This window comes from Rhinolophus sinicus, linkage group LG09 (assembly GCF_036562045.2).
Source record: "Rhinolophus sinicus isolate RSC01 linkage group LG09, ASM3656204v1, whole genome shotgun sequence".
In the NCBI taxonomy this organism is placed as follows: Eukaryota; Metazoa; Chordata; class Mammalia; order Chiroptera; family Rhinolophidae; genus Rhinolophus; species Rhinolophus sinicus.
The window spans coordinates 43,631,744-43,703,832 of NC_133758.1; the positions used below are offsets into that span (position 1 = coordinate 43,631,744).

The following is a 72,089-nucleotide window of genomic DNA, read 5'->3' on the forward strand; positions in this document are numbered from 1 at the left end:
ATTTGGGGAAGAGCCAGAAGTCTCACGGTGCCAGATCCCATGGATAAGGTGGATGAGGTCACACCGTAATGTTTTTATTTGACAGAAATTGCCATATACCAGAAGTGATGTGTGACACAGAGCGTTGTCATGATAGAGGATGATTTCAGGCACACTTTAAAACACACCTTCTCTCAACTATAGCTCACAGCTGAGTGCACCAAACAATTTGAAACTTGTCACACACTATTACTAAGGTTTGACTCACCGCTTCTCGTATTGAAGATCCCTGCCTTTCTGTTGGATGGCGCTCTGCTGCAGCATTCACGCTATTTTTTTTTTTTTTTAATCTTAATGGAAAATCTCTGTGTCACACACTGCTTCTGGTATGACAATTTCTGTAAAACAAAAGCATTACAGTGTGTTCTCATTCATCTTATGCATTGGATCTGGCACCTGTGCTACTTCTGGCTCTTCCCCAAAGTCAAAATGACCATGAAAGAAACGTTTTGAATCGATTCAAAACATTGAGATAGCCACGACAGTGCAACTAACCACACTCATGAAAGAGGACTTCCAGAACTGTTTCAGAAAGTGGCAAGAACAATGGGATACATGTGTTTGAAGCAAGGGGGAGTATTTTGAGGGGGATTAATGGCAATGTGTCTTTTACTATAATAATTTTTTTTAAATTCAAACATTCACCGTATTGTATGATCGCACTTCATACAATGTGACACCATTTTTGAAAAAGAAAATGGTTTCACATTACTGACAGTGTCATATTTTTGGAGGAATCATATTTTCATACAAAACAGGCCTGAAAGATTTGCACTAAGCTCCCATCAGAGATGCCCTCTGGGAATTGGAGTGATATTTAGAGAGGTCTGAGCTTTATATTACATGCTTTAGTTTAAAAAAAGTGTGAATGTTTTGCTTGTACATTTAAGTGATTAAAAAAATGTTTACACATTATGGAAAGATATTCTAAGGATTTCCTTAAACCCAGGTGTTTTTCCCTTGGTTGTTTTTGCTTTTTTTCTAATTCCTCTTTTGTTCTTGATCAGTTTAAGCTTTAATTGAGTATACTATAAATTTGTAAGTATCATCTTGTTAACTTTGTTTCTCAGTTATTAAAGATTGCATATAAAACCCCTTAAACATTGAATAAAAAAGAAAATTATCTGTTAAGGTATTTGGATATCTGTATTTTCCATAGCATTCCCCTCAGCCAATTACCAATGTACTAGTAGATTCATTATTGGGACAATTAGGCTGAGAAATCTTTGAGAAATTTAAATATTTCTCACCATGTAGAGCCCACCTGTACCAGATTTCCAAAGAAATCTTTGTACACAAAAGCTTTCTATTTTCCTTTTCATGTTTCCACTCTTTTAATTTAATACTCTGTAAGACAAAATAAAGGATAAATTGCAGTTACATCAGGGCAGATTTATTTTAGATGACAGTTTAAATATTGTTTGCTGATGCTAAATGTTAAATAGATTAGTTAATCCAGTTGTAGAAGACAGAATCAAAACATATAACTTCCCTTGTTAGATTTAATAACTAATTAACATACTCAAAGTATTTATGATTATTACTTGTACTATGTAATTCTTTAAACTTGAATCTAAGTCAACTATTCCACTAGCCATCTTTGTGTTTGGGCTAAAATTGGGCCTGGGTAATTTTTTCAGGTATTAATCCTCAGTTATTAAAAAGAAAACAAAACAAAGTAATGTAAGAAGTTAGCATATGAGTCTATTGTCTTATTGTGGGTTGACTAAGTAAACATAAAATCTTAGATAAGGAAGAGCCCAGTAACATACTAGATATTGTGTGTGGGGGACAATTGTCTTTTTTTTTTTTTTTAATATTTAAACTATTCCTTGGAAAAGACCAAGTTATTTTGTCACATTTGTTTATGGTTTGTAAAAATCTTGGTCCTACCATTTTATAATCATTTTAATCATTAGTTTAGAAAATGGGATTATCGGATAATTGTGCAAATTTTATAATATACTGTGACCCTTATGTTCATTGGTTAATTTTTGTTGATTATATTATCTCACAACTAGAATTTAAAATATATGCATTTTGTTTCCAAGGTTTTACAAAAATCATTATTGCTCTCTCGTAGCTCTATACACTTTGCATTTATCTTCAATAATCTCCCCATTAAGACTAAGTATGTGAGTTTTAAGTATGTAAATCATGCACTTTTAAATAATTAACTTTGCTTTTTAAAGAAGGGTTGGGGGCTGGATGAGAAAGGTGAAGGGATTAAGAAGTACAAACTGGTAGTTGTAAAATAGTCATGAGGAGGTAGAGTACAGTATGGGGAATATAGTCAATAATATTGTAAAAACTATGAATAGTGTCAGGTGGGAATTAGATATCGGATTCCTGAAGTCAAACAGAATGCATATTTGAATTATTGGTATTTGGGCATTAAGATAAGTGAAATTTTGGGGTAAACACTGTCAGCTTTAGAGTAATTTGTACTTCAAAGAGGTTTTCCTAAGATGGAAGGAATTGTCTACATCAAAAGGATGAATCAAGAATGGTGAAATGATAACTATTGGTAATGTTTTAGGGACATTCCATGCCTAGTATGCCCACCCTCAGTTAAAATTAAACCTGCTTACTTATAAATTGGTTCCTGTTTTGTTCCAAAAATTATCTAGACCTCAGAGCCTGAGTAAACCCCGTCCACCCTCTCCCTGCCCCAGATGGAAGAGCATCTCTTCAAAAACTTTTGAAGCTATTAAAGAGTTGGATCTGTATATCTTTGTTCTATTCCTGAGCTTACTTTTTTTCTAGCCACTTAATGAAAGGAATAAAACATTTACTTTGCCACCATCCTGTGATACTAGATAGAAAATTCATTTAGAGTAAAATTATGCCTATATTCCATATCCCCCTGTAGTTGCAATCCCCTCACCTTGCCCATAACCATTCTGAGAGGCTAATAAAATGTTGTTGAGTAAGTAATGTGAGATATAGACAATGAGAGTGACACTGGTGATACTGAGCTGCTGGTGACACTGAGATGCTATTAACAGGACTCAAAAGTCTCTGAGAATCTTTATGTGAGGATTGTGCAACCTTGGGCATTCCAGGATTTCAATTACAGAAACAGGAGCTAATTGGGAACTTCAAAAGGAATGGCTCTAGCCTTTTTAATTGATTTGTTCCACCACTGATACGTAGAACCAAGGGGTGTTTCGGACTTTAGGGCTAACAACGTCCTGTGAAAGGGGGCTTTACACTGAAAGCTCACAGATGGCCAGGAGAATGGTATCTGAAGAGTATGAAATGGACTAATTGTCAGGGCGTCCATACTTTAGAATTGAGTTTTAATATCAGGTGATACTGTGTGACATTTAGGAATCTATGGTTGGATTATTGTAGAAAAAGTTAATTTACTTTCTGGTCTGAGGATAATCCTTTTTTTTCTTTCTGAATCTTTAAGTGACATTTTCCCTCCACATTAATACTGGCATAATGGGGTTTTATCTAAAATGATTTGTGGAGATATAAATGTTTACTGGAATAAACAAAATGTTGATGTATTTTTAAGATGATTTAAATGCTCGGTTCTTCTGGTTATCTAATATCTGAAAATTATTGTTATTTGGCAAACTTATTTTCTACTTATAAAATAAAATTGTTGTATTGTTAGGAAGGAAATTAGTAGCATGCCCCTTTAGGGAATGTATGCCTTTTAACCCATAATACCCTATGACTTCGAAAAGTTATTACAGAAGAAATAGACACACCCTGCAACAGAAGTGGTGGCCAGTTTACTTGAAAGAAATCTTTTTTACATTTTTTAACTGCCAGGCCAATTAGATAGCACTTTTTATTAAAATGGCAAAAAGATAGGAGTTGAAGTTTGCTCTCTAAAATTTTTATCCAATGACTGATTTAATAATTTAGATATATTATGGCATTTTAATTTCAACATCTGGGAAGGGAGAATTACCCTTTAAAACACCATTAATCATTGAGGCTTTGAGGCTCTAGAATATCCTGCTTTGCAAAACCCAGAAGAATTCTAATTCCAATCTGTGGCTAGATTTTGGGTTATTTGGTTGTTTACAATGTGTCCATGGTGATTTTCCACCACATTTCACACTTAATCTTAAAAACGAGTGTTTTCTGTCACGTCTTCCACTCACTCTTTTTTTCTTGCAGAAACTGTTTTGAGTGATACATAATAGATAAATATATTCATATATATTCTGGTAGTTATGTTTACAAACAGATATAATTGCCTAGCAATATGTTTTGTTATTTCTGGGATTAAACCTTACTAATTAAATATTGTTTTTAAAAACATAAAAATTTAAACACAAATTTTCTCACCATCACTTTCTTTGGTTTAATATTCATACATGAGTTTTCCTAATTTAATGCATGAGATTCATTGTGATATTTACACCAGTAAATATTGGAAAATATGACATTCTTTAACACTAAATTATAATAACAATAACAAACATTTAATTAAGTGCTTGCTATGAGCCGAGTGCTTTCCAAACATTATTTGATTTAATCCTCATAATAATATTCTGAGGTAGGTAATATCCTCATTCCAAATTTACAGATGAGGAGATTCAAGTCTAGAGAGGTTAAGACATTTTCCCAAAGTCACACAGCCAATAAATGATGGATATGAAACTGGTATCCAAATCAGTTTGCTCTCAAAGCTAGCTCTCTTAAGCTCTATGTGTTTTGTCACATAGTAATTCCATATACAGACAGAATTTCTTTGGTTTTTAAAGTGTCTAGAAGCTATGTGTTAAGAAATAAATCAATCTTGGGTGAGAATGGACCTTTGTAATCCAATTCTCTTACAGAGGATTCTTGATATGAGTATTACTGATAGTAGATACTTTTGTTCATTGCCCTTTGTACTGTAGAACTACTCTGATGGATGTGACACATGGATCTATCCTGGCAGGTCATAGCTGTATGAGAAACTGGGACCTCCACTGCCTGGATCCCTGACTCCTTTGCCCTCTGCTACAGTGACCTGTTTTGCTTGTAGTCACAAAGGACATCTTGAGAGATTCCCTCTTGTTATTCTTTGGGATAAATCCTTCTTAAGAGGAAATTTCTCTTATGTTTCCTCTTTTATATTGTGTATTTTCCTTTATGGTATTGTGCTAAAACCTAGGAACTGCAATAAAACACCAACCAAATAATTCACGGCGAGCTTCTTAAATGCCACCTAGTATAAACAAGATCAGACAGGCCCAGAAGACCAGCAGGCTCCACCAGGAGGGAAATTCTGCACAGGAGAATTGCTCCTGACATTCCTGCTTCTAGTCTAGACTGAGGTAGAACTCTGGCCTAGGAACTGAGATGTGGTTTTTCGTACCAACTCTGTCAATAAATTCTTGTGGGGCTACAGACAAATTATTTAATCACTCTGGGCACCAGTTTCCTTGTTTGTACAACAGAGATAACAACGATTGCCTAACTTTACCTGGTTGTGATGAAGATTAAATATGGTAAAGTATTTTGAAAAATATAAGGCACCACACAAATAAACAGTAGAAGTACGTTTCTATGCAGTGTATTGATACAAGCATAATGATGCAGGCTTGTAGAAAATGGAATCAGTGGCTGGGAGCTGTGCATTCGTGCATCCTTTCTGTAGAATAAGATTCTGATGACTACAGCAAATTAGAATGAAGACAAGTTTCTAGGGAAATTTGGCCTTTTCTCTGAATTCTAGTATGACATTTTATTTATAGGTTTGATTTTCAGCTCAGTTGACTGCAGGCTTCACTGCGAAGGTACAGCAACCAGGACAAAAGGAAAAGATACCTGCCATACTTCCACGTGGGAAATGTGAGGCTTAAACTAATTATTTGTTAAGGACAAGAAAGGATCCCAAAGATCAACATTTACATATGTTCTATTGAGTAGCTATGGTTTGGGATAAGAAATTTGCTGTACAGAGAATTTTAAGATGCCTTCCCATCCCACCTGCCCCAAGATTTTCTGCTCTAAGCTCTGGAACTGTGAATATAATGAGCCATATGCCCACAATTATGTATATACTTACTGATGGTAATCAGTTGACTCTGAGTTGATCAAAAGGAAGATTATTCAGGTGGGCTTAATCTTATTACGTAAGCCCTTTAAAAACAGAATTTTCTCTGGTTGGTAGTAGAAGAAGAGTTCAGTGAGAGTCAAAGCATGAGATGTATTTAACCTGCCCTTGCTACCTTAGAAGATGGAGGGGGCTACTTGGCAAGGAAGGTGGATGGCCTGTAGGAGCAGTAACAGTAGTTTGTTTCACTAACCTTCTTGTAATTTTCCTCAGGGTTAGAGACCAACCAGAATCCCAGAAAAACTCATCTCTTAAGGGTAGACCAACTATGTGAGGTAAATGGATCTGTGTGGCACACCAGGTGGGCTGTAGTGAAGCTGTGGTCCCCTCTTCAGGACAGAGACACTTACTCCATCAGCTGTCTGGAAGATTGGCTGCTGACAGCCCATATCTGAATCCTTCTCTTAGAATTGTCCTTCACTCATGGGAACTGTCTTGTCTGATGTCCAGTCCCCTCCCCAGGGCAGCTTATGTCCATTTCTAGTCAGTCTGTGGCTGCAAAGGGGTTCCTGACCTCAGTTTAGTACCACATGGTGTCCATCCAAGATGCAGGTCTCCCTGTGGGATTGACTAAGATCTGTTACATCTGCATTGCTCTTCAATTCTTCCCTCTGCCAAATCTCTTTCCCTCACTACATTACAGGTATTATTCTAGGGAATAAACCGTTAAACCTTCTACATGCAAGTCTCCATATCAGAGTCTATTTTTCAGAAAGTCTGACCTGAGATAGTAGATGTGCAATACATAAGTGTATTACATATCCATAGCAATATGCCAGATTTTGCCCAGGCTTGTCTGGGATGATGGGACATTAGATGAACTTAATTTTCTATTTTAGATTGTTCTGCTTTTATAAATTTTCAACACTGTCATACATAAGTTCGGATAATTAAGTTCACAAGCTTATCCTAGAAAAAGTGCTACATACCTTGTTGTTGAATATCACTATGGTCACCTTAGAAATACTCACCTTGGGAAGCTATGCACAGATGCCAGTGGCTAGTCCACCCTTCAAAGCAATTTTGGAACTCTTTTTCTGGAATGGCCATCAGCGCTGTCGTAGTATTACCCTTGATGTTCCTGAATGTCATCAAAATGTCTTCCTTTCAATATTTCCTTTATCTTTAGATAAAGAAAGAAGCCATTGGGGGGCCAGGTCAAGTGAGTAGGGAGGGTGTTCCAATACAGTTATTTGTTTACTGGCTAAAAACTCCCTCACAGACAGTTCTGTGTGAGCTGGTGCATTGTCGTCATGCAAGAGCCATGAACTGTTGGTGAAAAGTTCAGGTTGTCCAACTTTTTAATGCAGCCTTTTCAGCACTTCCAAATAGTAAACTTGGTTAACTGTTTGTCCAGTTGGTACAAATTTATAATACATAATTCCTCTGATATAAAAAAAAGTTAGCAACAGCGTTGCAGCAATTTCCCGAACTTAATTGTCAGACCTCGTATAAAGTAATCACTATTGTAATGTAAAAAATAAGAAAGAATACTATATTTGAAGCCAGAAAATTTAGGTTCTGTGGATAAAATGCTGGCTGTGTGGCTTTTGTTAAGTCACTTAGCAGTTTTTCTATAACAGTTTTGTCTTCTGTAAGATGTGGATTGTTATTATTACAGTCTGGATTTGTTTTGAGAAAAAACATGACTATAATACACTTAAAAATCTGTAATGTACTATAGAGATGTTATTTGTTTTTTTATTTTATTATCTCTTGGAACTGTTTCCCACTGTTTTTACTTTTATATGTTGGTACCAAGTGGCTTAAATGACCAAGAGGCTCACTATATATACTTTATTTACCTATTAAGTGCAGATTAGAGCTGGACCAGTCAGTCTACTTTGTCAGACTGTACCCAGATCAGAACTTTGACATTCTCTATTAGGGTAAAGGAAATCAATATATTGTATGAGTTTTGCAACAATTCTGTATATCAGATCTATGTTTACTTCTGGGACTCAAAGCCAGAACACTCAATGCCTCCAAAGTAAATGATTCCCAAGGCATTCCTCTAACTGTTGGGACAAAATAAATGAATGCTCTATAAAGATTCCTGCTTTTACTCAGCTTGCTGAAAGATTTCTGCTTGCTGTAAAATCTAGTAAGGTTGGGACACTTGGATCTTATTTAAAAGAGCCTTCAAAATTTCCCTAGGCAGTAGCTCAAGTCCACACAGTTATTAAAATCCTGTCTGCCTTGAATATAGAAAGCATCTGTTCACCACTGTTGAAGGAATTCTCAAATGAAATTTGTGGTAATTATCTGTAAGTCAACCTTCTTCTGTAGCCAAATTAGTCTGGTTTTGGTCAAAGCTAATTTAAAACATAGCATGCATTTCTATATCTAATACTTGACTAAATGATTTCCCCATTGTGGTAAATAACAAAAGGAGACAGAACATGTCTATTAAAAGGCTTAGTTGAGACTAATGTTGATGAGGCTCCTTTTTACACTAGGTGTTCATTACATGCAATGGGAATTTGTGTTCACAGAAAACTGTAACAAATTTAGAAAAAGCATGTCCCATGTACAGGTGTATGTTTTGAGCAAGTGTGCTGAGTCCAAAATTCTGTATCTTGTGGATTACTACTTGGGAAAGTGCCACACAGAAAATGCTAAGTAAGCATTCTTAGACACACAAAGTTATTTTTTGGTGGAGTTTCCTTCTTAGGGAAATTTTTAGAATGGGAAACTTTTAAGGCCAAGGTGGTAGGAGACAACCTCTAAGTTAACTTAATGCAATAAAATTTACAAAAAGATAGTAGTAATAGATATTTTGTGTGTGTATTCTTCTCTATTGAGAAGTATTATCTTTAAACTGGAAAGCATTACATTTTTGGATGACAAAATTGGGGGGACAAGTTATGATATTGAATAATATTACCAAGTTAAGTGAGATGGGGGACTTGATGGGTTGAATTTATTCCCTGAAATTGATAAGATTGTATTCAATTGGAACACATAAAACCTTGCTTTTGGGTTTGAACAACTTACTACAAAGGTAGTAAAAGACCAGTTTTAATACTAGTTCAAGTAAAAATTTATTTAAGTTAGTTTGTCACAAGTTCAGTATGAGTTGAGGTATGAAATGACTGCTGAAAGATACACTAAATAAGGGTTTAAGCAGAGTTAATATAGGTAAAACTAAATTTGGAATATAAACACTGCCATTGTATTTTGCAATTTCTGACCCCTTCTGGAATATTAGGTCATTGTGGACCCAAAATTCAAAGAGCAAATTTGACAAATAGAAGAACAACCATCCATGTTGTCAAGAGGTCTAAAAATCATGTTTGTAGGAGGGACAATTTTAGACTTAGGGACATTTATCATTGAAAAATGAATATGCAAGGTGGAACAGGGTAACTTTTATAAATATTTGAAAGGTGTTGATGAGAAAAGGGATTAGATTTATTTTCTAGGTAGATTTTCAGAGTGGAGCAGAGTTCTCAGTCTCCGCACTGAAGACATTTTTGTCTGGATAATGCTTGGATGGGCAGCAGGGGATTGTCCTGTCTACTGCAGGGTGTTTAGCAGCATCACTGACCTCTCTCCACTAGGTGCCAGTAGCACCTCTGGACAAGCCAAATGTCCTTGGGTGGGCAAATCCCCACCCTTTGCCCCTTTGGTTGAGAACCAGTGGGGTAAAACAATAAACAAATACTAATACATCCTAATGAGTATCAGTACATCTTCAATATACAGAACTTCTCAGTTAGATCTCTCCACAGTGGCATCTCTGCCCTGTGCAGTGGTTGGGCATCTCATTACTAGAGTTGCTGAGCAAAAGCTTCTTGATTATGTATCAAATATACTATTGAATGAATCTATTTTTTTGATGTTAGGTTAGATTAATTTATTTATAAATTCACATTCAACTTTATATTCTTTGATTTGATGACTCAATACAGATTATAATCTGCTTCTTGGAGGTTACCTATTGGTAAACATACCTTTGATTAATATCACATATAGATGCTAAATATCTTTAAGTATGTTACGAAAATTAATCACGACCATTACATATTATTCAATGTAAGAAATATAGCATTGATCTAAAAGTATGAAGTGGAAGGACCCTTGAATCATGAGGGTTTGTCCTTTCCTGCTTCCATGACCCTGGGTATTTTCTTCAACTTTCAGTGTCTAAATTCCTCATTATTCACTGAGGAAAACAGTCTAGGTCCTCAGTACTTGCCCCGATTTTTTGAGAGTTAAGTGAGATAACACTTGTGAAAATACTTGGAGATACATGCAGTGGTATATAAAACCATTAAAATAAAATGATTCAATTGCTTCTGTTGTTTTGCTCAGTATTTTATTTGAATTTCTTACTTCTTAGTAATGATAAACATTACAAATTATCAGATATTATACTCAAACAGCTTTTAAAGAAAATACGGTTCTCATACACCTTTAGAGATGACTATTCTAATGCACAATATTATGTTGTAGTGAACCTATTTTTCATGAGTTGGACAAGATGTGAAATCAGAGGTTCTGAGGACACTCTTAATAGCCTCTGGGTTTAATACAGCCTTCAGATTTGCACCTATCATGAACACAGTTACCACACAGATCTAAGGCAATGCATGACAGTGTCAGCCTTTACAAGGCCAGAGGGTACACAGGTGTTTATATTGGCAATTTAATTGCATTGGCCATTGAGCTGATCAGCAAGTTCCAGACCTTGTTTTAAATGACCTGTGAGAAAGAACATACTTTGTTCTGTCTGGCCACTAATTTTTCAGCTGGTTATAAATCACTGCTACTATGAGAAAAAATAGGTTTTCTTATTTAGCTCTGCCTGTGACATTTCTTTACTAATTTTTATTTTGAGAGATGTATAGAATTTTATTGGGGTGAAGAAGGGAACTGTCAAGCCTGGTATATAAAAATGCATACAGAGGCCTGACTGGTAATATCTTCTAGCCTAAGCCATGTTCTTGAGTAAATTATTTAGAGTTTACATATGAAATATCTCTTTGAGATCAGTTTTCCACTTGTGACCTGACAGCTTATAGATGAACATTTAGTGTGTTTTTAAAAACCCACTATTTCACATTGATGTATGTGTGTGTAAATGAAAGAAAAGACCTCTCCATTCTTTAATCTCCTTTAAACTCTCCTTGCTAATGGATTATAGGACTTCTCTGTGTCATCTGTTTTGTAAGAGTGGTGATCGCTGTTACTGAAGGTCACTCAAAAATAATTTATCATTTGTTGTTGATTATTTACTTATAATTGTAGCATATATTCTGTATGCTTGTGTATCTGCCCCTCTATCTTTCTAGCTCATCTTCACATTTTACTATAATGATCATTCTTATTTGAAGAGTATATGATTTATGGTTGTACTACAATGTAAGCAAGAATTTTCGAATCGTGGTGATAGAATGATTCATTTTATGTTTGATTCTTTTAGATATAGCAGTTCACGTTGTGAACTTCTTTTTTTAATTTGGAGTAATCACCAATTTGTAATTCTTTTAGAAATAATGAAAATAAAAACTTCAGTTGAATATTCTCCAAGACAATAATACTTGGCAGATTTATTTCATTGTTATCTTTTAATTACTAACTCTTGACTGAACTAATCATAAAGGAAACAAACCTTTTAAAAGTTTGATTATGTTTCTGAGATTCGAAACTTTTGTTTTCATTTTGTCACTGATTTATAATATTTTTCTTTTGTTATTACAAAACATTTTAAAGAAAAAATATCTCAAAATTTCAATAACTGAACACTACCATTTAAAAAATATTCCTTTTTAATCTTTGTTTTGTGAACATACTCATATGACTTTGTATTCCTTTTCTTTGATTTATATACTAAGTATTTTTAATGTTTCTATAATTATTGTTGTCAGTAACTACATAGTAGTTAGATATTACACTGTAATTTTCTTAATGATTCCCTATCTTATATTAATTTTTTTTTTTACTAATTTTGATAATGCTGTAACAATTATCTTTGCCTGGATAGCTGTTCTTTCTCTGCTGAGTTAATTACTTATGAAAATATTATAACTTCTTAAACTTATTATCATTTTGTAGCCAGGAACAATCAGGGACACAATTTTATAATTCCACAGTTGTATATAAATGTATTAGTTTTACCGTATCATGAAAATTCAGTGTCAATATTTTACTTTTTTCATTTTAATAGATATAAAAGTATACCTTAAGGATGCTTTCTTTTTCATATCTTTTATTTTATCAAATGAAGAATGAATATTTTTCAAATTTTAAATAATTTTTTGTATTCCTGCTAGTGTGAATTGTTTCTGGGACCTTGAGGATACTTGGAGAATTTACTTCAGTTCTTTATTCTTATTGGTGCTGATACTTTGTTTTTCATATTAATCAAGTATTTTATCAAACTAGTTTTAATGGGAAGCTGGAGACTAAGGACAGAAATTTGATAGAAACAAGGGAGCTTTGGAGGTTTGAGCAGTGGCACTACCATAACAGTCTGGTCCACTGCTGCTTCCAGGACATGGACTAGGCCTTCTTGCTGAGCACGAACCAGACTACCCAACATGAGGAATCCTCCAAAATGGAGCTCAGGATTGCAGTAGGAAAGGGGTTGAGTGTTGAAGGGCCCAAAAATGGTAAGTGTTTGCATAACACTTTTGCTGATTCAGCCTGGCCTATCCTTAAATTCTGTTTTTGTTTTTGTTTTTTTTTGCTTATGAAGGAATTATTAGTTTCTCAACAATTGGAATGCACTAACAAAACTCCAAGGGAACTAAGCTTTCTTTCCATTCCTAAATTGCTCCTACATTTTGAATAGAAGGTGTAAATAGTTTAAGAATGCTGATCAATCATCTATTCCAAGTCTTTTTAAAAATATCAGTTTATTACACCAAATAACTATTAGATGTTTGGTCTAATGAAATTAGTATCAGAAGGGGTGGAAGATGATTATTTCAGGTATAAATTCACTTGGAAGATTTGTTTTTCACTTGGTGTATTTTTATTTATGGGTCTAACCTTGGTTATTGTATTTGCTTCCTATGGCTGCTGCAACAAATTACCACAAATTTGTGGTTTAACACAACATAAATTTATTATTTTGTAGTTCTAGCGGTCCGAAGTCTGAAATGGGTCTCTGTGGGCTAAAATTAAGGTGTTAGCGGAGCTGGTTCCTTCTGAAAACTCTAGAGGAAAATCTTTTTCTTTGTCTTTTCTAAAATCCAAAAGCTACTCGACGCTTTTTGGCTTGTAGCCACTTCTGTCTTCAAAGCCAGCAATGGCTGGTTAAGTCTTTCTCACATTGGATTGCTCTGACACCGACTCTCTGCTTTCCTCTTCCACGTTTAAGGACCCTTGTAATTACATTGGACCTACCTGGATAGTCCAGGATAATCTCCCTATTTTAAGGTCAGCTGATTTGCAACCTTAATTCCATCTGCTACCTTAATTCCCCCTTGCCATATAACTACATATTCACATGTTGTAGGAATTAGAACATGGGCCTCACTGGAAGAGGGGGCTTTATTCTGCCTACCACAGTGATTTATAGACTTTCCCTCCTTCACAGACATTTGTGCTGACATGGCTGAATGCTGGTCTTCTTTTGGAATTTGCTATAAGGTGTCTCTTCTGTCTATTCATGGGTAGAACTATACGGGTTTATGCTAAAAATGTTTCCTAGTTGAATTCTGCCAGATTCAATATTTATGTTGTTATTAGGATATTAAATATTTGGAATTTTTGAATTATATCATCTACTTAGTTTACCTAAAATTTGTATGACTGTAATTGATAGCCATCTATCCCCACCTCAACATCTTAATTTTAAGTTAAGTCTCAGAACTACTAGGCAGTTGTATACATATACAATTGTTAGAATTATTACAGTTATTTGAATTGAATTATTTGAATTATTACTATAAGAAAGTGCAAATATGTTAATAGGTTTCAAAGTCTTGAAATCTAAATATTAAACAGAGTGTTTTTTACCATAATAAATCTACTTCTGGAAAAATGTGCTCAAGGAGCAACAGGTATTGATTGTTTACACTTTACAACAGGACATCTTGGTTCAAGTACAATTTATTTAATGCTTGAGACATATACATTTAAACCTGAATGAGATAATAAAATAAGGTCAAGACATCTGGAACTAATGTTTAAAATGAGAATGTGAAAAATACTCTGAAATTTCTGACCATTATACCAGGATTTATTACATTATAAATCTGACTTTCAAATACACCTATCTCTGATAAATCTAGTATTTGAGAGACCTCTAAGAATAATGCTTTAATCTTCAGGGTAAAGAAACAATACAATCCAAAGAAACAAAGAAGCAAACCCAAAGTTGTAGTTTCTGGTTATAATTAGGAGCCACTATTATTTCAAGGTCCAACCAAGCTAAACCAAGTAAAATCCACATGTGGTCGTATTTGTTCAATGAATCATTTAAACACTACTTTTTGTGCATTTAGTGTGGACTAGACACTATGGTAGAAAATTGGTGTGCAGATAATGAACGTGATCACTACATTCATGAAGTGCACAATTCAAAATGCTATTACTCATATAATTAATTCAGCCGTTGCTGCACAGTCCACCCCAAATGCAGTAGTATAAAAACAACAATAGTTAATTATCATCATTATTTATCAGTGTTCTGGGAGTTGACTGGCCTCAGCTAGGCAGTCTTCACTTGGGTTCTTTTATGTGGTGGCTTTCAGGTAGGGCTGGGACTGGAGTTATCTGGGAGGCTTCCTCACCTTCGAGTCTGGTGGTTAGTTCTAGTTATCAGATAGAGCCTCAGCTGACCTAGCCTTGGATGTCACTTCCAATAGTGTCACCTCCACTGTACTCTGTTGATTGAAGCAGTCACAAGGAATACCGTGTAGTAACAATTGCATATAGAGCTATTGTTATAAGCCATCTTTGAAAAATACAGCTACCATCCTATTTAATTTTGTATGTGGTGTACTTGAGAATATTTGTGCTACATGCAGAAAATGGGTTTACAGAGATTACTTTGGTAGCCACACATGAGATTAATAGAGGATAGAAATGAGGAAGGAAAGACAAGAAAACAATTTAGGGCTAAGTGAAAGATAAAACGGAATGGAAAGCTTGCACCTAAAACATTCTGTTGGAAAAACAAGCAGAACTTAATTACTATTGGATATGAAGCATGAATTAGAAGATTTAAAACGATTCTAAGACATTAATTCTGGGTTTCTGGAATAATAGTTATGACAATAACAGAAGTGGGTATATTGAAATATATATCTAATTTTATGGGATGCACAGCGGTATTACTTTTGTACACTTGAAGTTTGACATGATGTTTGAGCTTTCAATTATAAATGCCTTGTATGTGAAATGCAGGGTGATATAACATACATTAAAATAGCTTCAGTGACACATATAAGGGATGGAAGTATGTATTGAGATTATAAATTTAGGAAGGAGAATTTAACCCATAACATAGAATACTTTATCTGAGGGAATAATAGAGAAAGAGATGAGCCTAAGCTTATGGACTAAATCCGGGGCTTTCTACAGTTAGATATGTAGAAAAAAAATTGTGTGAGAATTTATAAGAACTTTAATTTTATAATTTGTGGCCAAATATTTAGGTTTTTAGCTCTGCAGCTATTTTCAGAGCATAACTTTGCCCTTTTGGGCTCTGGAACTGCCTGCAGAAGCAGCAGCCTCTCTGTGCCGATTGTATTGTTTGATAAATTGTACTCCTTGCATCATTCTTAAATAATATTTCCTGTACTATGTTTGTGTGATCAAAGACAGCCTTTTTGTTCTACATGCCTGGGCTGAAACTCAGATTTGTTTAATTTAGATAAAAGTTTAATCTATATTAACCCATTGTTCTCACCTCACAACCCCACTTGCTTGAGCACTGAGTCAGGGAACCTTTGAAAGTCCAGTTGCCTCCACCAATCAAGAAACAAATGATTTAAGTTTATGGTTTTGTTTCCCCTAGCAACCCATCTCTTTGATCAACAGCTCCTTGAAACTTTTGCCTTTATAAATCCTGCCATATCCCCTTCATTTTGGATCATATTCTCAGTTCATACCCAGGGCTACGTTTCCTGGTTTGAAAATCATTATCTGAATAAACTCTTTAAAGTTCTTTATAAAAAGGTATCTCTGGACTTTTGTTTTCATGTGTTTCATTGGAAAACTATGTGTTATCTGTAGCACACCTTCCTAGGTAATCAGATTCTAGCCCTGTTCACTGTCTTTAAGCTACTTTGCAACTCTTCATATATTGTAGATAAGTGATAGATATGCAAATGCTTTCCTGCGATTTTAATCTACCCCCTTGTCTAAGGAGAAACCAGTTTTATTTTCATTTGCATTTTATCTCAGCATTCCCTTATATAAATTTGTACTGTTTTGACTTTACTTTTGACTCTGTCATCTATCTTGAGCCCTCATATAATATGAGTAGAAAAAATTCTTTAATTTGTGTTCATGTTTATATTTCTGCGTTGTTAAAAATTATTCTTACACTTGTTAAAAGAGTAAGGAAGACTTTATGCAGGACGATTGTGATAAGTGTCAAGACTATCTCAATAGGGTAGAGACATCAGGCTCAGCTCCTAAAACAAGGACAAGTAGAGATTTATAGCCAAGGAGTATGTTGAGAGGGGTCAGTGGATGGAATTATTACTAAGAGGAGATACTATGAAGGGTAGGGAGAATTCTTGTTAAACTGACCTAACACGATTCTTGCTAAGAGCAGTGTGGGGATAGAGCCAGGAGTGCAATTTCCAGGTACTCCTTTTTGGCCTCACCATATCCTGCGTTCTTATGTGGGGAGCGGGAGCAGAGAACCCGCAGGCCGCCCCGCACGACAAATGGCGCAGCGAGCAGGGTCTCCCGCACGACAAGCAAGCAAGGATGATTAGATATCACTTGGGGGGATGGTGGGGAATGAGGAAAATTGATGAGATATTGAGGGTGATCATATATCAAGGACTGGAGAATTCTCTCTAAACTGGCTTAGCAGGATTTTTTGCTGTAACTGGGCAAGGCAGGCTTAAGGACAGGCCAAGCTGTAAAGAGGGCTCAGAGGTATTTGATTAAATTTGGTCAAGGAGAGAGCCTTTGTCAATGTAAATCATGATTTTACTTTTTTTCTGAAAATTATCTTAGCAGATGGTAGAAGGATAGTCTGACTGGCAGAAGAAGGACCTGACCTAAAGCTTTGGTGTAATGATGAACAAATTTAACCTAGAGGTAAACAAAGAAAAAACAAAAACAATTAATGTGTGTCTTGCCTCTTGACAAATTATGATAATTCTTTGAACATCTGTTTCTTATTAATAGACTTAGAAGGTAATAATAATAATGTCTACTTTACAGAGTCATATACAACTAAGTGCAGTGATGTGGGAGATATTTTCCAGATTGGTGAGTCATGAAGTTATGACTACATTTTAGGAGTCAAAAGAAGAGAGTGTTTCAAAAGAACCATGGAATAGGAACATGGTAGAGACTGCTAATTGCCTTCTAGTAACCATTCCCTCCTTCCTCTGTTGTAGAACTTGAATTTTTAGTTGGATGAATTACTGCCCACTGATAGTCTGCACCTCCCACCCTCTTTGATCGCCTAGTATGGCTGTGGGATTTTGTTGTGGTCGTAAGAAATGAGCAGAAGTGTGGTGTATATTTTAGGAGTTGTTTTAAAGATTAGGGTGGGAGATGAGGGTAAGGGGGATCGAATATATGGTGATGGAAGGAGAACTGACTCTGGGTGATGAACACACAATGGGATTTATAGATGATGTAATACAGAATTGTACACCTGAAATCTATGTAATTTTACTAACAATTGTCACCCCAATAAATTTAATAAAATTAAAAAAAAAATTCTAATTTTTTAACTATTGCTGAACTTGCTATAAGCAAGTTGAACTTGCTTTTTAATTCAGTCACTTTTGTCAAAAGTGCTCTGTATTCACATAGACTATGCCCTTTCAGAATTTTTTCTAGTACAAAGTGGTTACTGCAAATTTCATAGCTATCTTTTCTTAGTTTGTACTTCCTCTGACTTTTATTTCACACTATTGTTATCAACTGACCTATGTTCCATAACCAGGGGCATTTAAAGGAATATGCAATGTCAAGGGAACAAAGAGAACAAGGGATTTTATCTTTGAGTCACAATTTGCTCTGAAATCCTAAAATTTGCTCTGAAATCTTTAAGTTTTGAAAAAACATAGCAAAACTGCACAAAAATTAATTTTCAACTTTACTATTTCTTTAACATACTTTTTATAAAGGCCTTAAATTTTATTTTTACTCAGTTTGAACTCATTAGAGTGAATATGAGTAATGTAAATTATTTAGTCAAATGTCCATTTAGGGCCCAGATTAATCCACAGAGTTTTCACAAAGACCCAGAGAATTGTGCAATAATGCACACACTCATATGAGATATATTTTAAAACCTTAAGGAAACAAGTCTTGGACATTTCTGCTAGACAACTCTCTCCCTCCTAACTACCTCCCCATAAAGTAAAATCCAGCAAATGATTATATCAAAATCCTCTGGTTCAATTATCATTGGCCATGGTTGAGAAAATTTTACTGAATTTGTCTACACTTCCCCAAAAAAAGTTTCCCCCGTCAAGATGGCTCCATTTTATAAATCCATGTAGGGTATATTATCCTTATTTCCTTCTAAAATTTTTATTCTCTGGATATTTTTATTGTTGTCCATTCAAGTTAGGAACGAATCTCAGATTCTGCGTTTCCATTGGCAAGGTCAACAGGATAGAGGAATTTGGTTTGTTTTGGTTATGTTCTAATTGACATAAATATGAATATATTGATTGCTTCACCAGTACTTGTGTTTAATGCATCAATTCACTGAGACTTACCTTAAAAGGGCATGTTTTCCTTTTTCACAGTCTCCCTCCATGATAGGGAATGTAAATGTCTGAGTCAGAAACAAGCCCTGAAAATGCTTCTGAAAATTTACTTTTAATACCCATTAGTATATGAACTCATTTCAACTTGGGAAAGATATTAGAGAAAAGCAATATGGATTCATTTATGATTCCCTTGCTTTAGAAAATCATTAACTTTGGAAACTAAGAGATTAGGATGACTAAATTTCTCCTTAAAATAGCTCACAATTAGGGAGAATTATGAGCTGGTCAAAAGATACTAGTTCTAAGTGGAGAGGACATGAGTGGAGGTTTAATATATTCATAATTAGATCATAGAACCAGATATGGGCTAAAATCTACTTCATTTGAGGCTTTTCTGATGCATTACACGATGTTTTTACTTGTATAAATACACATAAATTTAAAAATCAGAGTTCTCCCACCTTTTGTCTAATTCTAACCAGTTTTCTTGATTATACCATATTTGCAGTTTCCTCACTGACCTCCTGCTGCACTGTGCCTACCATGTCACTTTCCTAGGAGGTATCATCTACGAGTTGTTCTGGCCACCTGCTTATTAAATAGACAGAACTTCTTTTTTTAATTCTTAAAATTCGTAATTACAACTGACATTTAATATTGTATTAGTTTCAAGTATACAGCATAGTGGTTAGACATTTATATAACTTACAAAACGATCCCTTGATAAGTCTAGTACCAACTTGACAACAGTATACCATATTTTGCCATGTATAATGCACACTTTTTGGCCCAAATTTGTGAGGGAAAAATAAGGATGTGCATTTTACATTGGTAGTACTGATTCCATAGCTATATAAATGTTTTTAATTCTTTTATTTATGCTAATGAGTTAAAAGTGTAACTCTAGATATCAATAGCAATATTGGTAAGCAAAATAATACTCTGGAATATGATAACCAGCTTTGCTGAACTTACAACGAGCTTGCAACTACACAGAGTTCTTGGCCTTCTATGATGTATAAATATCGTAAATTTGTTACCCGTACATAAAATTTCTTGTACCTTGTATCTGTTCTTGTGTTTTTAAATTATTTGTTACATAAAATTTCTTGTGCCATAATATGTTAAAAAATAATACTAAAATTCCTTTGTAATACAGAAAACAAGTACCTAAATGTAAACAAATAAAAATTTGAATTAAAAAATTAAAATGAAATATTTTTTTTTCACAGTTTGGGCAAAAAACATGGGTGTGCGTTATATATGGCAAAATACAGTAGTTATTACAGTATTTTTTACTATATTCCTTCTGCTGTACTTTACATCCCCGTAACTATTTTGTAACTGCCAATTTGTATTTCTTCATCCCGTTAGCTTTTTCACCCTATCCCCCAAACCCTCTCCCATCTGGCAGCTATCAGTTTGTTCTCAGCATCTATGAGTTTGCTTGTGTATTCCTTGTTCATTTATTTTGTTTATTTGGATTCCACATATAAGTGAAATCATATAGTATTTGTCTTTCTCTGTCTGACTTCTTTCAGTTAGCACAATACCCTCTAGGTTGATCCATGTTGTTGCAAATAGTAAGACTTCATTTTTTATGGTTCAGTAATATGCCATTGTATATATGTATCACTTCTTTATTCATTCATCTTTCGATTGGAGTATTTAAGCCATTTATATTTAAAGTAATTATTGATAGATATGTAGTTATTGCCATTTTATTGTTTTCTGATCGTTTTGTAGTTCTCTGTTCCTTTCTTATTTTTTTGCTCTCTTCTCTTGTATGTTGTTGTTTCACTGTATTGTTGTGTTTGAATTCCTTTCTCTTTATTTCTTGTATATTTCTGTATGTTTTTTGGTTTGTGGTTACCATGTGCTTCATATATACCAAGCTACGTTTATAGCAGTCTATTTTAAGTTGATAGTGGCTTAAGTTAAAACACATTCAACAATCACTGCCATTTTTACTCATCCCTTCCACGTTTATGTTTCTGTTATATTTTTTACTTTTTTTATATATGTATATTTGTGTGTATCCCTTAATTTCCTGTTACAATTAAACACAATGGTCCTACTTTTTCCTCTTAATCAGTGTACTAGCTTTAACAATGTTTAATCCACTGTCTGTATTATGTGTTTGCCTTTGTCAGTAAGATTTTTTCTTTGCAATATTTTCCTATTCATATTTTTTATTTATTTTTCTTCTTCCTCAAGAAGTCCTTTTAACATTTCTTGTAATACTGGTTTGCTGGTGATGAACTCCTTCAACTTTTTCTTGTCTGGAAAGTTCTTTTTCTCTCCTTTAATTCTAAATGATAACCTTGTTGGGTAGAGTAATTTTGGTTGTAGGTCCTTGCCTTTTATCACTTTGAATATTTTATACCAATACCTTCTGGCCTGCAAAGTTTCTGTTGAGAAATCAACTGACAGTCTTATGGAAGCTCTCTTTTAATTCTCTAACTGCTTTTCTCTTGCTGCTTTTAAGATTCTCTCTTTGTCTTTAAAATTAGTCATTTTAATTATGATGTGTCTTTCTGTTGGCCTCTTAGGTTTCATCTTGTTTGGGACTCTGCACTTCCTGGACTTATACGAGTGTTTATTTCTCTCACTAAGTTAGGGGAGTTTTCAGTCATTATTTCTTCAAATAGCTTTTCAATTCCTTACTCTCTCTCTCCTCCTTCTGGTACTCCTATGATGCAAGTGTTGTTAGCTTGATGTTGTCCCAGAGGCCCCTTAAACTATTGTCATTTTTTTTTTGGATTCTTTTTTCTTTTTGCTGTTCTGATTGGGTGTTTTCTGCTATCTTGTCTTCCAAATTGCTGATCCAGTCCTCTGCTTCTTCTAATCTGCAGTTGATTCTATCTAATGCATTCTTCATTTCAGTAATTGTAGTCTTTATTTCTGACTGATTCTTTTCATGCTTTCTCTCTTTTTTAATATTTCCTTTCTCTCTGTTGAAATTCTCACTGAGATAATCTATTCTTCCCCTAAGTTCATTGGGCATGCTTATAAACAATGTTTTGAACTCTGTATCTGGTAGATAGCTTGCCTCCTTTTTGTTTAATTCTTTTTCTGGAGTTTTGTCCTGTTTTTTTTATTTGCAATGTGTTTCCTCATTTTGGTTGCCTCCTGTGTTTGTTTCTATGTACTAGGTAGATCTGCTACAACTCCCAGTCTTGTCAGAGAGGCCTTATGTTCTGTGGGGCCCAGTGGTGCAGTCTTCATGTTCACTTGAGCCAAGTGCTCAGGGGTGTCCTTTGTATGTCTTTTTGTAGTTGAGCCTTGATTACTGTCAGTAGGTGGGATTGACCGTCAGGTGACTGGCTGTGAGGACTAGCTGTGATTTCAGCACTCAAACTATTGTGCAGTGCACACCCCATGGAGCAGGATTTGCTATTGTGGGGCTCAGTTGTTTGCTAAGTCCACCGTTTGGGTGTGTTGTTTTTGGTGCTAATTGGGTGGTACTCTGGTGTGGTCTGAAGCTGGTCACCTGATGTTGGTTCTGGAGCCTCTTGGGAGTGGCTCCAGTATAGCCCAAGATCAGCTACTGCCTGTGTCCAGCCTAGGGCCATCTAGTAGGAGCTACAAAGTGATTATCAGTTGGTAGCTGTCTTGCTGGGCTTGGGGGCACCTGGAAGTGGTTATGATGGGAACTGAAGACAGCTACCATTAGTGTCAGACTTGGCAAGAGGTACTGTGCACACTGAGGTCAACCACTGCTTTTTTGGTGTTTGTGGACCTTTGAGAGATTTTAGGAAAGTCCACAGCATAGGCCCAGGGTGGCCCCTTGTGTCAGTTAGCCTTCGAAAAAGGTTCCTGCTGGGTGTGTTAATTTGGTGGGGCAGGGTCTCAGAGAATCACCAGGATGGAGTTAGAGTGGTGTTAGCCAGGTTGATAGAAACTAGACTTGATGCCCACTTACACCTGTAGACTGAGTAAAGGGAGCGCTCAAGAAAGGAACAAAATAGCAGAGAGAGGTGCCCCTCCAGCCCTCATTCTGAATCCAGACAATTCAATTCCTCCCTGTATGTCCCTGGTGCCTTTAGAGTTACTGTCCCTTCACTGGCACTTAGAGTGAGTAAATCTATGTTTGAGCCATTTAAGAGGATGCCTGGATTTCCAGCAGCTGTCTGTCTCACCTGGACTGAGTCCCTACTGATTTTCAAACTAGCTCTTGTGGGGACTCCTTTTTCTGGCACTGGTGCTCTGGGTTGGGGAGCCTGGTATGGGGCTGGAAACTATCACCCTTCAGTGAGGACCTCTGTAGCTGAGATATCCCTCTGGAATCTTAACTTCTACATGTGGGTGTGGGACCAGTTTCTTTTGCATCTTCACCACTCCTACCAGTCTCAAAGTGGCTCCTTCTTTATATTATTTGTTATAGGAGTTCTGTTTAGCTAGTCTTCAGGTGGTTCTCAAGGGTGGTTATTCTATTATTTAGTTGTAAGTTTGATGTAGTCATGAGAGGAGGCGAGCATATCATTTACCTACTCTGCTATCTTGACTGAAAGTAGGCCTTCTTTTATGAATTATAGTTGTCTTGTCAGCTCTTGTGAGCTACACCGGCTAATATATTATGTATGACAATATATAATCTTAAGATGGCACCTCCACAAATCTCCCTTAAAGGGAGGAAGACCTAAGTAATCAAGTCCTCATGCCTTCTCCTTTGCACCAATTCTGACTCGGACAGCTCCACCTGAGCCTAGTCATTTGACCTCAGCCACTCAGAGGATTAAAATGCTCCCAAATGCTTGAAACAATTCATGGAGTGGTCTCACACAACAAAGGATCATCTCCCCTTGAATACAGAGTGGAACCCTGCAATGTGAGAAATAATGTTTTGGGGGCAATGTAGGCAGGAGAGGAAGTTATCTGCCAATTCTCTGTTCCACTTTATTTCTACTTTTAATGTCTGTTGTGACTCCATAGTATATTTTTTATTACTTCTTGTGTTTGTCCATGAGTTGTTTGAGGTGACAGTAAGTGCATTTATTTGTTGGGTACCCATGTTAGAAAGAGGGCAGCAGAACTTGAGTTTTTGGACGGGCTGTACAAAATAGATGCAGAAGATCATTGTAATAATGGCAATGTAAAATTGCAGCTTTTCTGAGCTGGAGGTGGAGTTTATTTGTCTACTACTTTGAATTTGGGACAGCCTTATGACTTGCTTTGAGTAATAGAAAGTAGTAGAAATGACATCATTCGAGTTACAAAGCTTAGGCTGTGAGCAGCCTTGCAACTTCTCTCATTTTGTCTTGGGACCTTACCATTCTTAGGAAGCCTGTGTAGATTTCCAAAGTAGGAGAAGTCTCCAGCTGAGAGCCAGCATCAAGGTCCTATATGTGTAACTGAGGGTATTTTAGAACCTCTAGTCCCAGTCAAGCAGACATATGATTGAACATGCATAAGTGACCAGGTGAAACCTGAAGGAAAACCAACCAGCCGAGCCCAGACCACCCACAGAATCGTGAGACACATTACATTGTTTTTGTAAGCCCTGGCTATGGTGGGGTGGTTTGTTGTGCATCAATAGATAACTGACACACCAGACCAAAGGTGATTGGGCTTAACAGAGACTCAAAGAGAAAGACCTGACAACTGGGAGAGAGACTTAGGTAGACAGTATTATCGTGTTTCCCCGAAAATAAGACTTAGTCAGACCATTAGCTCTAATGCATCTTTTGAAGCAAAAATTAATATAAGACCTGGTATTGTATGATATGATATGATAAGATATGATATGATATGATATGATATGATATGATATGATATGATATGATATGATATGAGACCTGATCTTACATTGTATTAAAATAAGACCAGGTCTTATGTTAATTTTGCTCCAAAAGACATATTAGAGATGATGGTCCAGCTAGGTCTTATTTGAAGTTCTGGATATACTTAACAAGGACCCAGTTTAGGCTTGGAAATTTTGGATCAGGAATTTAGTACCAGGAATGAGGTGGGGACTGACTAGGACAGATATGGGAGCAGAAAAGGGACATAAGCACAGTGGTGGTAATAAAGACCTAGTTATTCAAATTAATGTGTCTTATTTTGGTTCATGGACATGATGCATACTGGACTGGCCTGTTAATTCTCCAGGTCAATGTTACAATTGGTTCTAGACCCAAGTAGAAGGCAGTACAGCCAAAATAACCAGTTACTCTGAAACAGTAAATTCCTCTTTAAATATCATTGTAAACAAGGTTTAATTACATTGTCTTGTTAAGAAAAATAACGGTAGGTAGTCTTAGTTCCCTGGCATCTTATTATCTCCATGTATTAATTTATCAAATGTTCTTTGAGAACAGACACAGTACAAGGCCCCTAATCTCCAATAGCTTACAGTCAGGTTGCAGGGATAGGCCATATATACACAGGAGGTAATTAAGGGATAAACATGTGACAGATGGGATGGAGCTGAGAGGACTTGTACATCTGGGCCTCAGTGAGAGGGACTAAGAAGAAGACGAGCAGTAATGTGGGGTGGGCTATCTGTTGGGCAAGGCTGTGAGGTTGGGGATAAGCCAGGGTGAGAGAATAGAGGATTCTGGCTGGAAGGACAGGGTTAGTTTGGGGAGGAGGAAATACTTAGATCAGAGAGGAATGACATTCTAATTATGTAAGTCTGATGGACCCATCTCCCGGTTCTCACTCCAAACTGACCCAAACTGCTTTCCCAAGGGGACAATGCAATCACAAAGTAAAATAAAATTAGTCATGAGCCACAGGCTGCCGGACAGAGCAACTGAGTGTAAGCTTAGTGAGGAGATGGTCCAGGCTGTGGAGCCTTATCTTGACATTCTGGAAGAATATATTTGTGAATATGTCTCCACCATGAAGTTTCAATTACTGTGTTGGGTTTTAAATCGTGCCATGACACACCTCATTGTATATCTGGCTTTAGTGAAATGCCATTTGCAGGTAAGTTGTCCAATGTGCAAGGGCATATTTAATACCTTTTTAGTTATGATGAATAAGATAGTGTTAAGAATTTGCCTAATGGGTGGGCTCTAAGCAGGGACTTGGCAAATTTGATTTTTAAAAGCCTTTGTAGACACACACAAAAAAATGCGTGTTTGGAGAGGATATGTATCTCTGATGCACATTATTTTATTTTGCTTCCTCTATCAGTGCTGAAGTTTTTACTGACTTTGCCCGGCCTCCAGTGGAAGCTGCTAAGGTGGGATTTCAAACCAAGTGAGGAAATGCTGATGTTCTTAGAGATGCTGCTTCCAAAAAGGATAAAGAAGGAATTAGATGGTTTCTCATGAATGAGATCGATATATACGGACCAGAATGAAGTTGCCTGCTTAGGATATACTATTGAAATATTGTAGACATTTGCTGACTTTTAAGCCTTGAAATAATGTTCAAAGACAGAATAGCTGGTTGTAGAATTTGAAGCAGGTTCTTTAACTGGGGTGCTATTGTCTTTCACCCTAGTGATTCTGTAGCATCTGTTGTGAATAAAGACAGCATCACCCAACTGCTCCAGAAGCTTGGACATAAAGGTGAATGGGGCTTCTTGGGTAGCATCATGACAGGGACTCTGACTATGGTTCCTCAGGAATTCAGAAGGTCTCCCCAGCTTCTTTGTCTTATACCACCTGAGATTGTAGTGTTTGAACGGGAGCATGCTTTCCCTGAAGAAATAAGTCAAGGCAAATATAGACTGAGTTGCTTGCTGGCTAGTGTTGAAAAAAGTACACAAATAACATTCATACATTTAACTATATAGGAAACTTCCTACTATTGGTGTTAACCTTGTGTGATGTGAGGGTTTCAAATGTATTTGTTAACAGAAATCAATTATAATGACTTGTCTGTGTTGCGATAATTACTTAGAGCTCATTATGTAAAGATGATACATTGAATCTGAAAATATTTAGAAAGAACTAAGTTTGCTATTTAAGACCTGTTAAGGAGACAGTGGAAGAGAATCTCTTTAAAGTTTAACATTCTGATTCCTACTCAATTGTCAAATTTCCAAGTGTTTTCACTTAACACAATTCCGAATTTTTTATAACTTTTTAAAAGTTACTAAAACTCTGGCTTACTATATGAGATTTTTATAGGAGTTCTTGGTATAAAGGTTTTTTTTTCCAAGAGAGTAAAATATAAGTAAACTTGGCCCTTGATAGAACAAAACATAGTTAATAAAATGTGGTATTTTACAGTGCCTTAATAAGTTAGTAGGTATCAGCAGATATTCACCATAGTAGAATGAACTAAAAAGTTTCAAATGAATGATTAGGAGGACTAAAGAGAAAACTGAAAGGAAGCCATGTGCAAATGTGACAATAGACTCTAGCTCTAACCAAATAAGTCTTTCTGTGTGGAAGAGTGTTTTCAATATTATGAGCATAAATGATAAAAGAATTGATTACTGAGGGACCAGAAGAAAATTCATAATATTCTTAATTCGATGTAACAAGCAGGACCAACTATTATTTGGAGGATATAGGTAATTAAGATGGCACAAAATCACACGGCATTTTATTTTCAGATAGTTCATACAGAATTAAAGTAATTTAACCTAAATTGTAACTTTATTATAAATGTTTAGTTTAGACACAAAAATTAGAAGATAATACAGAAGTAATAAAAAAGTCGAGATAAGGATAATTGCACTAAATTCTTCCACTTTAAAGGAAGTCATGGGTGAGAGCTTTTATATCAACCTCTAAAATAAAATATCAATACAGTAATATAAAACAGAAACTAGTGCCATGTTGTACATACCGGTTAAAATAAACCCTAAGGGACTGTAAGGAGATAATGTGAAATGGTGGTTCTGAGAGAATTAAGTTCAATAAATATAGCAGCAACTTATTAGGTATTTCATCTAAGACTAATCTATTAATGTTTTTGATCCCCATTTCCTCATCTTTGAGGTGATAGCAATAATGATAACTATTTAGGTATGTTTTGTGAAGGTTATATGAGATGATATAATATGTGCACAACAAATGGTGACAAATAGTCAAAATTATTAAAGAAAGATACAATATATGATTCTGAAAATATGGTCTTATGAGGGTAGTGTAATTTCCATACAATAAGCTAAACCCACAGTTTTGATGAGTTTGGACACATGTGTACATGCAACCACAAAACCAATCAGAATAAACATTTCATTACCCCCAAATTTCCCTCATGCTCTTTTGAAGTTAATCCCTAACACTTCCCTTGCCCCTGGCACTGGCTGATTTGCTTTCTGACATTATAGTTTCAATTTTCCTGTTTTATAGTGTCATATAAATGGAATCATACACTATGGACTCCTTTGTGTCTGGCTTCTTTCACTCAGCATAATGTTTTGTGATTCATTCATCTGTGTACCAGTTGTTTCTTGTCCTTTATAGCCAAGAGAATTCCTTTTTATGAATATGTGTTAGGTGCCATCCAGTCAGCTCTGACTCCTGGTGACTGTATGAATGAATGACTTCCACAATATCCTGCCCTCAACTGCTCTGCTCAGCTCCTGTAGACTCATGCCTGTGGTTTCTTTTATGGAGTCAATTTATCTTATTCATATTTGGTCTTCCTCGTTTCCTGCTGCCTTCTATTTTTCCCAGCATCATTTCCAATTAAATGTTCTTGGGCATTTTAATTATCTCTCTCTCTATATATATTAAACATATGTTTTCCATTCTTTTGGTCAAAGATAAAATGATCAAGGAGTGAAATTTCTGGGTTTCACTCTATAAGAAATGTTTCACTTTATGAGAAATGGTCAAACTCGACTCTGGGTTGTGAACACACAATGTAATATATAGATGATGTATTACAGAATTGTACACCTGAAATCTATGTAATTTTACTAACAATTGTCACCCCAATAAATTTTAATTAAAAAAAAAAAAAACAAATGGCCAAACTTGTTTTTCCCCAGTGTTTATACCATCTTGCACTCCCACCATCAGTGTATGAAAGCCCCAACTGCTCCATATCCTGTCAATCCTTGGTATGGTCAGTTTTCTTCATTCTAGTCATTCTTTTGGGGATGCAGTGGTATCTCACTATGAGCTTAATTTTATTTCTTTGATGACTAATGATATTGAGTATATTTTTCATATGCTGATTATCCATTCATATCTTCTTTAGAGAAGTGTCTATTCAAATATTTTGTTCAGGACCCGAACCATGAAACCCTGGGTCTGCAGCTTGGCATGACACTATTTGCCTTGATTTGCCTTCTAGGTGAAGTCCTTTGTATTATTAAAAGATGGGAGAAATTTCTATAAAGAGTGACATGGAGCAAAGATAAATCTGAAGTTCTGTCAGTTAAGTAGGAACTTAGCAAATTTTACTGATGCTGGTAACAATGATTAAGGACTTTAAATTGTAGTGGTATCTGGGGAAGATTAGACTCTGATTCTTTTATATTGTCATGTTTGACTACTATAATCAATACAAAAGTATACTTAGTGATTCTTTAATAAAAACATTCTGTTGTAAAGTCTTGTGCATTTCCTACATGTGATCCATGTGAAATCTAGGTAATGTAATTATTCATAGGATGTATCAGAATAAAAAATAACTAAAGTTGTGAAGAAAAGGAACACATGGTTTAATTCTCTCCCTGTTTTCATCTTTCCATTTCCCCTGAAGCTCTTCCCCCTCAACTTTTTCCTTCCCCAATCCTTCCCTCCCCAGTGTGGTCAGGAGAATTTATTGGAGAAACTGCAGTTAATTATTGACCTTTTCACTTTTCTCAACTGCGATTAACACAATTTTTGTTGTTGTTGTTGGGGGTGTCAGTTTTACATCCAAAGAGAATATTTTTCAGTAGATCATACTGTTTCCCATGTGTGATAAAACTGACAAACTGCACCTGTGCAAAGCACTATATTGGCTGTACTATTTCTGTGAAGGCACTAAAGCAAGTTCACGCATTTTCCTGGGAATGTTAAAATGTCAACTCTGAGTGCTTTCTACAGTATTTGTGCTTACCCAGGTGGATCTGTCTCACACACACACACACACACACACACACACACACACACACACACACACACAAAATGTAAGAAGAGATGCGTACATTGTTTTTAGTTGGATCATTATAACTGGTTTTGATTGTTTCTTTGTTTGTTTTTGCATCCAAGGGAGAATGTATTCTTTAAGTAGAAATTTAGATACTCCTCACAGAGGTTGTGCTATAGCTATGCAGCCAATTCAAGGACTGCTGATGAGATAAATTATCTCACATGGAATCTTTGTCACTGCTGCTGGGCTGGGGGAGTTTAGAACCACTGGCACATTTGGAAACTTTAATTACACAGCAGTTAACTGGTCTAAAAATTACACCAACTAATTCTATCTCAAGATAAATATATTCTGTATTAAACCACTTTTAACTGAGTCAAGCCCCATTCTTATCCTCTTCCCTAACAAATTATAGTGCTTCACTCCTGTGTTTGTTTTACTTTATATTAAAAAAAAAGTAGTTATGTGGGAAAATGAGTTAAACTATTTGACTTTTAGCTCAAGTTACAAAGTCTCAGCTTAAGGTCCCACTTATAGGCTGATTTATAACATTTAAATTGAAGGATATAAAAAAACATAAAAGAGAACATGAAGAGATTGAAAACAGAAACTTCCATAATGTTTGCCATTTTCATTTCTTTTTTCAGAAAAATTGATTCCTAGTTGAAATTACCTGTACAAAAACTAATATTTACAAATGGATTTGGATGCAAATGGGTTGTATTATACTTATAGTTAATTAGAAAAATGTGAATAGGAGAATTTCAAAATCTTATGAAAATAGAACCATAAAATACTATTGGTTGAGTATAACTTCAAAAGAAAGTGTCTAAAATATTTTTATTGGCAATTTCATTTTGATATTTTCCCTAAGAATTCAAAGTATGTTCTACTTTAGAGAGAAAGATCTGAAGCATGCAAGAGAGCACGTATTGACAGCTCTTCTAAAATGTTTTGTTATGAAAGATCTATGGGTTAAAAAAAAAAAAAAAAAAGCACTCTGCCAGAAATTGGTGTTATAATACCAAAGAAGTATAAGCTCATTTCCCTGTGAACTGAATATCCTAGGTTTTCAGGGGTTTTCTGGGATTTTTTAAAAATAAATTTATTGGGGTGACATAAGTTAGTAAAATCATATAGGTTTGAAGTGTACAATTCTGTAATATATCATTTATATATTGCATTGTGTGTTTGCCACCCAAAGGCAATTCTCCTTCCATCACCATATATCAGTTAAGAAGAAATTGTTCTTGTTCATCTTACTCAGTATGCCACTTGTGTCAAAGTTACATTTCTTTGTAGCCCTGATTTCTGGTTCTGATCTGGGCTTTTTGACCTTGATTAGAGATCAAGACATAGAGAGGAAAATGGTTGGCTCTTCACGCTCATACCAATAATTGGAGTTATAGGACATGAATTACATCTTGAGTGGTAATAATTTCAAATGCTAGCCATTCCTACATTTCTGGCAAATATCAAGCTTTTAGAAAATTGATCCTATTTGTTGTTTTATCTATGTTTTGATTTTTAAAAACTCTTTAAAATTTTCAAGTGAAATGTTTACAGGCAAAATGACAGATGCCTGGGATTTACTTCAGAATACTTCAGTGTGCCAGCAAATGCTTGTTTGACTCAAATCTATTTTCCTATCATGATTTTCTCTCTGTTAAGAAAATCTATTTCTCTGGCTTTCTTTCACTCTGGATTCTAGGGAGTTTTGGTCAATGGGAGGTACTGGTAGAAAATCGGAAGGTGGGAAGGATGGGCGAAGCCAGGGTATCCCACTCCAAATCACTCTGCCTCTTGTACATCTCTGGCTGTGAAAGACCTCCTCTGTAGTGCCAAGCCTAAGTGAACAACTACCATAATTCTAGTAGTGCATCTTCTGATATTCTAGATCCTACCAGACTGCCCTGACATCTGGGCTCTGATAACAACATCTCATTCTATGGTCCTTCCAAACTTAGGGTCAGCTAGCTGTTGTCCATTTCTGTGTTGATTTGAGATCTTGTAAGCTTTTCAGACGTTCTATTACCTGTGAATACAATCCACTTATACAGTCCTTGTGTTTGAAACAACTGAAGTGGTTTTTATATCCTGGCTGGACTTTATTGACATATCCGCAAAGAAACAAACAGAAAGATGGGAGGAACCTCCAGTTCTGGTATGGTGATATAAGCCGGCTCCAGCCAGATTCACTCACTGATAACACTTAGAATCTCAGAAAAAAATAAGCAAACAACATGAAGACTCTGAAAATAACCTAAAGAACAAATTTTGTAAGGGGATCACAACTAGGAGAAGTTAAGTGCTTGGGAGTGCTGTTTACTATTTATTTTTTCCTCTAATAGTTTTACCCCAAGGGCAGGCCCCATTCATGAATTTGAACAGTGTAACATGCAGCTAAAACTGATACAAATTCCATTTTTCTGAACAGAGGCATCAGGAAATGGAGGCTCAGTTGGCCAGAGAGTTTGAGGGAACTCCTGAGAGAGAAGGAGAGAGAGAGAGAGGGAGAAAGAGAGAGAGAGAGAGAGAGAGAGAGAGAGAGAGAGAGAGAGCCAGAAGATGGTTCTTCTAATTCTGTGTATTAACCTGAACTAGTCTCAGACTAACCCCTAAACTGCATGCATGGAACACAACCAAAGAACTACAGCCAAGGCGTGAGGAGCTTAACTGAAATTTGAATCACCTGAACAAGTCTCCTGACTAACACATGCATAAGATAGGCTCAAACCAATGTATCAAAGGTTTAAAAGAAACTGCACTAGACCAATCCTAAGGCTGAGAATGCAACACTGATAATTCTCAAGAATGTATTTTTTTACTATAAGATATTTTAACTTTCTTTCTTCTTTGGAACACTGCTAAGTTTTGGTCTAGCTATGTTCCTAGTTTGCCAACTCCAAGACCCTTGAGTAAATCTCTATCATTTTTTTCAAAACAAATTAAAAAAACAACAACAAAAAACACAAAATGGAAATTTGAACTACCCCCTACAAAAGACAAAACAGACCTTAAGTTATGAATCTAACCAGGTTGAATGCCTTCTAAAATGCAAACATTAACATTCTCCAGAGGATTATAATAAGACCTAGTACCTATGCAGCATAACATTTATAATGTCTAGAATATAATTAAAAATGACTCAAAATGCAAAGATTGGAAAAATGTGACCAATTCCCAGGGGAAAAGCAGGACAAACACACACACACACACACACACACACACACACACACACACACCAGCCACTAGATGACCCAATGTTGTATCAGACAAGATTTTAAAGCAGTTATTACAACTATGCTCCATGAGGTCAAGGAAAAAACACTTGATATCGCATAGTTACTGTACATAATTGGTATGGGGACAATGATAATTATCAGGATTATAGTTTTGAATTGTTTCTTTTTTATTATGGTAAAATATACATGATGTAAAATTTACCATTTTAATTATATTTAAATGTTAGTTCTGTGTCATTAAGATTATTGTGCAATGATCACCACCATCCACCTCCAAAACATTTTCATCAACCCAAATTGAAACTCTATACTTATTAAATAACATTAAACAATTAAACACTAGAGATAACTAGGGTGAATCTTTTTGTGTACAATTTTTTTAAAGAGCTGACCCGTAGAAATTTGATGTTAAGTATTGCAATGGAAAATTGTGATCTTTCATTGAATTTTCAGATCTAAGTTCATCGACCCAGAGCGTATTGATTGTAGGTTAGTTGGGAACCCCTTAAAGAAGAATCTGGCAATGCCATTAGAAGTATATAAAATAAATACTTTGATCCACCCTTAAAAAGACCTGATGCCATTTTCCAGAATAACTTTGTGATAAGTAAATAGAACTGGTGTCTGAATTGACATTGGTACTAGGGGGCCTAAAACATCATGGTCTTCCAGGTAGACTGTGATCTTGGCCCAGGTTCATTTCAAAGCATACTCTACTGGTCTTTGGACCCATTTGTAGTTATTTCCTCACATCTTGAATTTATAGTTCAGAGATATACAATTAGCAACTGGAAGGAACTTTTGACTTGTATATGTCTGTCTATGGTATAATGACCATTATAATAGAAAGGGCTCTTTTTGCTACATTATACACCCTGACCTCTCACTTCTTTCTTAATGTCTCCACTTTCTTGGGTTCCATGCCCCTGATCTTGTGTTCTTATTTATTCTGTCTATGGAATAATGGCCAAATATAATAGTTGAAGCTCTTGAAAATGTCGTCTCCTGTCCTGGCCATAATGGTTAATGTGAAAGGCTTGGAGAAAGGATTAGTCCTTCAAGCAGAATGAACACCCAGTGTAAAGGCTCTGAGATGGGAATAAAATCAATATCTTTAAGAAACAGAAAGGAGAGTATTGTACCTAGAGGGTAAGTAGGGAAGAAAATAGTAGGAAAAGGTGAAATTGTAAAGGTAGAAGAGTAAGATGAGGCATAAGGCTCTTAGACCATAATAAATAATGTATAAGTTATTTTAAGCATTGTCTATTAGTACAGGGCAGAAGTGCAAGTCAGAGACAGTTAATATCCAAAGGACATTTAAGATACAGCAAGAAATATTAAGGAGGGTGGATAAAATGTAAAAGCATTGGATATTTGTTGAATGTAGGGCATACAAGTGGAGAAGGAATTTAGGATGATTCTTGGGTTTCTGATTTAAATGACTATGCTTACATCATGGTAATATTATCTGAAAAAGAAAGAATAGGACAACAGCAAGTTTGAGAGAGACAGAATAATGAGCAAAATTTGAAAATACTCTACTTGAAGGGAATATACCAGTGATACATGTCTATGTTACAATATTAGACTATAAATGTCAATATGTAAATATTGAAATGAAAATCGCAGTAATTTAAACAAGGCAGAAGTTGTATCTTTCTCATGTCAATAAAGTTTAGAGATAAAAAAGTCCAGGGCTGATTTGTACCTGACTATTGATTTATAAAGGTGATTCAATGACAATCAGGAGAGGTCAATGCCGTTGAATTAAAGTTCATTGTTACTCATAGTTCCACTAGAAATTACAGACATGGCATGCTATGCAGAGCGACATGGGGAAAGCACCAGAGTTGGTCAGGAGGCCGAAGAAGGAAGCAGAGGAAAGCATAGATCACAGCTTTCATTGGGGTTTCTGTGGGGAAGGCATGTTTAGGATTGGCTAGTTTGAATAATTCTGATGGGCTTTGGGGAATAAGACATGTCCTTAGTTGTTTGGTGTCTGGCCCTGGGTTGATTTGAGTTTTGGGGCAGGAGATATATTGGTTTGGTGTGTGAGAGTTAGTTAACATGGTGGTTTGGGAAGTGGGCTCAGTACTGGTTGGTTTGTAGATGAAATATGTGTTAGCAGGCAAGTTGTTTATTATCTCTAAGAATTAGCTAGCCTGAGAGGGGCAGTCTTCTCAGCCAGCAAGACCCCCTAAGATGTCAAAATATCATAAAATTTATAACATGATTAATACAAGGACTGGTAAAGCAGCTACATTATTACTAATGACTCCTATCTCGTTAATCTTCTATCCTCAACACATGGACAAACCTCAATGGCCAAGATAGGTCCTTCACCTCCAGATATCACATCTACATTCTATCCAGTGAGAAGAGGTGGATGAACACATCCTTTTCCTTTAAGGATGTTCCTGGAAGTATCCTACACCAATTTTCTTATATCCCATTGGTGAACATCTGAGGAAGAGTCTGTGAAAGAAGGCAAGAATTGACCTGGAATAAGTAAAAGTGCAAGATCAAGGGCATGGAAGCCAAGCGAGTGGAGACTTTAAGAGTGGGGGGTCAACAGTGTACACATAATGTAGCAGAGAGAGCAAGGTCTTCTTTGGGTAATCAAATGAAGAGTGACCACCATTATAGCAATTTTAAAGGAGGGTTAAGAAGGGAATAAAAGAGAAGAGAGGAAATAGATGAGATGGCAAGCATAGACTGCTCTACCTGAGAATTGGCTGATAAAGAAAGAGTAAGAAATTGAAGGACATAGAATTAGAGATTTGTATGGTAGATGTTAGGTTGACAATTGTTAGTGCAATCTGCCTAGAAAGGGTGATACATTTAGAAAAAAATAGAGACTAACTTGTAAGTAAAAGCAGAAATTCAAATAATAGTTTAATGGTCTTTTTATGGAGGAATTTTGAATTGTGAGATAGCTTATAGTGCACTGGAATAAGATAAAATAGTGAATGGTTGAGATGCAAGTAATTGAAAACACATCTGTTTCTGTATGTGAAGCTGACTGTTGGGTGAGTGTAAGCAAAGAAGGCTATGTTATTTGTCGTCAATTTGGTCACCTAAACTACTTCTTTTTTCTCTAATGAGTTGGTTTCATAAATACCAATTTAGTAGGGTGTAGTTTTCTTGTACTTTTTATGTTTTCTCAGAGGAAATGTTTAAGTTGAGATTTTATTTAGAAAGGTGGTGAAAAATAAGAGTGATATATTATGAAAGATAGTGTGAGTACCATCACTAAATAAAAAGTTTTTAAGGAAGATTTCCTTGGGAGTACTTTATTATGTAATCTTTCAGACAGTTTCAGTGCCAAATATGCAGAATTTAAAGACCATTAAGTGATTTAAATATTAATGTGACTTGTACTTTTACAGGCAACCAATAAATTGGTATTCAACTAGTGTTTCTTACTGTTTAACAGGGAAAAAATACCCTCTCATTTTCCTTCTAATACTCAACAATGTTCTTAATTATGTCACTGATCTTGCTACAACTGCTGCACTTGACATCTAATATATCTGATTCTAAATTGGTTTGTAGTCGAATTTTGAAAAGGATCAATAGATTCATTTAGGCTGACTTTCCCTCTGTTACTGAAACGTGCCTGTACATGCAAAGAATGAGATTACCAGATTTGATTCACAACCCCTTAGCTGTCTTAGAAACAGCAGTACACCCTGAATACTGTATAACAAATGAAGAATTAAATTAGGAGTACTGGTTGGTCCTGATACTCTCATCTGTGCCTACTCTACATCAACAAGTAAATGAGTTGTTGGTTTTCTTACCATTAGAAAACACCCTTGTTTGAATTTTTCACCCTCAAAAATAAATGCTTAACTGCCACCTTTATCAATAATAGTAATAATAATGATTATGATAAAATTAAGTTCCATGTTATTAACATGATTATAACGTCATTTGGAAAAAATATATCAGTAGATTATCCTTTTAAATTTAATTTGAAGAATCTAAGGGAAACTGATTAAGAAAATTGCATGTCTATGGAACCCATTAAGGATTTATTTGCTACTTGAGTTTATTGCTAAACTTAATTCAATAGTTATTGAAATAATATACTATAGCATTGTTTGCTGTTCTGTTGTGCACCAGGTCTGTTCGTAGTTGGTGGAGATCATTGGTGGGGATCAAAAGTGAATAAAGCAGACAAACATTCTTGCCCTCATTGAATTTATGTTCAAGTGGGGGATTATAGTAAATAAACATAATGAGGAAATAAATAATTTAGCAAATTACTTAAAAATTAAATAGTAAAAATACAACAGGTTAAGGGAAAACAATAATGTTTAGAAGTGAGTGTAATAATTTTAAGTAGAATGGTCAGAGTAGGCAATCCTGAAAAAGAGTTACTAAGGCAAACACTAAATAAATTGGAGGGCTTAGCAGGTGGGAAAAAGCATTTGGGGAAAAGAGCAAAACTCAGTGCAAAACTCCAAAGTTCTCACATGTCTGGCATATTTGAGGAACAGTAAGTAGGCTAGTATAATGAAAGTAGAGTGAGTGAAGGTTGAGTCTGATAGAAGATGAAGTCAAAGAAAGAGGTCATGGGGCTAGACTCAAGGGGAAGGAGAATTAGTGAAGGAGATTGGGTAAAAGAGGAATGTGATCTGACTTACCATTTAAAAAACATAAATCTATCTGCTATAGTGCCACAGGAAGGCAAGCCTGGAAGCAAAACAAAACAAAACGCTAGTTTGGAAGCTATTGCAGTAAAATTTCACAAAAATAATGGTGGTCAGTCTAGGGTGATAGCACTGGAGGTGATAAGACGGAATGGGCTTGTGTATAAATTTTGATGACAAACTAAATACTGGGTGAGAAATAAGAGAAGTCAAAGATGAACATAAGGATTTCGTCTAAACACCTGGGAAGGTGGAATGATCATCAGCCGAGAAGGGACTATTGAGAAGCGTGTAGGTTTTCATAGAATATCACAAATTCAGTTTTGGATATTTAAATTTGAGGTGTATCTTAGACACCCAACCTGAAATATCAAGTGAGAAGCTGGAAATGATATGAGTCTGGACTTTAGGAGGTAGGTCTCATCTATAGAATTAAATTTGGATAGGTTGACATATCAATGACATCTAAAGTTATGAGACTGGATGACATCACCAATGGAGAAAAAAAATGATAGCCAAATACTGAGCTCTGGAATATTCTAACATTAAGATGTCAGAAAGAAGAGGAGAAAATGCAAAGAAACTGAGGAGAGATCAGTGAGGTAGGAAGAACACCAAGAGTGGTGTCCTTGAGGTCAAACAAAGAAAGAGTATCAAGGAGGAGAAAATAATCAACCATGTCAGATGCAGCTGAAAACTGAGAACTGACACTGGATTTAAAAAGTGAACATCATGGATTACCTTGAAATGGGTGGTTTCAGAATGGTGGTGGTGAGGAGGTGAATATATGATTACAATGGATTTAAGAGTGACTAGAAACAGTATTGAAGTAAGCCAGGCAAATATTTTGGGGGACTTTACTGCAAATGGACGCAGAAAAATGGAGTGGCAGATGGTGGAGGAAGTGGAGTCAAGAGAAGGTTTTCAAGATGAGAGATTTACCAGCATATTCATATGCTGGTGGAAATGTTCCAGTAGAGAAAGAAAAATTGAGAATATAAAAGAGGCATAGTTACTATGTGACATCCTTGAATAGATGAAAGGAAATGGAATCTAACAAATAAAGAATTGGTTTTATGAAGGTATATGGCAATTCCTCTATGAAAAATAAAGGAAAGAAGATAGTGGATAGGGTATAGCTCCTGAGAGGTGAGTATATTGGGTTAAAAAAAATCTCTGGAAGTACTCTTCTGATTCTTTTAATTTTCCTGGTAAAATAGAAAAGTTATCAACTGAGAATGGAAATGAGGCAGGAGTATTGATTTGATGATAGAGAGGCAAGTTATCTAAAACAATGGAGAGATAATGGATCAAGGATATATTATATAAGTGATGGGCAGTATTAATTTATGGTTGTAAATTTAAAATGAAAACTCTAGCATGGTTGTATGTTTTCCCCTAGTCATGTTCAGTTTAAAGAATATTAAGAAACATATTTTTAAAGCATGATTCTGATCATTGAGCTCTTAAAGTCCTTCAATGGTTTCCCAAATACTTCAAGTTAAACCAAGTTTACTTACCAAGAGAATTAACTCTGATATCACTCTTCCCTTATTCAAAATACTCTTGCCTTATTGACCTTTTCCTAAACTACTGCATTTTCATATTTTCACCTCATCAGTTAGACTTTTGATGAAAATGTCAATTCCCAGACAGGCCTTCAATGATCACTCTAGTCTCTCCTTATTTAAAATTATCTTTCTATATTGTTTTATTTTCATCATAGAATTCATTGCTATTTGAAATTAAGTTACTTTTTTTATGGGCTTTTTAAAAACCCTCTTTCTCTAGTTCAGACATTATGAGAACATGGGTTGGATCTATATTGCTCTCTCTCACACAGTAACTCTCACACAGAGTAGGTAGGTACTCAATGAGTATTGCTTGAATGAATGATTATACCTGGACATAACATGGTGAAATATCATAATAATAAGGATAAAGAAAATTCCTTAATATTTCCAGGGGAGAAAATAAGTTATTTCACAAAAGAATGAAATTGGACCCTTATACCATACATAAAAATCAACTCAAACGGATTGAAGACTTAAAAGTATGCCCTGAAATTGTATAAATCACAGACGAAAACATAGGAAACATTGGTCTTGACAGTAATTTATTTTTTTCTTTTGGTGGATATGACACCAATAGCACAAACAATAAAAGCAAAAGTAAACAAGTGGGACTACATCAAACTAAAAAGTAAACTTGCACATCAAAAGAAATCATCAATAAAATGACAAAGCAACCTACAGAACAAAGGAAATTTTGCATACCATATGTCTTATAAGGGGTTAATATCTAAAATATATAAATATATAAGGAATTCATACAACTCTATAGCAAAAAAAATAGCCTAGTTAAACAAATGAACAAGACAAACAAAGAAAGAAACAAAAACTCAGAGACACAGACGACATTTTAGTGGTTACCAGAGGGCAAGGGGGGCAGTAGAAGAGGTAAAAAGGGGTCAAACATATGGTGATGGAAAGAGAACTGACCCTGGGTGATGAATACACAATGCAATATATAAAGAAAATTTATGAAACTGGGCAAAGAACCTGAATAGGCATTTTATTTTTGCCAAAGAATACATACAAATGACCAGCAGGTATATGAAAAGATACTCAATGTGACTGACCTTCAGGAAAATGCAAATTAAAATCACAATGCGTTATCACTTTAGACTTGTTACACTGGTTATTATAAAAAAGACAGGAGATAACTAACATTGGTGAAGACATACAGAAAGGGAACCCCTTGTGCACTGTGAGTGGGAATGTAAATTGGTACAGCCATTACAGCCATTACAAAAAACAGTACGGAGGTTCTGAAAAAATTAAAAATAGAACTACCATATCATCCAGCAATCCTTCTTCTGGGTATATATTCAAAGGAAATGAAATTGTATCTCGAAGAGATATCTGCACTCTCCTGTTCATTGCAACATTATTCACAACCGCCAAAATACAGAGGGTGCCAAAAAATAATGTATACACATTTTAAGAAAGGAAAAAACTGTATCAATATATAATAGCAAAAGATGAATACAAGTCATATTTGACTTCTGCAATTATAAGAGGTGCTCAAAGTGGTTACCATCAGTGTCCAGACACTTCTGATTATGGGGAACTACTGCTTGAGCAACGTTGACCAAAGTGTTAACATCTCTTAAAATGTGTATACATTTTTTGGCACCCCCATATGTAAATAACCTAAGTATCTGTCTATAGATGAATGGATAAATAAAATGTGAATATATACATACATATATAATATTCATATTGTGTATATTAAATATATATACAGTGATGTACACAGACAGTAAGGGGTGGGTGGACGGCCAAGGTATACACATCTACGTTTCGCTGGCCAGGAAGGGGAACTGTGTGGTTTGGTGACTGGGGACTGAGCATTTTACTTGGTAAACCTGGTACATCACCATGCTGGCCGCAAGACTTTGTGTCTCTGGACACTACTTTCCAGGGCTTTTCACCCTATTTTCACCAAGGCCTCCCCTATTGTGAAGAATTCCATCCAAGAATCAATGAACTTAACACACAGCAGGGAATACACCAGGACAAGAATTGGGATCCAGCATGGGAAAACTTGCCAAAAACTCAAGGAGGCAGTATTGGAACCATTAATGGAAAAAATATTTAAAATTGATCCGATGGGAAGATGGTTTATTGCTGGAGGTGCTGCTTTTAGTCTTGGAACATTGTGTTACTATAGCTTGGGAATGTGTAATGAGGTTGGAGCTATTGAAAAGGCTGTAATTTGGCCTCTGTGTGTGAAGGATAGAATTTATTCTACCTATAGTACTTAGTAGTAGGGTTTCCAGGCAGGAATTCCCGCCCGTTCTCAGGAATTTTTTTCACTTTCCTATTCCCAAATCCCAAGATATAAACTGTTTTCTGTTCTCCATGATGAATTGTTTCTACAAAGTGACGGCTGATCCTACCAAACACCTGGGTTCAAAAAGCCGATTTTCCCGATATCCGGACTAACTTTTCTCAGGATTCTGGAACCAGAAAGTGAAAAAAATTCCCGAGAACGGGCAGGAATTCCTGTCTGGAAACCCTACGCAGGGAGTATTGGTTTAACATGTTTGTCTGGCCTGGCAGTGAGCAGAACTCCTGTTCTCATGAACTTCATGATGAGAGGCTCTTGGGTGACAATTGGTGCAAGCTTCGCAGCCATGATTGGAGCTGGAATGCTGGTACAATCGATACCATATGACTGGAGCCCAGGCCCAAATCATCTTGCTTGGTTTCTATATTCTGGTAAGATGGGTGAAGTGGTGGTTCCTCTGACAATACTAGGGAGGCCTCTTCTCATCAGAGCTGTGTGGTACACACCAGGCATGATCAGAGGTCTCTCCACTGTGGCCATATATACGCCCAGTGAGAAGTTTCTGAACATGGGAGCACCCTTGAGAGTGGGCCTGGGCCTTGTCTTTATATCCTCACTGGGATCTGTTTCTTCCATGTACGACTGTGGCTGTGCCACTCTGTACTCAGTGGCACTTTGAGGTGAGTTGGCTCTTTTCAGCATGTTTCTTTCCTGCGATGTGGAGAAGGTAATCAAGCGTGCAGAAATAGTACCAGTGTATGGAGTTCAAAAAGATGTCCCCATCAATTCGATGTTGGTAATCTAAGTGGGTACATTAAATATATTTATGTGAGTTGCCAGTATTCTAGCAACTGGAAGAAATAGAAAGAAGTGAAGTGACTCAGCCTCTGACTGCTTTAATGCATTAGATACCTTGTTTGTTTAATAGGAGTAGGTATTCATTAGTTTTCTCAAGCAGCTTCCATTACAGTTTAGAAGATAAGACCTTGTCATCATGTTTCAAAAGTTCCAGTAATGTGGTGCTTCAGGTTTGCTTTTCCTTTTGGAGAATAAATTTAGTACTGTGTTTCCCCCAAAATAAGACCTAGCTGGACCATCAACTCTAATGTGTCTTTTGGAGCAAAAATTAATATAAGACCCAATCTTATTTTAATATAATATAAGACCAGGTATAATGTAATATAATATAATATAATGTAATATAATATAATATAATATAATATAATATAATATAATATAATACTGGGCCTAATATTAATTTTTGCTCCAAAAGACACATTAGAGCTGATGATCCAGCTAGGTCTTATTTTTGGGGAAACACGGTAATTCTCTTCCAAATAAGCACATATATGTCCAATTCTCATGTTTGAATAATTCTAAAATGTTTCAAGGAATGAGAAAACTGAAGTTTGTATTGTAAGAATTTAAGTGTTTTATTATTTTTAAATTTATTTGGTTAAGTAAAAATTAGCAAACTTGTATTTACCTGCATCTATTTTGGAATGCAGAATATTAACAAGTAATGTGGTGAGTGATGTAGAGGTTTGGTAAAGGGAACAGAGAGAGGTAAAGGATCACTCACAGTCTTTTGTTGAATACTCAGAACTTAGGACTTGTGTAATTGGTGATGAGCCAGTGGAAGGGCTCTGGGTGTTTGGAAACAAGTCATCACTTTTCACATTCATGTGCTGAACTTATCAAAAGTATTAAGCTTAAAACAAAGACATAGGTGATGCATTTTCCACTGTTCCTTTTCAGTGCTTTTTATAATGTAGATGTGATCATGTTTGGTTCTTATTGTTTGACATTGTTCGGACAGTCTAGAATTTTAATTACGTGGAGAATTTCTTATATATTGTGTGTGTGTGTGTGTGTGTGAATTTTGCTTTTGAAACTTCTAGAACAAAATATCCTTAAAATATCTTCTCAGGATCAAATATTCAAATCATGAAAATTACTGTATTTTCAAGTATACAAAAATATGTTCAAATTGCTGAACATTTTGCACATTTATTGAAATGTTTAACAGAATACATGCTTACTTTTCTCGTTTCTTCAAGCTTTGAAGATTTTATTGGAAAAGGCTGTGTATGGTTTCCACTTGAGATTATGAAAGCAGATTTCCTCCTAAGACTTGGTTTCTTGCATTTAGACTAAGCACAACAAAAAAGGAAAGCAAAGCTATTCTTTCCTCATGAACTATACCAATCAAAAATCTAATGGGAAGAATGCTTCATTAGAGTGTCACCTAGCAGAATTTTCCTTCTCTCCTGCATAGACCATTACTTAACTCTTTTGTGACATGTGTAAGTTTTTTGATAAGAATTATTTTTGGAAGTTCCTAATGAATAAAATAAGTGTGTATGATTATTGAGTTGATTGTTGTTCTTGCTAAGCATTTATTACAATAATCCAGAAATAACTATTTTAATCTCCTCAAGTTACATAGGATGCTTATTTTTGAAATAATAAAGGTCTAGCCAGAAAAAAATTATTATATTTTATTAATATATTATATTAATTATATATAATATAATTATACTAATATAATACAATTATACATATATATTATATGTTATATAATAATATTCCATTATATATAATGGATGTTATTCAGCCATGGTGGAATATTATTCAGCCATGAAAAAGAACATCTTGTCATTTGTGACAACATGGATAAACTTAGAGGGCATTATTCTAAGTGAAATAAGTGAGACATAGAAAGAAGAATATTTAATATTGACTCAGGGTAGTGGAGCTGATAGTACTTTCTTGCTCAAAATTATATTGAGGTTCACTTGGGGATTTATTCTTCATTGTTTATTTACTAAAATGTTTAATGACATATGTGCCTGTCACTGTGCTAGATATAGGGGATAGATACAACAGTGAAGATTGTTTTTCCCTGCCACGCTAGAGTTTATAGTCCATTTTAAATGTTTAAACTGTCTTCTTCCTGCTGTCTGACATGATTTTATTGTTTTGCTAGTTGTGTGCTTGGGGAAAGTAAATATTTGTGAAAGCAAAACATAATTTGGAAAGTCAATCTTTCTCTTCAAACCTGAAAGTGAATCCCAAGCGTAAAGAGTACTTCTTTTTCTCTAGGGATATCTAAATTTTCTCCATTATCTTTAAAAAGGTTGATACTCTATGTGTGTGCGCACACATGTGCTCCCATATGCTCATCCCATCTGAGTGTGTATGTATGTACATTTCATATATATATATATATATATATATATATATATATATATATATATGTAATTTTAAAATAAGCACAACTGTTCAGGGATAAATCAGTAAATAAGCTTAACCAAATTGAGCACTTTCTCATCTTGGCTTCTTTTTCTAGCTGTGGGATATATCACAATCTGCTTCCAGACTTGCAGTAGGGAAGATGATACGTTTTCCAAGGTTCTTCTCCACTGAACCAAGCAGAGAGGTGACTCACTCACTTGGAGCTGATGACCTCTTGGGTGGGTGACTAATGAAGACTCCCTATAAAGCTCCTTATGGCTATTCTACAAATGGCTTGTTTTGGGGAGACACCTCAGTGATAGGATTGCTTCATAGTTCCTAGAAGTGACTTTTGAAAATCCCCATAAAGATATTCAGATTGGCCAATTTTTCTTGCATATTCATTAAGTGCCAGGTACTATATTAAGTATTGTATACCTTTTCTCAGTATTCTATGAAGTAGATACTATTGCTGCCCCTAATCAGAGATGAGGAAACCGAGCTTCAGAGATGTTAGGTAATTTGGCAAAGTTGGTACAACTAGTAAATGGGGGAATCAAGGCTATAACACTGATTTGATTAGACCTGAAAATTTATGATTTTGATAAACAATACTACCATAGGGTCTCTTCTTTATCCTCAACTCTTAATCTTTTATTTTCATAGTGTACCTATTTTCTTATTCTTTTTTATTGCTTTCATTTACTTCCAGATACTAGAGTAATGATGAAAGCTGCATGGTCAGAAGCCTGATGAATTATATGACATAGAAAATTATTTTAAGTTACTACCTAAAAATAAATTATGATGATTTTAAAAATGTAATAACTAGATTTTAAAAATGTATCTTATTAACATTGAATCAAATAAAATTAACAGGTAGTAATGATTCACATTTCAAGTGGTTCACTTTCTATATGGTCTTGAAAAAGGCCACATGGTGTAAGGGAAAGAGAACTGGAATAAAAATTAGGAGTCAGATTTGAATTCATTTCAGAAGAAGTTTTCTTTTGAAACCTGATTTTAAAACTAGTAAGGTCTTCAACCTAAAATTCTATGACTTGGAAACACTATTAGTTCATTTAGAGTTTCTCAGAAAGGCCAATACAGCCTGTATTGATATTAAAAAATCTAATTAGACTATGTATGAAATAAATTCAGGTTTTCAAAAGGCAAACTGTGCAGTGAAGAGATTGAAATAGATATCATGTTGTTCCTGAAGAAATTCATCCATAGCCTTCGATCTTTAGAAGTTTTCAAATTAGGTAATAAGTGAAAAATTAGCGATGGTGGAAGCAATGCTAGTTGTTTATTCCAAAGATAATTCAGCTTTTATAATCTGAGACAGAGCAATTGTTCATCCACCATATTGCGGGGATGAATGAAGAGGCTAGGCCAAGCTGCTGTCAAGGCATCTGCGTCTCTTTCTCGAGCTGGTAGTAGAAGAGCTCACTTTATAAGCATACCATTTGGTTTGCAGGCATTGTGCCTTTCACTTAAGTAGAACATGAGGGCTAGAGGATGTGTGTGGGATATGAAAATACATATGAGAGGAAATAATTCAGATGGCAGAACCCAGAATAGGAAATGTATTCAAATCCTACACTTCAGGAAAGACAAAAATACATTAATACATACTAAGTGTTGCTTCTATTCTTGATACTATCATTTTAATTCATTTTTACGCAAATAGAAGAAAAAACATTTCTGTGATCTTAGCTCAGAATGATATTTCTGCAACATTTTAAAAAAAGTTTCCTTAAACCATATGACTTAGTCTGATGAATATATTCTGAAATAAAAATAAATTATTGGATGAAATCCGAAAGGACACACTGTGCTCAAATTTTATCTTTCAGCAGTGGTGTAAATATTGTGAACTAAAGCCAGGAACATATGGCTTAAAACTCAATAATGCAGGCAATGAGGCAAAATATTCCTGTATCTATGTGCCACCCCAAATTAGAAGTTAGATTTCTTATCCCTCCCTGAAGGGGACATATTTCTGTTGCTTTTTATGAAATTTATGAATAAATAGGGCTTACTTTTAGAGATTTTAATTTGCAGCTTATTTTGCTAATGTATACACACCTACTTTGTGAAGCAAGCACACCTCGGCAGTGCAGAGGCAACAGGGATGTGCCCTTCTTCATAGCTCTTCAATAAAAGATATTTGCTGTAGCAGAATGAAATCTCTTATATATCTGACAGAAAAAAAAAATCCCATGTTTCTTATGAGTTATCTACTATCACTGGATAAACATGAAAATAATTTGAATAGGTAGTTCACAGAAAAAGAAAAATGGGTTTCTATTTTAGTTACGTCAGTGCAGTTGTAAGGCTAAGCAAAATTATGTATTTTTAAGCCTAAAATTTTAAAATCTTGTTTTTTAAAAGAAAGAAACTTGTTCTGTAGTGCTCAGGAGTTAAAGTGACTTAAACATTCCCTTTAGCATAAAATAGTGTTTTTATGGTCAAGCAAAAAGAAACGAAAGTAGTCTTTATTTGTTATAACTAAAAAATAATAATAAATAAAAACACTTTAAAAGGACTATCTTATAACATTATTTCCTCAAAGATACTGCCTATAAGCTACTTCTATGTTTACATTTATCAATGAACAAAGGTGAAACCCATAGAATAGAGAGAATTATATAAATGTGTGATAAATCTGTGTCCATATTTGCAACACTCGTCCCTACACACACTCTCTTTTTCCTCCTTCTCAGCTTTCTAGTCCTCTTGCACATATTTTCCTTTGTGTTTCAATCTCTTTCAGTTCGTTTTCCTTTCTCGCTTGATTCCTTTTGTCCCCCTGTAAAACATTTAGAAATGCTAGATAAGGGAGTAAATCTAAAAATTCTCATCACAAGAAAAAGTTTGTAACTGTGTATGGTGATGAATGTCACTAGACTTATTGTGGTGATCATTTTATAATGTACACAAATTTTGGATCATTATCTTACACACCTGAAACTAATATAATGTTATATGTGAATTACATCTGAATAAAAATAAGAAATGCTGGATAAACTATAACAAACATCCTTTAAAATGAATAGCTGGGAAAAGAAGGATGAGATGGAAATGTTCAGGGATCGTATATGAAGAGGGAGCAGAACACCAGTGTGGCAAGTGAGTGCTGAAGTCAAGGCTGTCCTGAGGATATCTGTCCATCTCAGTATCCTAGAGCTCTGGGTTTGATGGTCATGCAGGGGTCATTATAAGGAGGCAAGTGGACCTTGAGACTTCTGTTTAAATTGGGACTTATGAATATCTACAATGTTGGTGAGAGTGTAGACTAGAAAAATACCATGTACCAGCAAAAGAAAAAAAATAAAGGAACTTGACAGTCTTGTCCTGGGCTTTCAATGAAAACAAAACATTGGGGGAGGGGGACGGTAGATGAGGGTAAAGGGGATCAAATATATAGTGATGGAAGGAGAACTGACTGGGTGGTGAACACACAATGGGATTTATACATGACGTAATACAAAATTGTACACCTGAAATCTATGTAACTTTACTAACAATTGTCACCCCAATAAACTTTAATTTAAAAAAAAACAACAAAAAACCCCAAAAAGTTCTCTAAGAATTTGTATTGACAAGCCTATGCTTACATGGTTTGGGATCCAAATTTGTATTAGATCCAGAAAATCCCAAACTGAGAATTCACCTTAAACTGGCCTCTGCTAGGACTTTGTATGCTTGGCTGTAGAAAAAGAAAGTTTCTCTCAAACAGAAGCCCCAAAAAACTTCTACTTTTAAATCCCACATGACCTTGATCTTGTAATCTAAAATGACAAGACACAAGCTACCATAAAGGACAGTCATCAGAAATTAAAAAAAGAAAAAAAGAAGAGTAGAATTAGACCCCCAAGGCCACCAGATAAAAAAATTGTTGAATAGAAACATAAAAAAGTTGCTTAATATGTTTAAAAACAGAAAATAGGAAATAAAAAAGTGAGCATTAAATGAGATAGTGTTTTTAAATAAAGACTTAAAAAAGAACTATAGTTTCTGGATATAAGCAATATACACATTGCTATAAATGTCCAAAAATTTTACATAGCAGAATAGACAAAATTGAAGATAATTCATAAACTGCAGCATAGATTTAAGAACAATTGCACAATACCGAGAGACAAAGGAATAGATGATATGAGGGGCTAGGCAATGTGAAGGTTAGAATGAAAAGATCTAACCTATTTCTATTAGTATTTCAGAGGAAGAGAATTTAAAAATAAGGGAGGACTATTTGAAGAAGTAATAGAAACAGAAACATAAAATAAAATTCACTTTTAAATACACTGTAGTGAAACTTTGAAAGCCCAAAGCAGAATAGAAGACTTAAAAGCAGCCAGAGAAAAGAGACAACCAGAATGATCCCAGATTTCTGAACAACTATGGTAGGAGCTTGAAGGGTAGAGAAATGCCTTCAAAGTGTTGAGAAAAAATAACCATTAACCTAGAATTGTATACTCAGCTAAGCTATAATTCAAGAAGAGGTTAGAGAGTGTGTTTTAATTTAGGACTTTAATTAGGTAAATATGCATATTAAAAATTTGAAGATAACTAAAGAATAATAAAAGAGAGGGGAAAACCTGTAGAAAGCAAAAGAAGTGTGAAATATCTCAATCAAGATTAAAATTTGCATAACATCAAGTGAGTGTGAAGATATGGGACAACAAAAAGATTGCTTTGCGGCCAGAGGGAGTATAAATTTGTCTGATTTTGAGGACAATGTGATACTGCCTATAAAAGATGAAGATATGCCCACATTAAAAATATTCATAAAAGCATTTTATGTAACAGAATAGAAACAAAAACAACTCATATTTCCATTAATAGGAGAATGGATAAATAAACTGTGGCATTTTAATACAATGGAATATTACTAAGTGGTAAAAATTTTTAAAAAAGCTTAAGAAAAAAACAGGCTACACATCAATATAGTTGAATCTCACAAACATAATTTTGTACAAAAATAGAATAATTGTCATCTGACAACATATAAAATACAAAAAATACATTTATTTTTATTAATATTTAACAAAAATGCATGAAATGACAAATACCATAAAAGATTGGTTTTCTCTCTCAGCTAGAAAGGGGATGTCTTCAGAGGAAGTTATTCAGGGAGCTTTTTAAGATAGGAGTGGGTTTAGGGTTTTATTATACTTTATATCTTCTTGTATTATTAAATATTTCATATTTAATGTTAAAAAATGGTAAAGTACATGCACATTGACCTAGTAATTCCACTACTATGAATGTATGTTGCACACATACTAAGAATACATTTTAAGTTATCTATTCTGATACACCTACTGGAACATGCCATAATCTTCACATGGCATCTTCTTCTGTCTCATTGCCCTCTGACACCATTAGATCTGTCAGATTATATTGCCTAAGCAGCAGGATTGCTTGTACCATATCCTGTTTACTGGTCTTTTCTGCTCTAGGTCCCACTCAAACCTGACAGCATTTCCTGACTTTCTTGCATGGATCAGAACAGTATTCCCAAGTGAGGAAAATGTTGCTCACAGCACCCAAAGAGGCCTATTGGTCTTTGTGCTTCCATTTTAGTGATGAGAAGTGCATGATACAATAATTTTAGTCCTTTATGCTCTAGGTCACTGGACCCCTAAAAACTTCACAGATGTGTTGAGCACCACAGATGGTTTATTTCCCATTATTTAACTTAGTTGCCTTTTTTTTTTTATTCAGCTGGTCTAATTAACATGTATCATTGGTATAGTGGACCAATGATATGTTTTCTAGAACATCCACACCACCCCGGACCCAATCAGGACCCTTATGTTGGAAAAGCTGAGTTACAGAAGTTGAGAATTCAATCTTCTCTTCCACTCTTGTAATTAAGTAATTCTGATCCTCAGCTTGTCCTGCCCTCTGCCTACAAGATATGAGAGCCTTTAGATATTACCTAGCAGGCCCTTGGCTTTCACATTTTGCCTAAATTAGTGATTAATCCAATGTTTCAATAGTTCTCAGTGAGAAGCATCCAATTTCATAGTTCTTATACTTATTAGTCCCTGCCCCTAACATTTCAAATGCCACCTGGATGTATTTCCTTCTACCAGTGCCCAATCTCAGTTCACCACTGGTGTAGATGACCCACTATAGGTCATCTCAGCTTACTGACCTAATTCAGGAAGCCAGGCTATTAGGACTCCACTTTTCACAAAGGACGGTGTCCTCATTGCCAGCCAATGAGTGATGCATTTCAGAATTCCAGTTTAGAGTCTGCTTCTATGGCCTACTTCAGGTACTAACCCTCATAGTTTTCTTTTCCTAAGGAACAGATTATAAAATAAAAATTTACATGCTGGTGATTTATTGGGGGTGTGCTTTCTGAAACAACCCTGATAAAGAAATTAGTGAAGCAGGCTTAGGCAAAGGGCAAAAGCTGAACTGTGATGCAATCACAAAAGAGATTTCAGATGGTCTTCCAGCAAGCTCTGTAGGTGGGATGGCCATTCAGAGATAATGAATTGAGATAAGACATCTGGGCCTTCATTGCTTCCCATCTACACTAAGCAGTCATTGCACGTGGACTGCCCTTGGGGAGGGACTAATATTTGGCAAAGAAGTACTCTGTCCAAGGACAGTTCCTGGGGAGAAATCCAGCTATGAGCCCTCAGCACGCAACACTACCAACAACATGGGGAATGAGTGCCTCATTCCTAAAAAAAACAGATTTGGTAGGCACAATGTAGTCTACTCCAGACGGAGAGAAACAAAAAAACAGTAGAGAGAAGTTTTAAATTTCATCTATCTATCTATCTATCTATCTATCTATCTATCTATCTATCTATCTATCATCTATCATCTATCTATCTTGCAAGGTTTAAATTTTTTGCAATATGTACATTTTTTATTTATTTTAAAATTATATTGCAGAGTAAGTGAAGGGGGAAAGAGAGGGAGGAGAAGAAGGGGGAGGAAGAGGAAGAAATCATCTTGATTTAGCTCAAGTGATTATCTCTGGTACAAATTAAAAATGCCCTTGGCAAATAAGGCAGGCCACACTAGATAAAGTAGCAGTTGCTATTGCTGAAAACTTATATTTAATTACATCAATAAATCTTCATGTTTGATTGTTAGCTCATTTGGTAATGAAACAAGCAGTGTAAAAATCAAAACCTTTTGAAATCACATGAAAAATGGTGGCTTCTAAAGGTCAATGTTGTGAACGTAGGATATCAAAGACAAGCCAGCAGGAAAGAATGTAGAAGCACACTGGCTGTACGTAACATTTATGATTGTCACAAGACATTCTCACTACATAAAGATATCACAGATTTAAAGGGCAAATAGAAATATTTCTGATGTTATTTTTGGTGCATGTGATAATTTTGTGTGTGTTAGTTTCTGGAGATAAATTTGAAAGTAGTGGAGTAATTGGGGGGAAACAAACAAAAATATGTACTGTATCATGGAGCTTCTAAAATGTATCAGTGACTTTAATAAGATAGCATTTTTATTTTCATTTGTGAAATTGCAGTTTTTCATGATTAATTTGATTGTAGAATGCTAGGGAGTTACCGAATCATAAAACAACTCCTTTTTGTTTACTGAATATACTTGAAATAAAAGAGCAAAATTCAAGCTACTATGAAATTGTCAATACCTTATTTTGACAGCCCATACAAAAAAAGGCATTATCAGAAAATGTTCTTGCAAAATACCCTGAAAGTCAATAGTTTAAGACAAATCCTTCCATCATTTTTCCCTATCTTTCCTGTAATGTTTCTTCTTCATCCAACCTCTTCTCTCCCCTGTTTAAATTTATCATTAATTCAGTTATTTATTTATAGATTCCTCACACATTAATGGAATACTATAACAGGCAGGATTCAGTCAGTAAACAGAAACCACTGTAGATATTTTGGTAAGAGAAGTATTTGATATAGATTATTAGGCTGGGAATTTGTTAGAAGTACTAGAGGAACAAATGGGTGGTATTAGTGAAAGATCAAAAATTGAAATGAAGCTGCTCTTATGACCACTGGAGCCTTTTTTTCACATGCATCCTGGATGCACAGCTGCAAAAGAGCTTATGCTTGTCTTCTGGTCATAGTCACCTCTTCTCCTGTGTTGCCACATGCCTGATGAGAGCACAGTAAACTACTACTAGAGTCTGAAAAAAAAATAATGACTTCTAGATTTTATCTCCCTTCTAATCTCATGAAAGTGCCTCATTGGCAGACTCTACAGTGCAAATATGCTGACAATAGAGCCTTAATCTTCTAGCACATAAAATATAGAGGAAAAATTAGAAAGATGGATATGGTACTAAGTACTAAAACCAGTGATATCTGGCACAATTCATTCCCTGGTTACTTAGTATTGTGAAAAATCCAGAAATAGCAAAATTAAAACTATCAGATCAATAAAATAGTGTTTAGTAAGAGTGTTTTGTGCATATAGGACCAGTTCACAAACTGGGAACTTTAAAATCCAAAACTGATAATGAAACTCAGGGACATGACATTACAGGATGGGTTATAAAGTGAAAATGAGGAAGTTGTTTAACTTTTACAGTAGTTGGTTATTACAATGGGTTTTTCTAGACAATAGGAAACTGGTTAAAAGTGATTATCTTAAACCATTTTTGGGAACATGACTTAAGTAATTTTTTATGATTATCAGAGGCATTTATAAGAAATGACCGAAATTGAGTTTTGCTTGTATTCATGCAATAAGCTAGATTTAGTTTTGCTTATGAGGCTTAAATGGTTTTGTTTTTTCAGGGAATTTTCAAGTCTGGTCTCCATGTTGTATTTAATTTTAATAGTATCCACAGCTCTTCTTTACATTTTAATTGCTTTGTATGTTAGGTGCAACCATCCTTCTTATTAAAACACAATGGTCACAATATCTACAAAAGTAGGGTGGTGACAAAGTCCCATGAGTCACTGTGTTAATACCTGAGTTTTGTTAAATCTTCTTTTTAATAATATTTTTACTTGTGACTAAATTTTATACCTTAGAGACTGAATTATGTGTTATACTTCCAGCAAAGATGGAGTAACAGGGACTAGGTTTACCTTCCACCTAAAACAACTTAAAGATAAACCAAATATATGAAACAATAGCTTTCAGACATGGAAACCTGGCAACAAAGTTAAGTGGTCTCTGAGATAAAGAAAACAAATGAGGTGAGACCTAATATTGCCTGAGTCACTAACTGGAGAAAGTTCCTAGGTTATTTCATAAAGAGGAAGAAACCAGGCAAAGCACAAATTGAAAAGACAGAGCTGAAAATGGAAATTTTAAGGCATAACAATGGAGGGGCAAGAGGTGAACAGAAAGAGAATTCTGGAAATCTTCAGAAATATTCTCAAAGATTCAGTTTAGTACTGGTGTGTGTGTGTGCATTTGAGGACACTACTCAAGGTTGGGAGTAGCGGGAACAGAGCTTAGAGCTCACATAAAGCCAGCAGTAGTGTGCCTGTTCCAAATAACCAGAGTGGAAAACCTGACAATTCACTGAGCATTTGGTAGAATATAAAATGTCTTGCTTCAGTAGTGGGGAAAACTAATTTTTGAATAAATGTTGCTATGATCGACATAACAAAGTTTAAAATAAGACCCCAAAGCATCAAATAGTTTTCAGATAACTTTTATTTATCCCAGAACAAAGCTCAAGAATATTCATAGGCATACAAAAATATATAGCAAGAAACAAGTTAACATTCACAATATTTAAGACCCAATTAAAAATTACTAGCAAAGAAGCAGGAAATACTATTCATAATTAGGAGAAAAATTAGTCAATTGAAACTCACCTAGCAATGATATAGATGATAGAATTAGCAGACAAGTCTATTACAACAATTATTATAATTGTGTTCTATGTGTTCAAAAAGCTAGAGAAAAGAATTAATGTTAAGTATCGACATGGAAGATATAAAATAGACTAAATTGAAGGTCTATACATGATAATTACTATTCCAAGATAAAAATACACTGCACGTATCCCACTATATATTGTTTACAAGAAACCCATTTAAATATAAAACAATATATACAGTAAAAGTAAATGAATGGAGAAAGATTTATTAGGCTAACACAGATCAAAAGAAAGCAGGTGTAGCTATATTAATTTCAGACAGAGCTGACTTCAGACCAAAGACAGTTATCAGGGATAAAGAGAGGCAATACGTAATAATTAATGGATCAATTTTCCAATACATAATAATCCTTAACATGTAAGCACCTAACAACGTAGTGTCAAATTATGTGAGGCAAAAACTGATAGAGCTACTAAGAAAAACATATTCATTATTATAACTGAAAAATTCCATGCCTCTTTATCAAAATGGACAGATACAAATAGACTGATCTAGCCCACAGACAGTCAATAAAGACATAGTTGGACTCAACAACACTATCAAGTAACAAGAAATGATTAATATCTCTGGACTACTTCGTTGAACAACAGCAGAATACACATTCTTCTCAAGCTTACATGGATGATTCACAAAGATAGACCATATTTTGGGGCATAAAACGTACCTTAACACATTTAAAATAATAGAAATCATATAGTGTCTGCTCTAAGACACAATGGAATTCAACTAAAATCAGCTACGGAAAGATAGTTGGAAAATCTCCAAACACATGGAGATTAGATAACATACTTCTAAGCAACACAAAGGAAGTCTCAAGAGAAAGTTAAAATCTTTTAGACTAAATGAAAATTAAAGCATATCTTATTAAAATTTGTGGGATTTAGCAAAAGTAGTGCTTAGAGAGAAATTCATAGTATTGAATGGCTATCATCAACAAGACGAATAATAACAAGTGTTGGAGAGGCTGTGGAGAAAAAGAAACCCTCATACACTGTTGGTGGGAATGTAGATTGGTCGAGCCACTATGGAAGACAGTGTGGAGGTTTCTCAAAAAATTAAGAATAGAATTACCATATGACCCAGCAATCCTTCTCCTGGATATCTACCCAAAAAGTCTGAAAACCTTTATCCATAGAGATATATGTACTCCAATGTTCATTGCAGCTTTATTTACAGTGGCCAAGACATGGAAACAACCAAAATGTCCTTCAACAGATGATTGGATAAAGGAGATGTAGTATATATACACAATAGAATACTACTCTGCCATAAGAAAGGATGAAATACTGCCATTTGTGACAACATGGATGGATCTTGAGATTATTATACTAAGCAAACTGAGTCAGACAGAAAATGTCGAGAACCACATGACTTCACTCATATGTGGGATATAAAATTGAAAGCAACAAAGGAAAAACACAAACAAATAAACGAAAACTCATAGACACAGATAATAGTCAGTGCTTAACAGAGGGTAAGGGGGGAAGGAGTTGGTAGAAGAGGGTAAAAGGGGTCAAATATATGGTGATGGAAAGACTCTGGGTGGTGAGCACACAATGTGATATATAGATGATGTATTATAGAATTGTACACTTGAGAGCTATGTAATTTTACTAACCATTTTCACCCCAAGAAATTTAATTTTTTTTTAAAAAAGAAGAAAACAAGATCTATGTAGGGAAGATGTTAAAAAAAAATTTGCCTTCATTGGTTGATGTGAGTTTTTTACTATTAGCTTTTATCTGTTCCTAAATGCAAGGTAATTTCTGTGTTGTGATCAGGCGTTGAGTCAATTTCTCCTTTGGTCTCATTCTCCCGAGCAGGGGAGATATGGAGATATGGGATGATGTTGTTTTCTGGGTCTCGTTTTCCTGAGCAGGAGAGATATGGGATGAGGTTTTTTTCTATTCCCCTTTGGTCTCATTCTCCCGAGCAGGGGAGACATGAGATTAGGTTGTTTTTTTTTTGTTTGGTCTCGTTCTCTTGAGTAGGGGAGATATGAGATAATGTTTGTCGTTCTCTCTGTGTTGTGAGGTGATGGTTAGCTTAGGGTTAAAAAAATTCTTGATCAGGGGTTGAGAAAATTCCCTCTTTGTTCTGTCTGTTTTGTCCACATCAATAGATGAAATAAAGAAGTAGCTAAGTTATATCAGGACGACTTGAAAAGCACATTGCCAGACTTTGTTGTTTTTCTGGATGAATTGGCCCCTCAGCCAGATGGGCAACATTTATATCAGTAACTGACGGACTCTCCCAAAACTAGCTATTCCCAGAAATAAAGATATGGAAACAACCAAAATGTCCTTTGATAGATGAATGGATAAAGAAGTAGTGGTATATATACACAATGGAATACTATTTGGTGGTAAGAAAAAATGAAATTGTACCATTTGTGATAACATGGATGGATCTTGAGATTATAATGCTAAGTGAGACTAAGTCAGACAGAAAAAGTAGAGAACCATATGATTTCACTGATATGTGGTATTTAAAACTAAAAACAACAAAAGAACAAGATAAACAAATGAAGGCACAAAAACACATAGACACAGACAATAGTTTAGGGGTTACCCGAGGGTAAGGGTGAGGAGGACTCTAGAAGAGGCCTACAGGGTCTATTATACATTGATGGAAAGAGAACTGACTCTGAGTGGTGAACACACAATGTGAGATATAGATAATGTATTACAGAATTGTACACCTGAAATCTATGTAACTTTACTATCAATTGTCACCCCAATAAACTTTAATTAAAAAAAAAAGAAAATAGAAAAATATAGAGCCAAAAACCAAACCAGATGTTGATTATTTGAAAAGATCATAAAATTGACAACTCTCTATCAGAGCTACTAAGAAGAGAGAGAAAGCACAAATTACTATTACCAGAAATGAAAGAGAGGACATCTCTACAGATCGCATAGACATTAAAAGGATAATAGAGAAATACTATGAAAAACACTATGCCCAGAAATTTGATAACCTTGATGAATTAATCATTCCTTGAAAGACATAATCTGCTAGAACTCAGACAAGAAAAAATAGACACTCTGACAGGCATATAGCTATTAAAGTAATTGAACCAATAATTAATAACTTTCCAAAACAGAAAGCACCAGGCTCAGATGGGTTCACTGGTGAATTCTACCAGTTAAGGAAGAAATTACACCAATTCTCTATAATCTCTTCCAGAAGATAGAAGCAGATAGAAGCTTCCTAACTAATTCTATAAGGCCAGCATTACCCTAATACCAGAATCAGACAAATAAATTACAAGAAAAGAAAACTATACACCAATATCTTTCATATATATAGATACAAAAATCCTCAAGACAATTTTAATAAATTGATTCTAGCAACATATAAAAAAAGAATTATATGCCATGACCAAATGGGATTTATCATAGGTAAGCAAAGCTGATCAACACTTGAAAATCAATTAATGTAATCCATCACATTAACAGGCTAAAAAAGAAAAAATCATATCAATAGATGCAGAAAAACATTCAGCAAAATCCAACATTCATTCATAATAAACATTCTCAGTAGGGAAGTAATACAGAATATCTTCCTTAACTATGTAAAGAATATCTACAAAAACCTACAGCTAGCATCATTTTTGATGGTGAGAGACTTGAGGCTTTCCCACTAAGATCATCAGCCAGGCAGGAATATCTCTTCTCACCACTCATTTTCAACATCATATTGGAAGTCTTAGAAAATGCAATAAGACAAGAAAAGCAAATAAAATGTATACATATTGGGAAGGAAGAAGTGAAATTTTCTTTGGTTGCATATGACATAATCATTTATGTAGAAAAGCCAAAGGAATAGACAAAAAGTAATCATGGAACTAATAAGCAATTACAACTGAGTTGTAAGATACAAGGTTAATACACAAAAGTCAATCATTTTCCTATACACTAGCAATAAATAAGTGGAATTTGAAATTAAAAACATAGTACATTTACATTAGTACACCCCAAAATTAAATATGTAGTTATAAATCTAAGAAAATAAGTACAAAATCTAGATGAGGAAAACTACAAAAATCTGATGAAAGAAATCAAAGATCTAAGGAAATGGAGAGATATTTCATGTTCATGAAGAAGACAATATTGTCAAGATGCCCTTTTTTGCCCAAATTATTCTGTACATTCAACAAAATCTCAATCAAAATCCCAGCAAGTTATTTTGTGGATATTGACAAACTGATTGTAAAGTTTATATGGGGCAGTAAATGACCCAGAATAGCGAATACAATATTGAAGGAGATAGACAAAGTTGAAGGACTGACACTACCCAAATTCAAAATATACTATACAGATATAGTAATGAAGACAGTGTGATATAGGAAAGAATAGACAGTATTGAAGGTGAAAGACAAAGTTGGAGGACTGACACTCCAACCGAAGTGGTAATTACATGAATAAATTTAGACATTTTTCTTCTTATAAATCTCTCTAAAAGATAATTGATAAATGTGCACTTTTGGCCAACTGGAATAATATGAATCAAATTTATTCTCCTATTTGAAACAATAAAAAAAAAAGAAAAAAAGAAAAAGAAGCGTGGATTTTCAAGACAGTGAACATCAGGCAACAAAGGACAGTGGTAAATTTACTAAATAATTCATGTAAAAGATTGTGTTTGCTAGACTATATACAAAAACATGGTTTGATACAAAGACCTAAAGTAAAAGAAAAGGAAAAGAAATGCTATGCAAGTACTTATACTGATGGTGTAGCCATTCTAATATCAGAAAAAGTATAATTGGAAGCAAGATGAATTAATACAGATAAAGAGGAATATTTTATAATATTAAATATAATATAATATTTTACAATATTTTTATATTAAAGGGGTACATCTATTAGACTCTTATTTCTGTGCACTCAATATCATAACTTCAAAATATATAATTCAAACACTGAAAAAATTAAAAGGATAAATATAAATCCAATGTCATAGTTGAAAACTTTAACATTTCTGTCTTAATAGCGAATAGAAAAAGCAGACAAAAATTATTCAATGATAGAGAAGACTGTAAAACAGTAATTACTTAATTGACAAATACAGTGCACATAAAACATTTATTAAAATTGACCATGCACTAGAACATAAATAAAGCCTTTACAAATATCATAGAATTTGATAGAATACAAGGTCTGATCAAAAACTAAAATGAAAGTTTAAATTAAAAAAAAAATTATTACAGTAAAAGACACATTGTAATCCCTCTCAAAATACTCTCCCATGCTTCAAACACACATACCTCATCATTCTCTCCACTTTCTGAAGCAGTTCTGGAAGTTCTCTTTCGTGAGTGTCTTTAGTTCATCCTCCATTTTGACAATGACCTGTATCACACATTGCTTGTGGTACAGCAATTTCTCTGAAATAAAAACATTGTGGTGTGTTCTCATCTGCCTTATTCACTGAATCTGGCACTGTGTGACTTCTGGCTCTTCCCCAAAGTCAAAATGATTCAGTACATCCAGGCAGCCATGACAGCACAACTAAAGGCACTCATGAAAGAGGACTTCCTGAACTGCTTCACAAAGTGGAAAGAATGATGGGATAAGTGTGTTTGAAGAGAGAGGTAGTATTTTGAGGGATATTAATGGCAATGTATCTTTTACTATAATAAATACTTTTTAATTTAAACATTCACTGTATTGTTTGATCAGACCTCATATATTCTACTATCACAGTGGAATTTGGTTATGTATCAGTAATAAAAAAGATAAGTTCATAAGTAGTTGGACATTAAGGAATGTCTAAATAATCTGTGGGTTAAAGAAGATATCACTATGCAATTAGATAACATTTAAAATCTACATGATGATGGGTGATGGCAGAAACATGTCAGTGTGAGGGGTGCTCCTTGATATCCCCCCTTGAAGTTACAACAAATTGAACAGCTACAATTCAACAAAGGATGCCCTACACAACACACAAATACATCTGAGAGATTCACACATGGAAACATCTGAAGGTGGGTGAATCAGGGAGAACTGAAGAGGAGGAAAGGGAGAAGTGCAGAGATGGGGCCACAGGACACAGCCCAGAGCTCACTGCAGTCCCAGGAGAGGGTAAGATTGACACTGCAGGTGCACCCTCTGTGGGCCCAGCAGTTTTGCCTGAGGGATCATCATATAATACAGCTGCACCTAATGATTGGGCAGAGACCTTGGTACAAAGACTGAATACACACTGCCAAGCAGAAAACAAAGCCTCGGAACCTGGCTGCCTCCCCTCAACTTCCCAGAACTTGCCTCCCCCACACCCTCCCAGTTTTAGCAGTGGACCCAAAAAATAGTAGCAGTGTCAGATTAAAGAACAGAATATCTAAAGCCTTGAGAAACGAAGAGACAGTTCCTAAACAGGAGACACACAGTGCAGCTAATTCCAATGACAAGGGTAGAGCTAAAGGGGAGAGGCAGCTGTGGTCAGGCAGTCACCATTATTCAGAAAAGAACAAAGCCACAAACATACCAGCTGCCTCTCCCAGTCCACCCCGTGCGCACCTTTTGTAGCTGACCATGGCAGGGGCACCCAGGGCTGCTGAAGAGCACAGATTTTCAGTTGGCTGTAGGAGTAGCACTGGGCTTTCAGAAATTCAGAACCCTGTCACCCACAATATCCTCCCATTGGGGGGGGGGTGCTCTAAAAACAAGGCGACCTGGTCACAGGGAAGAAGTGCACTACCCCAGGAAATCTCCCACCATGCAAGAAGCAGGAACAGCTCAAGAGAGAATAAAACACTGGAGCAAAAGAGAAAATAAAATACTCCAGTGCTACTTACTGGGAGGCAAAAGGAAGACCCTCTCAGATAAACCTGCTGCAGAATTCACTCTGTAGATGCCCAGGAAAAGAAATATTTCATTAGTTGCCGTGAATAACTATGGTAACAAGGCAGTTCAGAGAGAAAATGAAAAATCCAGAAAATGAACCTAAAAATATGAAAATATGTGACTTAAATGACAGAGAATTCAAGATTGCAGTTCTGAAAAAACTCAACAAGATGCAGGAAAGCTCAGATAGGCAGTTTAATGAACTCCCAAATAGAATCAATGAACAAAATGCATATTTTACCAAAAAGAATCAAATTTATAAAAGAACAAACTAGAAATTCTAGAGATGAAGAACTAAAAAAGAAGAGATAAAAATGAAATAGCCAGCTTAGGAAATAGAGCTGACCAGATAGAGGAAAGAATTTCTATAAAAGATAGAAAACTGGAAATGACCTAGATGGAAGAAGAGAGAGATTTAAGAGTTAAAATAAATGAAAGAACTCTACAAGAACTATCTGACTTCACCAGAAAGAGCAATATAAGAAAAGTGTGTATACCAGAAGGAGAAGAGAAGGAGAAGAGCACAGATACTCTATTCAAACAAATAGTCCACGAGAACTTCCCAAACCTATGATAAGAACTGGATCCTTGAATCCAAGAAGCAACCACCTACTTCAGTCCTAACAGGCCTTCTTCAAGGCACATTATATTGAAGCTGTCAAAAATTAAGGACAAACAAAGAAATCTTAAGGCAGCCATGGAAAAGAAGACAGTAACCTACAAGGGAAAGCCCATTATACTATCACACTTTTCCGCAGAAACTCTACAAGCCAGGAGGGAATGGAATCAAATATTCAAATTATTGAAAGAAATTATGAGCCAAGAATAATATATCCAGCAAAGTTATCTTTTAGATATGAAAGAGGAATAAAGACCTTTCCAGACATACAGAAGCTGAAGGAAGTTTCCACCACGTGTCCTGTATTCCAGGAAATACTAAAAGAGTCTATAGGACCTGAAACAAAAAGACAAAAGGATACAAAACTGTGAACAATACTACTAACAGACAGAAACAAGAATTGGCAATGCTTACATAGAATAGGGCATTATACACTTAAACATAACATAAAGGGTAAAGAATATAAAAAGATAAAAAAAATTAAGATGACAATTTGCTACTGCAACTCAGAAATGAACTCACAGCATAATAGGGATAATTTGTAACAACAAAAACATAAAAGGGGAGAGACTATAGGTCTGAATTTGCAAAGGGGAAAGGAGATAAAGTGTATGCTGGAGGGAAAAAAAAGACTGTATATATAAAACTTTCTTTTATATAAACTTAATGGTAGCCACTCAACAACAGCAAAAAAATTCCAAAACCGAACGTACAGAGGGATAGTGGATGGGGGCGGGGGGTTCACACAGTGTGATGGATATAAATGATAAACATCTAAGTTTTGCTTTGTCTTGTGCACCTGAAACTAATTAAAAAAAAAATAAAAAAATTCCAAAACCAAAACATACAACATATAAAAGAAGAAACACAGGGGGAAAAAAAAATCACAGAATACCACAAAACTGAAATAGCAGACAGAACCACAAGGGCAAAGAAACAATGGAGACACTGAGCTACCAGAAATTCCTCTTGTGTATCAATAATCACCTTAAATATAAATAGACAGAACTCACCAATAAAAAGGCACAGAGTAGCAGATTGGATCAAAAAACAAAACCCAGTCATATGCTGCCTCCAGAAACACGTCTCAGCTACAAGGACAAATACAAACTCAAAGTGAAAGGAAGGAAAACAATACTCCAAATGGTATCCAGAGAAAAGCGAATGTATTCATACTTATATCTGACAAAACAATTTCAGGATAAAAAAGATAACAAGACACAAAGGTGGACGTATCATAATGATAAAGGAGACAATACAACAAGAAGACATAACGCATCAATATATATGCTCCCAATCAGCACCAAAATATATAAAGCAACTACTAATAGAACTAAAGGGAGAAACTGACTAAAACACAATTACTAGGGGACCTAAATACGCCGCTGACAACTATGGATAGATCATTTAAACAGAAATATCAGCCTTAAAGGACACATTAGCCCAAATGGATATAATTGACATTCGCACAGCATTTCACCCTAGAACATCAGATTATACATTCTTTTCTAATAAGCATGGAACATTCTCAAGGCTAGACCGTGTGTTAGGACAGAAAACTAGCCTCAGCAAATTTAAGAAGACTGAAATCATACAAAGAATATTCTCTGACCACCGTGTTTTGAAATTGGAGATCAACTGCAAAAAAGAAGCTGGTAAAACCCACAAATATGTGGAGATTAAACAGCATGTTATTAAAGAACTACTGGGTCAAAGAAGAAATTAAAGGAGAAATCAAAGCACACACAGAAACAAATGAGAATGAAGTATATAGCATCAAAATTATTGGGATGAGGCAAAAGCAATAATAAGAGGGAAATTTATATTATTACAGTGCCATCTCATGAAACAAGAAAAATCCCCAATAAAATACCTAACATTACCTCTTAAAGAACTAGAAAAAGAACAAATGAAACCCAAAGTCAGCAGAAGGAAGGAAATAATAAAAATTAGAGCAGGATTAATTGAAATAGAGAACAAAAGACAAGAGAAAAAAATTAATGCAGCAAAGAGATAGTTCTTTGAAAAAAACATTAATAAAATTGACAAACTCTTGACTAGACTTACTAAGGAAAAAAAAGACACAAATAAAATTAAAATGAAAGAGAAGTTACCATGGTTACCACAGAAATACAAAAGATCAGAGAACAATAGTACAGTGTTTCTCCAAAAATAAGACTGGGTCGTACATTAATTTTTGCTCCAAAAGACACATTAGGACGTATTTTCAGGGGATGTCTTACTTTTTCATGAACAACAATTTACATTTATTCAAATACAGTCATGTCATCTTCTTCAGGAACATTGTCATAACGTACTAAATGTGTCCATCTGGCTGACGATTTAACTGAGGCTTATTTTCAGGGTAGGTCTTATTTTTAGGGAAACATGGTATAGAGGATTATATGCCACCAAATTCAATAACCTAGAATAAATGTACAAGTTCTTAGAAACATATAGCCTTCCTAGGCTGAATCACAAAGAACTGGAAAATCTAAGAAGATTGATGAAGAGTAAGGAAATTGAATCAATCATCCAAAACCTTCCCAAAAGTAAAAGTCCAGGACCAGATGACTTCAGTAATGAATTCCACCAAACATTCAAAGATGATTTAATACCTGTCCTCCCCAAACTCTTCCAAAAATTTGAAGAAGAGGCCATTTTATGAGGTTGAACTCATTTTATGAGGCCAACATCACCTTGATACCAAAACCTGGTAAACATAACACAAAAAAAGAAAATTACAGACCAATATCTCTGATGAATACAGAACAAAAATCATAAACAAAATGCTAGAAAATTGAATACAATAATGCATTAAAAAAAGACAATACATCACAATCAAGTGGGGTTCATTCCATGGGCACAAGGATGGTTCAATATATATAAATCGATCAAATGTGATACACCACATAAACAAAATAAAGGATAAAAATGGTATCATTATATCAATAGATGCAGAAAATTCATTTGACAACATAGGACATCCATTTGTGATTAGAATACTTAATAAAATGGGTATAGAAAGAAAGCACCTAAACATAATAAAGGCCATATACAATAAGCCCTCAGCTAATATTATACTTAATGGTGAAAAACTGAAAACTTTTCCTCTTAGATCACAAAAAAGACAAAGATGCCCCCTAGCACCATTGTTGTTCAACATAGTATTGAAAGTCCTAGCCAGGACAGTGGAAAGAGAAAGAAATTAAAGGTATGCAAATTGGGAATGAAGAAGTTAAATTGTCACTTTTCGGAGAGGACATGATTCTTAATTTCAAAAAAACCCTAAACTGTCCACCAAAAAAACTATTAGAAAAAATAAACAAATATAGCAAAGTTGCAGGATATAAAAATCAATATGCAAAAACCCATTGCATTCTTAAATATTAATAATGAAATTTCAAAATAAAGCAATGAAACACACACACACACACATTTCCTTTTGTATTTGCAAAAAAAAAGAATAAAATACCTAGGAATAAACCTAACAAAGCATGTGAAAAACTTATGCACTGAAAACTATAAGACATTATTAAAAGAAACTGAATAAGACACAAATAAATGGAAAGCTATTCCATGTTCATGGATGGATTTGGAAGAATTAACATAGTTAAAATGGCCATACTACCCAAAGCAATATACAGTTTAATGCAATCCCCATCAAAGTCCCAACTGCATTTTCTAAGGAAATAGAACAAAAAAATCATCAGATTTATGTGGAATCACAAAAGACCTCAAATAGCCAGTGCAATACTAAGAAAAAAGAGCAAGGTATCACACTCTCTGACTTCAATTTACACTGCACTCTCTGACTTCAATTTATACTACAAAGCAACAATACAATAATAATAATAATAATAGTAATAATAATAATAACAATAATAGAAGAAAGCATGGTATTGACAGAAAAACAGATACACAGACTAATGGAATAGAATTGAAAGCACAGAAATAAACCCACATATATACAAGCAGATAATTTTTGAACAAAGGAGCCAAAAACAATGGAGAAAAGAAACACTCTTCAGTAAATGGTTCTAGGAAAATTGGAAAGCCACATGCAAAAGAATGAAACTAGACTACCTGTCACCATATAACAAAATTAACTCAAAATGGATCAAAGACCTAGAAATAAGACCTGAAAACAGTAAATTGTATAGAAGAAAGCATAGGTACTAAACTTATGGACCTATAAATGAATGGGACTATATCAAACTAAAAAGCTTCTGCACAGCAAAAGAAATCATCAACAAAACAAAGAGTCAACCAACCAAATGGGAGAAGTTATTTGCAAACAACACCTCTAATAAGGGGCTTATATCCAAAATATATAAAGAAGTCACACAACTCAAAAAAACCCAATTAAAAAATGGCAGAGGACCTGAACAGACACTTCTCCCAAGACTTACAAATGGCCACTTAGATGTTTGAAAACATGTTCAACTTCACTAGCTATTAGGGAAATGCAAATCGAAACCACAATGAGATACCACCTCACACCTATTAGAATGGCTATGACAAACAAGGCAAATAATAACAAGTGTTGGAGAGGCTGTGGAATGTGTAAGAGGCACTCTTATACACTGCTGGTGGGAATGTAAATTGGTACAGCCACCATGGAAAACAGTATGGAGTTTCCTCAAAAAATTAAGAATAGAATTATCATATTACCAGTAATTCCTCTACTGGGTATCTACTCCAAAAAATCTGAAAACATTTATCTGTTTAGATCTTATGTATTCTGATGTTCACTGCAGCTTTACTCACAGTGGCCAAGATATGAAAACAGCAAAAGTGTCCTTTGATAGATGATTGCATAAAGAAGATGTGGTACATATACACAATGGATATTACTTGGCTATAACAAAAGATGAAATAGTGCCATTTGCGACAACATGGCTAGATCTTGAGATTATCATACTGAGCAAAATAAGTCAAGCAGAAAAAGTCAAGAACCATATGACTTCACTCATATGTGGGATATAAACCTGAAAGCAACAAACAAACAAGACAAACAAACAAAAACTCATAGACACAGACATTAGTTTAGTGGTTACCAGAGGGTAAGGGGGAGTGAAGGTGGTAGAAAAGGGACAAGGGAGTCAAATATATGGTGATGGAAGGATAACTGACTCTTGGTGGTGAACACATAATGCAATATACATATGATGTATTATAGATATACACTGGAAACCTACATAATTTTACTAACGAATACTACTGAATAAATTTAATTTTAAAAAACTTGATAATGAAGAAACATTTTAAAACTTGTGAGATGTCAGTATAGCAGTGGTTAGAGTAAAATTTGTAGCCTTCAGTACATGTGTTAGAATAAAAGAAAGGTGGAGAGTACATCATCTTATCTTTGACCTCAAGAATTTAGAAAAAGTAAATCAAAACAAGACAAAGAATGGGGAAAGAAAATGAAGTAAACAAAACTAGAAATTAATAGAATACAAAAAATCTAACAGAAAATTCAAAGTCAAAATTTGGCACTTTGACAAATACAACAAAATTTATAAACTCAGCATTACTTTATCAAGAAATGAGAAAAAACACAAGTTATTTGTACTAAAAATTAAAAATTGAGTATCACTACAGATTCTACCAAAATTAAAAAGATAACAAGAAGGCATTCTAACAGGTATGAGCCATTAATTTAGAAAATTTAAATGATATGTAAATTTAGAAAATACAACTCAAACTCATACAGAGTATGTACTTTAAATAGTCTAGTAACTATTAAATATTATGTTCTTTATCAAAAAAATTTTTTTAAATTTTTCTTTAAAGAAAACCCCAGGCTTAATGTATTCAACAGTGAATTCTTTTAAACTTTTATAGAAATATCACTATCAATATTGTATGATTTTTTGAGTGATTAGGAAAAGAAAGACCAGCTTAACATTGATACCAAAACCTAAATGAGGACATCACATCAATGGGAACTTGCAGACCAGTCTCATTCTTAACAAAGTTACAAAAACCATTAAAAGAATTAAGAGAATTTAACAATATTTAAAAGGAAAGTACATCACATCAAAGTGGAATGTATTTCAAACATGCCAGAGTGATGTATCATTTCTAAGGTAGTCAGTCTAATTCATCATGTTAACATAAAAAGGAAGAAACATTTTTTGATCATATTGATAGATTTCGTTACTGCACTTGGTAAATTTAGAAAGCATTCATAAAATTTTTTAAAGAATTTATTTATTTTATTTATTTATTTTTTTAATTAAATTTATTGGGGTGACAATTGTTAGTAAAATTACATAGATTTCAGGTGTACAATTCTGTATTACATCATCTATAAATCCCATTGTGTGTTCATCACCCAGAATCAGTTCTCCTTCCATCACCATATATTTGATCCCCCTTACCCTCATCTCCCACCCCCTACCCCCCGCCCCCCTTACCCTCTGGCAACCACTAAACTATTGTCTGTGTCTAGCAATGTAAGAATGGTAGATAATTTTATTAATGTAATAAAGAATTATCAGAGACATTGTATTTAATAGTGAAATAGTGAAAGATTTCTCTCTGAGATTGGAAATGAGATAAAAAATGCGCATTTCATTAGTCTTGTTCAACATTGTATTTGATACTCTACACAGTTGAAGGAGGCAAGTAAAAGAAGAAAAAGGAATAAGGATTGGAAAGGTAGGAACTAAACTGTCAGAATTCTCACAAAATAGGATTATGAGATAAAAACTCAAATTCTCTATACAAAAATATTAAAATTAATAAAGTGGAGTTAGCATAGTCATAGAATACAAGTTCAATAACAAAATAGCAAAATCCAACTTTATAATTTAAATTAGAAACAAGTACCTAGAAAATTAATTTACAATAATATAATTTTCAATTGTTTTAAAAATTGCAAGACAAATAGAATCTGAAAGGATTTCTACATTGAAAGTTACAAACTATTGACAAAATTTTTTTAAAGATAAAATAAATTATGTGATATATCATGTTCATGGGTTGAAAGACACACTATATGAATATGTTTTGTTAGAAATTGTTGTGTAACAAACTGCCCCCACTTATTATTACTCATAAATCTACTAGTCATAGCTGATCTAGGTCATGCTCAGTTGATCTTGACTGGTCTCACATATGCAACTGTGGTGTTCTGGTGGATCAACTGGAGTCTGGTTGGTGCAGAATAACTTCACATATTGTGAGTTGTCTGGCTTCCACTTGGGCAACAGGTTTTGTATTTCCATTTGTCTCCCATAATTAATCAGGCTATCCTAAGCTTGCACATATGGTGTCTTGGTAGGGTTCAAAAAGAGAGAGAATAAACACAAAGCTTCTTCATGCCTAATGCTGACACTACATAATGGCATTTCCACTGCCTTTCATCATCCCAAACAAGTCATATGCCTTGCACAGATTCAGGGGTAGGATAAACAGACTTTATAGTTTGATAAGATGAGATGCAAATTTCATTGCAAAAAGATGACTATAGGTAGGGATGGAAAACTGTGGGCATTTTTTAATTTTTATAACAGATGTCTGTTTTCCAAATTTGTTTGTAACTTCAATGAATCCCAACAAAAATCCTGTGGTTTTCTTTGGTGGATTCTAAAATTAATTTAGAAATGTAAATGGCTAGTGATGGCCAATGTACACTTACTAAAAGGAAACAAGCTGGAGACTTACACTAACAAATGAAAGAATCTATTATAAAGTTGTGGTAATTAAGGTCGTGTGCTATTGGCATAAGGATGTGCATCGCGTCATTTCTAACAAAGTTGATTTGTGAGGCATCATGGATATAATTTATATGAAATAAAACCTAACATTGATCCTAGTTAAAGCCACACGCACACACACACACACACACACACACACACACACACACATCAATCAAGCAGACTGCAGGTGTAAGTGAAAAAGATAAACAATAAAGTTCTTTAAAAGGACGTTGGAAAATATTTTTATGAGTTAGGAGTAGACAAGTAATTCTTCAACAGGACACTAAATATGCTAAACAGAATTTAAAAATGAGCACTTAAACTATTTTAAGATTAAGAAGTTCTGTTTATGAAATACAACATTAAGAATGTGAAACTACAAATCAAAAAAAGGCAAAGAACTGCTGTAACTCAATAATAGTAGACAAACAACCAAAAAAAAAATATATCTGCAAGATTTGAAGAAAGACTTCATAAAAAGTGGATATCCACATCTTGATACACCTGTGAAAGGTACACAAAACATTATTAGTTATCAGGGAAATTCAAATTAAAACCACAATGGGCTACACAAAACCACAATGACTAAGATAAAGAAGACAGAGAAGACTAAGTATTGGAGAGGATGTGGAACAACCAAAACTCATTTATAAAGCCAAGTGGGAGTATAAATTGTATAATCACATTGAGAAACTGTTTACTGATACTTACTAAAGAATTCCACTCCCAGGTCATTACTCAACAAAAATACCTACACATGTGTATATCACCAAAACATGTTTATATGGATGTAGATAACAGCTTCATTCATTGTAGTCTCAAAATGATAACAATCCAAATATCAAAAATATAATAGAATGGATAAGTAATATGTTGCCTATTCACATAGTGAAATACTTTGCAGAGATAAGAATGGACAACCTGAAATCATATCCAAAAACATGAATGAAATGCACATACATTATCAAAGAAGCCAGAAACAGAAGAGTACGTACTCTGATTTCATTTATATGAAGTTCAATGAAAGGCAAAATGAAACTATAATGCTAAAAGTCAGAATAGTGGTTGTCTTTGGAAGGACTGACATGAGAAGGCATTCTGTGGTGATGATGATGCTGTTTACTGATATGGGCTAAAGTTCTGGGGGGAAAAGAGAAAGGCAAAAACCAATAATATTTAATCATACCTAGAATGTTTTAGAATAGGGGATCAACTAGTATATAATTTGAAATATATGATACAATTCCTTTTTCAGACATGGTTTCATAAACTGATAAAAGTTTATATTCTAAATGTATACTTATTTGCTCATCTTCCCTTTCATTGTTCTTTAGTCATTCAACAATACCATACTTGTCTGATTTGTAATCTTAGTTTATTATCCAGATTGTGTCTCTGCTGGCTTTGGCATCACCATTTTGTGTAATTATTGGAAAATAAACCTCATTAGACAACATTAAGGCCTAATTCCCAACTGGGGAAAGTGCATTTTTTATTAATCCATTCATTTCACAATTTAATGGGAAAGTTTTGAATTTTTTTTTTCCCATTAGGAGAATAGGCAGATGGATTTGTATCAGAAATCATCCTGTGCTAGAATACAATGGCATAAGCTCTTAAAACAAAAAACTCAGAGCACCTGGCCCAAGGGCACAGTCTTTCCCAGATTGCCAAACAAGTGATGCATAGGAGCTGAGATGGGAGCGGTAAAAGTGATGGCACTGTGTTCTATGGCTCCTTTGATAAAATCATGACCCCGTAATTTGAAGACCAATTAGTTGCATCAAACAATAGAATATTTATTGTTTTATTTCCCTTGTGCACTTGTCATTAAGGAATAAAGGGATATTTTAATTTGAGTGTGACAGATTTTACAGAGATTTGACAGAAGGTAGTGCACACACAGCTCTATAAGCAAAACATATGAATAGACACAAATATACCAGGAGTGCCAAAAAAATGTATATACGTTTTAAGAGATGTTATCTATGCTCAAGCCATAGTTCGCCATATCAGAAGTGTCTGGACGCT

General features: G+C 34.8%; 1 pseudogene; it reads left to right on the forward strand.

Annotated features, from left to right (window-relative positions):
* The first annotated feature begins 25,719 nt into the window (after positions 1-25,719).
* LOC109433837 (growth hormone-inducible transmembrane protein) lies at positions 25,720-42,623 on the forward strand (annotated as a pseudogene).
* Positions 42,624-72,089: the final 29,466 nt, after the last annotated feature.